The 72,089-nt window shown below is 43.5% G+C and overlaps 2 protein-coding genes, 1 long non-coding RNA gene and 1 pseudogene across 5 annotated transcripts; all 4 read right to left on the reverse strand.

Annotated features, from left to right (window-relative positions):
• Nucleotides 1-24,455: 24,455 nt before the first annotated feature.
• Nucleotides 24,456-25,775, reverse strand: LOC148002263 (uncharacterized). Its single transcript, XR_015634714.1, has 2 exons — nt 25,366-25,775; nt 24,456-24,691 (listed from the first exon to the last, which is right to left on the reverse strand). It is a non-coding gene; the product is annotated as an uncharacterized LOC148002263 (long non-coding RNA).
• Nucleotides 25,776-27,119: 1,344 nt separating this feature from the next.
• On the reverse strand, nt 27,120-31,055 carry LOC148002264 (paired immunoglobulin-like type 2 receptor beta-2). The gene is made up of 3 exons (XM_087579723.1): nt 30,153-31,055; nt 29,474-29,857; nt 27,120-27,313 (listed from the first exon to the last, which is right to left on the reverse strand). Exons 1-3 carry the CDS (start codon nt 30,238-30,240, stop codon nt 27,120-27,122), a joined length of 666 nt encoding a protein of 221 aa, XP_087435849.1. The 5' UTR covers nt 30,241-31,055.
• Nucleotides 31,056-52,719: 21,664 nt separating this feature from the next.
• Nucleotides 52,720-55,511, reverse strand: LOC148002265 (paired immunoglobulin-like type 2 receptor beta; annotated as a pseudogene).
• An 8,333-nt stretch (nt 55,512-63,844) lies between these two features.
• Pilrb-ps2 (paired immunoglobin-like type 2 receptor beta, pseudogene 2) lies at nt 63,845-69,990 on the reverse strand. Of its 3 annotated transcripts, XM_087579759.1 has the most exons (5): nt 69,504-69,756; nt 68,822-69,208; nt 66,476-66,665; nt 64,469-64,739; nt 63,851-64,151 (listed from the first exon to the last, which is right to left on the reverse strand). In XM_087579759.1, exons 1-4 carry the CDS (start codon nt 69,712-69,714, stop codon nt 64,727-64,729), a joined length of 801 nt encoding a protein of 266 aa, XP_087435885.1. In that variant the 5' UTR covers nt 69,715-69,756; the 3' UTR covers nt 63,851-64,151; nt 64,469-64,726. The 3 variants fall into 3 exon arrangements, with proteins under 3 accessions (XP_087435884.1, XP_087435883.1, XP_087435885.1); XM_087579758.1 differs by lacking the exon at nt 64,469-64,739 and having other exon boundaries at nt 63,845-64,151; nt 68,822-69,199; nt 69,504-69,719; XM_087579757.1 differs by lacking the exon at nt 64,469-64,739 and having other exon boundaries at nt 63,850-64,151; nt 69,504-69,990.
• Between the last annotated feature and the right edge of the window lie 2,099 nt (nt 69,991-72,089).

Here is a 72,089-nt window from a genome sequence, read left to right on the forward strand (position 1 = left end):
AGAGTAAGCTCACATGCACAGTTCCAACTGTCCTGGTTGTGTGTCCAGAGATTTTCATTTGTCACAGATAACTAAGCCAGACTAATACAGTCATAATTTTTTACTTACATGTATATAGCATACAAATATGATTAGTTCATGGAGTTTTCTGCTTCGCCCTTAGATCCAGAGTTTGATCTTGAGTATCCATATGAAGAGCGCACAAAACCTTTAATCTTAGCTCAAGAGGCAGAGGCAGACAAATTTTTGTGAGCTGACCAGCAGCTTGGTCTATGTGTCTAGATCCACATCAAACAGAACTGAGTGAGCTATAATCCTAGTACAGAGGAGGTGGAGACAAGCTTCTCCTTGCATCTATAGCCTTCCAGCCTAGTCTCAATGGGAAACTTGAAGCCAATAAGCAGGCTGTCCCCAGAATAAGGTGGGTGACATTTTAGACTGTCCTCTAACTTCCTCATGTAAATGAACAAATGTGCGTGCATGTGCGCACACACACACACACACACACATACACATATACTCACAAACACACACACATTCCCAGAAACAGACACCCAGACATACAAACACAACTACACAGAGACTTATACACAGACACACACAGAAATACACACAGATACATACACACAGAGACACAAACACAGAAACAGAGACATACACATGACCCAGATAACACATACAGAGACACACAGACACAGGAACTTGCACACTCACACACACACACACACACACACACACACATCTGAGTTAACAGAAACATTTTTTCACACACATTGAGTGCACCAAATTGTGTAAAAAAATAAACAATTTAGCTACATATGTACAGTTCACTCCAGGGCAGAATATATTCCTTTGCTTTACAAACATCACTAAGGGTAATTTCCACGGCATTTACCTTTTTTGGAATTCTAGAACTGTGCTTCTCAACCTGGATTATGGATTACATATCATGAATATCAAGTATATTTACATTGTGATTCATAATCGTAGGATAGTAAAGTTAGGAAGTAACAATGACATACTTTTATGCGTTCCCATAACATGTGGAACTCTATAAAAGATTCGTGGCATTAGGAAGGTGGAGAACCAGTGAGCTAGACACATACAGGAAACACCTGTTTTCTCTCTCTGCCCAGAATCCAGGCAGCTGCTATCTGAATGTAATCCTGTCAATGTGGCAGCAGAAGCCTGCACAGATGAGTTCACCGTGGGCATCCTCTCATAGGTTACCTTTAGTACACTCAAGAGCCACCGCTGGGTGTCGTGGCACATGCTCTATTGTCCAACAGAAACATCAGAGGCAAGGCAGATTGCTGTGAGTTCATGTCCAGATAGGTCTATGGTCAGTATTAGGACAGGGCTACATGCTGGGCCTCTACATAAAATTAATTAATAAGCAGAAGGAAGAAAGAAAAAATAAGGAAGCACTTAACTTTAAAAAATAGTGACGTGAGGCCACAGAGCAAGGGTGTACGAAACAGTGCAGCAACACACGTTTCTCAGCTGCTGTAGGGCCATATGCAGGAACACACAGTGACCATGCTGGGCCTCAGGGCTACCAGTCCAGGGGACTGCAATCCCTTCTGCATCAGCGGGGCTGGAGGAATCAGAAGACAGAGCAGTCACGTCATAAAAATAAGGACTTTTTTTTTCATTTTCTAGTGTCGGAAGGAGTAGGGAGAGAAGACAGTCGTGTCCTTGGGAACTATGAAGTAAAATGAGGGACTGTGGTGACATATGGCAGTAACAGTTAGACCTGAGAACACCAGAACATGCAATGGCACTTACTATGTATTTTGAGCTGAGGTTGGAGCTGCGTGGAGATGCTGCACACAGGGACCAATTGGACCCATGCCACAGGATAAAGAGAGTCAGCTCCATCTTAACTTGAGTATTTCTTATATACATTTCGAGTGTTATTCCCTTTCCCGGTTTCCGGGCAAACATCCCCCTCCCCCCTCCCCTTCCTTATGGGTGTTCCCCTCCCAACCCTCCCCCCATTGCCGCCCTCCCCCCATAGACTAGTTCACTGGGGGTTCAGTCTTAGCAGGACCCAGGGCTTCCCCTTCCACTGGTGCTCTTACTAGGATATTCATTGCTACCTATGGGGTCAGAGTCCAGGGTCAGTCCATGTATAGTCTTTAGGTAGTGGCTTAGTCCCTGGAAGCTCTGGTTGCTTGGCATTGTTGTACTTTTGGGGTCTCGAGCCCCTTCAAGCTCTTCCAGTTCTTTCTCTGATTCCTTCAATAGGGGACCTATTCTCAGTTCAGTGGTTTGCTGCTGGCATTCGCCTCTATATTTGCTGTATTCTGGCTGTGTCTCTCAGGAGCGATCTACATCCGGTTCCTGTCGGTCTGCACTTCTTTGCTTCATCCATCTTGTCTAATTGGGTGGCTGTATATGTATGGGCCACATGTGGGGCAGGCTCTGAATGGGTGTTCCTTCAGTCTCTGTTTTAATCTTTGCCTCTCCCTTCCCTGCCATGGGTATTCTTTTTCCTCATTTAAAGAAGAAGTGAAGCATTCACATTTTGATCATCCGTCTTGAGTTTCGTTTGTTCTAGGGATCTAGGGTAATTCAAGCATTTGGGCTAATAGCCACTTATCAATGAGTGCATACCATGTATGTCTTTCTGTGATTGGGTTAGCTCACTCAGGATGATATTTTCCAGTTCCAACCATTTGCCTACGAATTTCATAAACTCGTTGTTTTTGATAGCTGAGTAATATTCCATTGTGTAGATGTACCACATTTTCTGTATCCATTCCTCTGTTGAAGGGCATCTGGGTTCTTTCCAGCTTCTGGCTATTATAAATAAGGCTGCGATGAACATAGTGGAGCACGTGTCTCTTTTATATGTTGAGGCATCTTTTGGGTATATGCCCAAGAGAGGTATAGCTGGATCCTCAGGCAGTTCAATGTCCAATTTTCTGAGGAACCTCCAGACTGATTTCCAGAATGGTTTTACCAGTCTGCAATCCCACCAACAATGGAGGAGTGTTCCTCTCTCTCCGCATCCTCGCCAGCATCTGCTGTCACCTGAGTTTTTGATCTTAGCCATTTTCACTGGTGTGAGGTGAAATCTCAGGGTTGTTTTGATTTGCATTTCCCTTATGACTAAAGATGTTGAACATTTCTTTAGGTGTTTCTCAGCCATTCGGCATTCCTCAGCTGTGAATTCTTTGTTTAGCTCTGAACCCCATTTTTTAATAGGGTTATTTGTTTCCCTGCGGTCTAACTTCTTGAGTTCTTTGTATATTTTGGATATAAGGCCTCTATCTGTTGTAGGATTGGTAAAGATCTTTTCCCAATCTGTTGGTTGCCGTTTTGTCCTAACCACAGTGTCATTTGCCTTACAGAAGCTTTGCAGTTTTATGAGATCCCATTTGTCGATTCTTGATCTTAGAGCATAAGCCATTGGTGTTTTGTTCAGGAAATTTTTTCCAGTGCCCATGTGTTCCAGATGCTTCCCTAGTTTTTCTTCTATTAGTTTGAGTGTGTCTGGTTTGATGTGGAGGTCCTTGATCCACTTGGACTTAAGCTTTGTACAGTGTGATAAGCATGGATCGATCTGCATTCTTCTACATGTTGCCCTCCAGTTGAACCAGCACCATTTGCTGAAAATGCTATCTTTTTTCCATTGGATGGTTTTGGCTCCTTTGTCAAAAATCAAGTAACCATAGGTGTGTGGGTTCATTTCTGGGTCTTCAATTCTATTCCATTGGTCTATCTGTCTGTCTCTGTACCAATACCATGCAGTTTTTATCACTATTGCTCTGTAATACTGCTTGAGTTCAGGGATAGTGATTCCCCCTGAAGTCCTTTTATTGTTGAGGATAGCTTTAGCTATCCTGGGTTTTTTGTTATTCCAGATGAATTTGCAAATTGTTCTGTCTAACTCTTTGAAGAATTGGATTGGTATTTTGATGGGGATTGCATTGAATCTGTAGATTGCTTTTGGTAAAATGGCCATTTTTACTATATTAATCCTGCCAATCCATGAGCATGGGAGATCTTTCCATCTTCTGAGGTCTTCTTCAATTTCTTTCCTCAGTGTCTTGAAGTTCTTATTGTACAGATCTTTTACTTGCTTGGTTAAAGTCACACCGAGGTACTTTATATTATTTGGGTCTATTATGAAGGGTGTCGTTTCCCTAATTTCTTTCTCGGCTTGTTTCTCTTTTGTATAGAGGAAGGCAACTGATTTATTTGAGTTAATTTTATACCCAGCCACTTTGCTGAAGTTGTTTATCAGCTTTAGTAGTTCTCTGGTGGAACTTTTAGGATCACTTAAATATACTATCATGTCATCTGCAAATAGTGATATTTTGACCTCTTCTTTTCCGATCTGTATCCCTTTGATCTCCTTTTGTTGTCTGATTGCTGTGGCTAGAACTTCAAGAACTATATTGAATAAGTAGGGAGAGAGTGGGCAGCCTTGTCTAGTCCCTGATTTTAGAGCGATTGCTTCAAGTTTCTCTCCATTTAGTTTAATGTTAGCAACTGGTTTGCTGTATATGGCTTTTACTATGTTTAGGTATGGGCCTTGAATTCCTATTCTTTCCAGGACTTTTATAATGAAGGGGTGTTGAATTTTGTCAAATGCTTTCTCAGCATCTAATGAAATGATCATGTGGTTCTGTTCTTTCAGTTTGTTTATATAATGGATCACGTTGATGGTTTTCCGTATATTAAACCATCCCTGCATGCCTGGGATGAAGCCTACTTGATCATGGTGGATGATTGTTTTGATGTGCTCTTGAATTCGGTTTGCCAGAATTTTATTGAGTATTTTTGCGTCGATATTCATAAGGGAAATTGGTCTGAAGTTCTCTTTCTTTGTTGTGTCTTTGTGTGGTTTAGGTATAAGGGTAATTGTGGGTTCGTAGAAGGAATTCGGTAGGGCTCCATCTGTTTCAATTTTGTGGAATAGTTTGGATAATATTGGTATGAGGTCTTCTATGAAGGTTTGATAGAATTCTGCACTAAACCCGTCTGGACCTGGGCTCTTTTTGGTTGGGAGACCTTTAATGACTGCTTCTATTTCCTTAGGAGTTATGGGGTTGTTTAACAGGTTTATCTGTTCCTGATTTAACTTCGATACCTGGTATCTGTCTAGGAAATTGTCCATTTCCTGAAGATTTTCAAATTTTGTTGAATATAGGTTTTTATAGTAAGATCTGGTGGTTTTTTGAATTTCCTCCGAATCTGTAGTTATGTCTCCCTTTTCATTTCTGATTTTGTTAATTTGGACACACTCTCTGTGTCCTCTCGTTAGTCTGGCTAAGGGTTTATCTATCTTGTTGATTTTCTCAAAGAACCAACTTTTGGTTCTGTTGATTCTTTCTATGGTCCTTTTTGTTTCTACTTGGTTGATTTCAGCTCTGAGTTTGATTATTTCCTGCCTTCTACTCCTCCTGGGTGTATTTGCTTCTTTTTGTTCTAGAGCTTTTAGGTGTGCTGTCAAGCTGCTGACATATGCTCTTTCCTGTTTCTTTCTGCAGGCAGTCAGCGCTATGAGTTTTCCTCTTAGCACAGCTTTCATTGTGTCCCATAAGTTTGAGTATGTTGTATCTTCATTTTCATTAAATTCTAAAAAGTTTTTAATTTCTTTCTTTATTTCTTCCTTGACCAGGTTATCATTGAGTAGAGCATTGTTCAATTTCCACGTATATGTGGGCATTCTTCCCTTACTGTTATTGAAGACCAGTTTTAGGCCGTGGTGGTCCGATAGCACGCATGGGATTATTTCTATCTTTCTGTACCTGTTGAGGCCCGTTTTTTGACCAATTATATGGTCAATTTTGGAGAAAGTACCATGAGGAGCTGAGAAGAAGGTATATCCTTTTGCTTTAGGATAGAATGTTCTATAAATATCCGTTAAGTCCATTTGGCTCATGACTTCTCTTAGTCTGTCTACATCGCTGTTTAATTTCTGTTTCCATGATCTGTCCATTGATGAGAGTGGGGTGTTGAAATCTCCCACTATTATTGTGTGAGGTGCAATGTGTGTTTTGAGCTTTAGTAAGGTTTCTTTTACGTATGTAGGTGCCCTTGTATTTGGGGCATAGATATTTAGGATTGAGAGTTCATCTTGGTTGATTTTTCCTTTGATGAATATGAAGTGTCCTTCCTTATCTTTTTTGATGACTTTTAGTTGGAAATTGATTTTATTTGATATTAGAATGGCTACTCCAGCTTGCTTCTTCTGACCATTTGCTTGGAAAGTTGTTTTCCAGCCTTTCACTCTGAGGTAGTGTCTGTCTTTGTCTCTGAGGTGTGTTTCCTGTAGGCAGCAGAATGCAGGGTCCTCGTTGCGTATCCAGTTTGTTAATCTATGTCTTTTTATTGGGGAGTTGAGGCCATTGATATTGAGAGATATTAAGGAATAGTGGTTATTGCTTCCCGTTATATTCATATTTGGATGTGAAGTTATGTTTGTGTGCTTTCATTCTCTTTGTTTTGTTGCCAAGACGATTAGTTTCTTGCTTCTTCTAGGGTATAGCTTGCCTCCTTATGTTGGGCTTTACCATTTATTATCCTTTGTAGTGCTGGATTTGTAGAAAGATATTGTGTAAATTTGGTTTTGTCATGGAATATCTTGGTTTCTCCATCAATGTTAATTGAGAGTTTTGCTGGATACAGTAACCTGGGCTGGCATTTGTGTTCTCTTAGGGTCTGTATGACATCAGTCCAGGATCTTCTGGCCTTCATAGTTTCTGGCGAGAAGTCTGGTGTGATTCTGATAGGTCTCCCTTTATATGTTACTTGACCTTTTTCCCTTACTGCTTTTAATATTCTTTCTTTATTTTGTGCGTTTGTTGTTTTGACAATTATGTGACGGGAGGTGTTTCTTTTCTGGTCCAATCTATTTGGAGTTCTGTAGGCTTCTTGTATGTCTATGGGTATCTCTTTTTTTAGGTTAGGGAAGTTTTCTTCTCTGATTTTGTTGAAGATATTTACTGGTCCTTTGAGCTGGGAGTCTTCACTCTCTTCTATACCTATTATCCTTAGGTTTGATCTTCTCATTGAGTCCTGGATTTCCTGTATGTTTTGGACCAGTAGCTTTTTCCGCTTTACATTATCTTTGACAGTTGAGTCAATGATTTCTATGGAATCTTCTGCTCCTGAGATTCTCTCTTCCATCTCTTGTATTCTGTTGGTGAAGCTTGTATCTACAGCTCCTTGTCTCTTCTTTTGGTTTTCTATATCCAGGGTTGTTTCCATGTGTTCTTTCTTGATTGCTTCTATTTCCATTTTTAATTCCTTCAACTGTTTGATTGTGTTTTCCTGGAATTCTTTCAGGGATTTTTGCGATTCCTCTCTGTAGGCTTTTACTTGTTTATTAATGTTTTCCTGTGCTTCCCTAAGTGTGTTCATGTCTTTCTTGAAGTCCTCCAGCATCATGATCAAATATGATTTTGAAACTAGATCTTGCTTTTCTGGTGTGTTTGGATATTCCATGTTTGTTTTGGTGGGAGAATTGGGCTCCGATGATGCCATGTAGTCTTGGTTTCTGTTGCTTGGGTTCCTGCGCTTGCCTCTAGCCATCAGATTATCTCTAGTGTTACTTTGTTCTGCTATTTCTGACAGTGGCTAGACTGTCCTATAAGCCTGTGTGTCAGGAGTGCTGTAGACCTGTTTTCCTCTCTTTCAGTCAGTTATGGGGACAGAGTGTTCTGCTTTCGGGCGTGTAGTTTTTCCTCTCTACAGGTCTTCAGCTGTTCCTGTGGGCCTGTGTCTTGAGTTCACCAGGCAGCTTTCTTGCAGCAGAAAATTTGGTCTTACCTGTGGTCCCGAGGCTCAGGTTTGCTCGTGGGGTGATGCCCAGGGGCTCTCTGCAGCGGCAGCAACCAGGAAGACCTGTGCCGCCCCTTCCGGGAGCTTCAGTGCACCAGGGTTCCAGATGGTCTTTGGCTTTTTCCTCTGGCGTCCGAGATGTGTGTGCAGGGAGCAGTCTCTTCTGGTTTCCCAGGCTTGTCCGCCTCTCTGAAGGTTTAGCTCTCCCTCCCACGGGATTTGGGTGCAGAGAACTGTTTATCCGGTCTGTTTCCTTCAGGGTCCGGCGGTGTCTCTGGCAGGGGTCCTGCCGCTCCCCCACAGGAGCCCAGAGGCCTTATACAGTTTCCTCTTGGGCCAGGGATGTGGGCAGGGGTGAGCAGTGTTGGTGGTCTCTTCCGCTCTGCAGCCTCAGGAGTGCCCACCTGACCAGGCGGTTGGGTTCCTCTCTCACCGGGTCTGGGAGCAGAGGGCTGCTGCGTGCCGGGATCCGCGGGTGTGGGACTTCCGGTAAACACAGAACGTGCCCGGTCCTAGAGAAATTCTGCTTCCGTGTGTCCCAAGCTCACCAGGCAGCTTTCTTGCAGCAGAAAATTTGGTCTTACCTGTGGTCCCGAGGCTCAGGTTCGCTCGTGGGGTGCTGCCCAGGGGCTCTCTGCAGCGGCAGCAACCAGGAAGACCTGTGCCGCCCCTTTCGGGAGCTTCAGTGCACCAGGGTTCCAGATGGTCTTTGGCTTTTTCCTCTGGCGTCCGAGATGTGTGTGCAGGGAGCAGTCTCTTCTGGTTTCCCAGGCTTGTCCGCCTCTCTGAAGGTTTAGCTCTCCCTCCCACGGGATTTGGGTGCAGAGAACTGTTTATCCGGTCTGTTTCCCTCAGGTTCCGGCGGGGTCCTGAGTCAGCTCCATCTTAAAGAAGTACATTCACCTTGAGGTCATGTGTGAAAATGGGCAGGACTGTAGTCAGATTTGGAACAATAGGGTGTGAGGAAAGGGTAACTGAAGCCTACAGTCAGGTCTCCCTCTGTCTGAGCAGAGGAAGACAGACATAGGAGGCAGCAAAAACTTGTCACAACTACAAGGAAAGGATGATTTAGGCAGAGCCAACCGAAAAGAATATGAAAGGAAGCTCAGAGTTGTGAGGCACAGCAGGGGACAAAGAAGGGGTTGGTTCAAAGCCTGAGCCATGGTGACTCACCATGACCAGAGTCCCACCAGATAATGAGACCATGAAAGCCTACAAGTAGAAGACCAGGCCTTGAACAACACTGAGGTGCTCGGGAGTCCAGAGAGAATCAGAGTAAAGTGAGAACAACAGCCAGGCTTCCGAATTGGAGGACTAATTGGAGACAGGCTCTCCAAATCTCTATCTCCTGTGGCCAGCAACTTTCTTTAATGATCTGGCCTATATTTTCCGATGTTGAAGAAGGTACACCCTCTGATCACGACAAGAAGCTCGGCCTCCATTACTGACTGGAAAAGATGGCCTTGTCCTCCACAGGCAGCACTCACCTCTACCACCTTGACCTTCTGCCTTGCCTACTCTTTTCCATTTCCTGTGTGGTTTGTCATCTTTCTCTTTATTCTGTGTTTTCTCCATTCCTTACCTCCCCTCCTCATTCTGTTTCTTATTATATTTCACAGCAGGCTGGTTGTCTGGGTCTCTCTATAATAATCTAACATAATGAAGTTGTCAGTCTCTAAACCATTTCAGACACAATGAGGAAGGTGGTGATGAGAAAAAGCATTCAGTCCCTGGTCCTAGCACAGTGGACGCCTCCTGCTCCCTCTGCTTTTCCTTCCCCTTCTCCACTCTATTCTTTGGACTTTTCTTGCCATTCAGGGACCTTTCACAGAGTTCAGGCAGAACCACGACCTGATGGACTCTCACTGCCTTGGCCTGATCCCTGCTGAAAGACTCCAGCTTCCCTGGGCTTCCTGGACAGTGACTCTGAAGATACTCAAATTTCCAAAGGAGTCTTTCTACCCCCTCCCCCATGATCAGCTTCCTGGAAGGCAGGAAGATGTGGTTGTATCAGAGAAAGTGAAATCATTCCCCCTGAGTGGCATGTGCAGGGGCTTCCCATTTCCTTAGGTTTCCTGGCATTGATTGCCTTGTTCATGCTTCCCTGAAGCTGACTATGCAGCCTGCCCTCTCTCACACCTGCCATCCTCACAGTCTCCATGGTCCTCAGATCCCTTGACCTGAGCTAGACCCAATCTCTCCTGGCCTCACCGCCAGCCACACATGGACAGACTTCTGTATCCAGAGTACCCTGGAGACACTGAGGCACTGAACCTTTGAGATGAGTTGACCCAACATGGTAGGTCATTCAGGACACGAATTATGGATATGGTCTTGTAAGAATGAGATTTTTGTTGCTTTGCATGCGTGCATGCTTGTGGGCCTGCATGCGTGCATGTGCGTGTGTGCGTGCATGTGTTTGTGTGTGTGTGTGTGTGTGTGTGTGTGTGTGTGTGTGTGTGCTCTTCAATTTTATCTCAAGTAGTCCAAGCTGGTTTGTGAACTTGTTATGTTGCCAAGGATGACCATGATAATCCTGCCTGGTCCTCCCTTGAGCTGATTTTACACGTGTGCACCATCAGGTCTCTTTATCCTCTATTAGACATAAAACCTTTGGTTCTCTGCATGCCAGGAAAGTAAGCACTCACTCTACCACATGCACCATATCTATAGCAGCAGTGAGGTCTGTGAGGATGCCCCCGTGGTCAGAGTTCTCACCTCCAGATTACATCTGCCTTTCCCTTACTGCCTGAGGTCTCTGTGTAAATAGTGACTCGATTGTTAACTCACCCAGGAAGGGGATGGACCAGACAAGATTGCCATGTCATGAACTGGACAGCATCATTTTTACACAACAGTCTCTTGTGGGTTCTAAAGGAACCCAGATGCCTCTTATGCCCTGCTCCACTGCTGCCACCTGCTGGCTCCTTAATCACACACAGATCATGATCTCTGTTCTGGTTTCATGGTTTGGACTCAGCTGAATTGCCCTGGGGACCCTGATGTGGGAAGTACATATATGTCTCAAAAAAATGAAACAAAACCAGAAACGCAAAAAGGAAACACGAAAGAACTCATCTCCCTAAAACAAACAAATAAAAACAAAAAACAAAGGAAACCAAATCAAAACGACAAAAAAAGCACATCTCAAAATACCAAGAAACCAGCCAAAAAATCCAAAGTCGATAGTCAAGTTGGATGGTGTGCTCAGGTTGTGCTCCAGACTCCACATATCTGACACACACTTACTTGCACACACATGTGCCAGTAAACTCACACAAACCCACAGAGAGAGAGAGAGAGAGAGAGAGAGAGAGAGAGAGAGAGAGAGAGAGAGACCAGGCTCAGTGACTCTTCAGACTCCAGTTCCTGACAAGTTCACAGCATTCAGATTCTCTGATTTTATACACAACTGGGCTATCCTATGACAGCAGTGAAAGAGAACAGGCTCAAGGCTTTCTATTTGTCTCTGAATCCTCCCATTCCAGAAACAACCCTCAGATAACACAAACTGCAGGCTCTGTGGGCCCTGACCCAGCAGATAACTTCATGGATGAAAAGGAACTCTACTCCATATGCCACACCACTTGCACACATATTCCTTGATTTCCCTAGTGACAACACACAGATGGAAACTCTAAATACCCACCCAGAAAGTGGCCTCAAGACTATGGAGGAGATGCTAGAAATGGTGGTGGAAGGTTGGTGGCTGGTGATGCAGACCCGATGCACAGGCTGCAGCTTTACAATAGCACAGTTGCCTGTTGCCATCTGAACTCCTGTTTCTTCCCGAGTCATCAGCTTCATCTCCCTAATCTTCTCCCTACCTCAGCAGGAGCGTCTGTTCCACCCCTGTATAGGGGAGCCCCCAGGAAGTGATTCTAAGATGTGTTTCATTAAAATAAAGTAAGAATGGCAGATAACCGTGGGGTGAAGCCTAGACAAAATGCTAACTCTCTATACTGTGTTCTAGAGGCCCAGTGAGTGATACTGGGTGACCAGCTCTGCCTCCTATGGTTTGAGGTATTCCAAAGAAAGATAGAAACTCCCCCTCACTCCTCTGTAAGTGGTACGTGGCTTAACACAAACCAAATCAAAACCAAAAAAACCCAAAACGTAATAATAACCAGGCATGGTGGTCAGGACTTCATCCCAATCTGTAAGAAGCAGCAGCAGGGGTGTCACTGAATTTGAGGCCAGCCTTGGTCTACAGAGCAAGTTCCAGAACAGTCAGATCTATGTAGTAGAGAGAGAGCCCATTCACAAAAACAGAAACACACAACAGTGAACAACCAAACAACAAGAAGCTAAAGTATTGATACTCACATTGCTAAACATGAAGGTCTGAAGAGGAAACTGGTATCATCTTCAAGTTCTCCATCCTCAACAGAAAGGGAACCAACCGATGACTCTTCTCCATGACCTCTCTGAGTGTTTGGAGTTTTGGTTAGCATTGTTGGTTTTAAGAAAAAGTCTCCTATAATGCAGGCTAACTTCAAACTCAAGAGGTACTAAAAATAGCTTTGGTTTCATGGGTTCTCAAGAATTTTAATACTGGGCTAGTTCCTCATGCTGGGGTGACTCCAACCATAAAAGTATTTCATTGCTATTTCATGACTGTGGTTTTGTGACTGTGATGATCTTAATATAAACACCTGATATGCAGGGTATCTGACATGCCACTTCTCTGAAAATGCTGTTCTTCCTTCAAAGAGATGTTGACCCACAGAGGTTGAAAACCAGTGCTCCAGCTGCTGATCATCTCATCAATACATGTCCATAGTTGAGGTGGCACGTATGTTATGATGTCCAGATCCCTCTGGTACTGTTTCTTACTAATGAGCTCAGTCCAGGGAACACACATTCCAAACACTGGTAGCCGGGGCAGAGGCCAGTCTGCTTCTCAGTAGGACCATAATGGGTTTTTTTTTTTTTGGCTGATCAGATACAGTGTGCCTAAGTGTATACAACCAAGATTTATGTACTTATGTGATGTTGAGAATGTTGGCTTGTATAAGTCTTTGCTGTGTGCATCTCTGTGTTTTTTTCCCTTTTCACAATGGAAAAGAATCTAGGAGTGTTCATATTCAACGATGCTCAGAGGAAACATTACCCCAGATCCCAAACTCACCATGCCCATGAGAGCTGTTAAGTTCAGGCTCAGGAGGCTTGGGTGTAGTCACAACCACAGCAAACACCTCACACCTGGACTAGGACACTTCCCTTTAGCCACAAGGAGCATTGCTGACCTATCCATGACCCCAATTATCTCCACTTGGTCTCATGGGATTGGAGGTCATTTTCTCAATGCCTCAGCAAAGGCCCATGAATGATACTCACTAGAGGCTTGTGATTGGTGGACTGCATCTGTGCCACACTGCACCTATGGCTCACTGTGATTGGTAGATCTCTATCAAGTATGGCCATGCACATTTTCTGGCTACAAGAAAAGCCCGATTTCACTCTTACTTGGTCAATCTGGATGCTTTCCTGTGTTCCCACAAGCTTTGTGTTAGAAGCCGGCCATCTGACTACCAAATTTAAAGAGAGACTGGACTTGGCACAGAAGTTTTGTCCTAAGGAAGACCAAAGCTTCAAGAATATGAGCAGGAAATGAGGAATTTAGTGCGTTATATGTAGGAATATATATGAGGAAAGGAAATCCAACATGGGACTTAAGCAAGCCATGGTCTGTCACTGAATGTGAAGCATGGAGGGATTGGGGCTGTAGGTGAGAGGGCAGTGTTCATGGAGTAAGGAGAGTGGAACCCCAAATCTCAGGCTGTGGATCTCATTGTAGACCATAGTCCTTGCCCCTCTCCCACTGACTTGTTTCCTGGACACATTCTGCAATTTTCTTAGAGGTCTCATATGGGAGAAGCAGGTCAAGACAAACTCTGAGATAGATTTCTGGGAAATAAAATATTTATTTGCGATACAGATCTCTGAGTTCAAAGATGACAGTCTACAGGTGAGTTCCAGGACAGCCAAGCTTAGGTAGTGAAAGAGTTGAAAAGCAGAAGGCTGGTGATAATGTAATAGAAAAAGAGGACCATGTTCCAGCCCCAGAAAACAGCAGAACTCAGCATCTTTGTCCACTTGGCTCTGGCTTTAGGGACCAGAATGGAAGGGACTACTGGGACAGTTGATGCTGGTTAGCTGGAGCTAAGAAATTAGTGAATTAATTAAGAAGAGACCAGCATCACTGAGGTGAAATCTTCTGGGAAGTATTTTCTGAGAATACAAAGAATCTGTGTTTCACAGATAGCTTTCTGCAGCGGTACTTGGCAATGTGTGAGAGTCACCTAGGTGTTACTGGTTTTGAAGGCATGAAGGCATCATGAAGAACAGCTGAGGCTTGGCATTGTGAGAGGCCAAAGGAGACCATTGGTGAAGGTGCAGCCTCAGTTGTAGTTGACATCCCAGGATTGAAGGGGTTGTGCAAAGGTGTTGAGGCTTGGCACTATGAAGGGAGTCTTTGAGAGGCTATTGGTGAAGCCCAGTTGCAGTGAAAGACTCCAGTGTATTGGAGATACCAGTACCATGGGATGATCATGGAGAACAGCAGCATCAGTGGAGTGGATGAGCCTGAGCTTAGAGTACTACAGAGGGCAGAGCTGGAGAAGTGATGCGAGCCTTTTGCAGGAGCTCAGAAGATCCTGTGTGGATCCCAGACATTGAAAGAAGAAACTATAACATTGAAGCTGCCTTGAAGACCCCAAGATGTGTAAGATGCCAGAGCCATGGTCTATCTGCTGAGGAAAGCTGCTAACAGGGAGTGGAACAAGCCTAGCAGAAGGAAGTTTGTTACAGTCACAAAGATGAAAAAGGAGTTGGAACTCTGAAGACCTCTTTGACGTCAGACATGGAGATGCAGAGTTTGGAGTTTTCCCAGCTGGTTTCCTCTTTTTTTTTTTAAATGTAAGTACACTGTTGCCGTCTTTAGGCACCCCAGAGGAGGACATCGGATCCCATTGTAGATGGTTGTAAGTCATCATGTGTTGCGGGGAGTTGAGCTTAGGACCTCTGGAAGAGCAGTCTGTGCTCTTAACCACTGAGCAATCTCTCCAGCCCTGGTTTCCTGTCTTGCTTTGGAGATTACAGTTTAGTGATTGGAGGAATCTCAGAAAAGACTTTGAACTTTGAGCTTTTAACATTGTTGAGACTGTTATAGACTACGGAAACTTTGGAAGTTGGACTAAACATATTTTGTATTATTCTATGTTTAGGTGTGGCCCCCATAGACTCATATGTTTGAACAAGCATTTGGGGGCCAGGGAATGGAATACGATGGTTTGTATTGCTTGGCCTAGGGAGTGGCACTATTATAAGGCGTGGCCCTGATGGAGTAGGTGTGGCTTTGTTGGAGTAGGTTTGTCACTGTAGGTGTGGGCTTTAATACCCTCATCCTAGCTGCCTAGAAGCCAGTATTCTGCTAGCAGCCTTCAGATGAAGATGTAGAACTCTCAGCTCCTCCTGCCTGGATGCTGCCATGTTCCCACCTTGATGATACAGGAGTGAACCTCTGAACCTGTAAGCCAGCCCCAATTAAATGTTCTTATACAAAAAAAATATTTATTTGCTGTCAAGGTTATTCTGCCTGTAGGGTATGCAGATTAGCTGAGCACAGGGCTGGAATGTAATGGACTGAGCTCATCCAGATTGATGGGTTCACAGGATCTCTTCAAGATTGAGTCCTGTGGAGAAACAGGCTTCTCCAACAGATTTTCAATGAAACACTTCTCTTTTATGGAGGTAACAAGGGTTATATGAAACTCTCTGTGTGATAGGTTCTGGGAAAGCTTCATTTGCATGAAGAGAAATTCCATGTGCTTGCTTGACCTGTCCTTATAGCCCAAGAGAAAGTCAGACCTGTAATACAGCCATCTTTTTCTGTGCCTGCCACAAGGGTGTTGGAGGTGGGGGTGGTATAGGCTTCTTGCTCCTGAACACTCAGACCTGTCCTAATTCACTTGGTGTCAGGATAAGATTATCAGGGTTTGGAAACATCTACACCTCAGTTTTACTCTCAATTAACTCCCTGAGTTGCTTAACTATCTGATCCCTCATTTACTAAAAAGTATCATTAACTCCATGAGCAAAGAGAGAACAGCACAGTTGGACTCTCAGTATCAAAGACAGACAGGATGACCTGGGTTCTGAGGACAGGACATCAGAACCCATATGACAGAAGTGGGGTTATCTTGCTATCCCTGCCCAAGTTTGGAAGAACAGTCCTGTAGCCATGCATGTTCTGATTGCCAAGAACATGAATTTGAAGGTGTAGGATGCTGATGTGGGTTCACCAATTACTACTTTGATGCACTCTCCTCCCTGGTGAGAGAAACTGGCACCTGGAGGTCTGTTAGCTGGGCACAAACAGACAATGTCTCATCAGGAGCATGTGAGCAACCCTGAGAGGCAGAGGACAATTCTCCAGAGTCAGTTTTCTCTGTGTGCAATTTGGGTGTTCTGGAATCGCACCCAAGTCACTGTGCTAGGCAGCTGACTACATTTCCCACCGAGCTATCTCACTGACACACACTATTGCCTTTCCATTAATATGTAATTCAAAATATTTCACTTCAAATAAATATAGAGTATATTATGACTGTAATTTATCACCTTGAGAAATTTCCCCCTTTTTAAAAGGGATCTATCATTAGCCCTGGAACTAATCAATTAGGCTAGAATAAGTGGACAGCAAAGCTATGACTCTGCCTGCCTCTTGCTTGTCCAGAGCTGCGGTTACAAATTTCTGGCACATCCTCGGGTTATAATGTGTAAGCTCTGGACCAAACTCAGGTCCTTCTACCCATGTCCCATGCATTTCTGGCTGAATCATCTCTCCTTCTCGCTTGCATGCCTTTCAGGATTAACTTCCCAACAGATCCTCAGCTGCCCCTTGGGATGACATGTGCTCACCTGTCTGGGGTTTAGTCTTTACTCTGCTGGCCTGTAGGAGAAGAAATTGTGTCAGTGTGTCAGCCAGACTCATTCTCAGTCCTGCCTCTCAGCTGTTCTCTGTGTTCAGACAACATGAGGGGCCCAAGACCGGAAACAACGCTGCTGCAGCCATTAGGGACAGGTCTGAGAATCAGTAGGTCCCAAAGGTAGCGTTCAGCTGACCTTCTCTACAACACAGCAAATCAAAGGAAAACTCTACTGGTCCACTGACCCATGTCCATGTCCCATCTCCCTTTCCCACCTTCCCCCTGCTCTGATATCTTGACCCTTTCATGCCTTCTCTGCTCTGCGGTCACCATGTCTCGCCATGTCTGCTGCCACCCTGCAGATTCAGCCTCACGTTATGGATCCTAGTCAGACTTCTGCTGTCTCTTAGACTGCTGGTCTTCCTCCTCTAAGTTTTCTACCTAACATTTAACATTGTTAAATGGTATTTGTAAAACCTCTACCATCTATGCATATCGGTCCTTATTGTTTAGTCTTCTAGGTCACACGGCTTTAAATCTGCTATGACCTGATTCCGCACTTGAGTCTTGCATTGTGTGTAGAAGGACTTTGGAGCCTAGTGACCTATGGTGCTTTGCAACTGTAGATAACCTTGAGCCACTCTGCATTATCCAGGAGCTGGGATTATTGTGTCCCCCTCTGTGTCCCCATTTTTATTGCTTAGAGTAACCATGAATGTTTGAAAACAAATCACTTATTTTTACAGAAATGCAATTGGATTTCAATCAGGAACTTCATTGTATTTTTAGCTGCATGTGTGTGTTTGTGTGCATGTGTGTTGTCAGGACTTAATGTATAAAATTTGCCATTCTGCAAATATCATTACATTTAAAGTATTTCTCCAATGTCTTTTAAAATTTACTTTAAGAGACACTTGTGTATATTTGCATACGTGCAGACACATGTATTTGGTAGAGGAAAACCTTGGCATTATCCTTTGGGAGAAGTTCTCTCTGGATTTTGAGACAGGAAAGGCTTACAGCACAGTGAGCCCTAGGAATCGTAGTTTCTCTGCCTTTCCAAGTATCTGACAACTCTTTATGTGGTTTATGGGATACTCATGTCCCTGTTTGTGGAGCAATCACTTCAACTGAGACACTTCAAAAGGTGTTTCATATTTTTGCTCAGGAGGGTTAGATTTCTAGTGTCCAACTCTTTTGCTTGTTGGAGTGATATGTTCTCTGTATAGACTTCTTTCTGTTTAGGGGTCCATTACTTTCCATTTTAGTCACATACCCAACAAAGAGTTGTTTCATTTTATAGACATCACTGCTTGAAACATGTCGTCTACAAATGCTGTCTACCCTCAGATCTTCTTTAGCAGCCATAGCTCTTTCCAAATGAGCAGTCAGCCCCTGAGGCTCCTGAGTGCCTCCTTGATCCTTAAGAGCAGGCTCTGTGTTCATCTGCAATTGTTCCTCTAATTTCTAGGTGGTCAGGAAGGAGAGCAGGCTTCATGGATGCAGTCCTTGTCGAGTTCAGGCACATTGCCCTATGTGTATTCAATTAAGGATAAGCACCTACGTGATGTTGAGAATGGTGGCCCTGTCTGAATCATTGCTGTGGGACTATCTATGGTTTTTCACTATTGAACAATGGCAATGGACCTGTGAAGTCACATGACCATTTGAGCAACTACATTTAGGTCACTTTTCTGTGTGCAGCTTCCTGTGGTGTTGAGATGCAAATGGACCACTATGGATGACTACACAGACCACCATCATGGCATCTTTCTGTATGAACATATCAGGGATGCTCAGAAAAAACACCACCCCAGCTCCAAAGGTCACCATGCCCATCAGTGCTGCTAAATTCAACCTCAACAACCTCAAGAGGCTTGGGTGACAACCACTGCAGACACAACAAAAATATTCTAAGACCCTTCACTTTTACCATAAGAAGCCTTGATGACCTCTCTATGACACCAGTTATCTCCATTTAGTCTCATAGGATTGGGGATGATTTTCCAAATGCCTCAGCAAAGGCGCAAGAATGATACTCATTTCAGGCTTGTGATTGGTGGACTGGAGTTACATCTGTGCCACAGTACAGCTATGACAGACTGTAGTTGAAGGAACTCTATCAAGCATGAGTCAGAATGGAAAGTTTCTGTGTTCTGTTAGGAGCTGATCTGCTGACTATCAAATGTTAAGACAGACTGGACATGGGGAAAAAGAGCTGTCCTATGAGAGAACCCAGAGTCCAGAATATCAACATGGCAGGAAGTGAGAAAACTATAGTTGGACCTTTGAGGAAAGGAAGCCCAACATGGGGCTTAAACATGCCTTTGTCTGCCACTGGATGTGAAGCATGGAGGGAGGGAGTCAAGTTTCTGGATGAGATAGCAGTGTGCAGGGAATAAGGGAGAAGGGAACCCCGATTCTCAGGCTGTTATTCTCAATATGGACCATGGTCCTTGCCCCTTTCCCACTGACTTGTATCCTGGACAGAGTCTGCCACACTCTCAGACAGCACATAGAGAAGAAAGGGGTCAAGACAAATACCGAGAAGGATTGCTTGGAGTGAGACTTTTATTTGCTGGACTGGTTCTTCTTCTGACCTTAAGGTCTACAGGAAAGTTGAGCTCAGTGCTGGAAAGATAGGAACAAAGGTTTCCCAGGGTTTTACACTCAAAGGATCTCATCTAAATTGTGTCCTGTGGAGAAACAGGCTTCTCAGAGAGGTTTTCAGTGAAGGAGCTGTGATTTATTGGGGGTAACAAGGGCTATATGAAATTTCCTAAATGGATATTGGTTATAGGATGACTGTACATGATTGGCTTGTGCTGAGGGTCTGAGAAAGCTTCATTTGCATGAAGAGAAATTATACTTGCTGGATATGTCTCTATTGAGTAACAGGAAATTAGACCTGAAATTCGGCCATCTTGTTATTACTTCCTCAAGTGTAGCAGAGGTGGGGGTGGTACAGGCTCCTTGGATCTGAACACACAGACTGGAGAAGGAGGGAACACTCCTAACTTCTGCTGTTCTCAGAATGAGATTTTCTGGTTTGATCTTAGTATTGCTCTGAACTGGCTCCTTGAATTATTTTATTTATATCCCACATTTATTACAAAGTATTACAAATTCATAAACCAACAGAGAACACCAGTCAAGCTCTCATGACCAGAGACAGACAGGATGACATGGGTTTGAACGAGAGGACATCAGAGCAGACATGGATTCCGACGATGTATCATACACGATCCTGCATCCATGTGCTCTCATTCCCATGCAGGAGGCAGGGAGGGTGGTGATATGCAGGGTGGGTCCCCTCAATCACTATTTGAAGTAACTCACCTCCATGGTGAGAGGTCCTGGCACCAGGAGGTCTGTTACCTGAGGACTAACAGATGATGTGTCACCAGGAGCCTGTGGGTGATCCTGACAGGCAGAGGACAATTGTCCACAGTCAGTTTTCTCCATGTATCATTTGAGTCCCCAGGAATCACCCCAGGTCACTGTGCTAGGCAGCATTTCTACTGAGCTCCATATCTCACTGCCATAACTGTTTTGTTGTTCATTAATAAAGCATTTTAAAATACTTCATTTACCATCGCTTATAAAATGTTATGACCATGATGGATCATCTTGAGAAATCTACACAGTTTTTTATACCATGGCTCTCATGGGTTTGCACCTCACCAATTAGGCTAGACTGGCTATACGGTCAACCCCATGCCTCTCCATGTCTGTTGCTCATGCAGGGCTAGGATTATAAATTCCTGCCATATCCCTGATTTATAGTGTGGCTGCACCAAATCAACCTCAGGCCCTGCTACACATGTACACCTCTCTAGCTGAATCATCTCTCTTGCTCCCTTACACGACTCTCATAATAAACTTTCCCAAAGGGTCCCACACCTGTTGGGATGACAGGTAAACATCTGACAGATATTTAGGCTGTGGTTTGGCCAAGCTTGTCCTCAAATTTGTTATGTATTCAAGGATGATCTGAAACTCCTATCTGTGCCTCCCCTCAGTGGTGAATACAGGTGTGCATAATCCTGATCCTTTGTCTCTCAGTGGACAAAGAACATCATTTTCTGTCCATGACAGGCAAGAACACATTTTACCAGATGAACAACTTTGTCTCAGTGAGGTAAGAAAGTCCTCATGGTCATGAGAACTCACCTCCAGATTTCATCTACCTTACGCTGCCTGTCTGACGTCTCTGGGTAGAAGGTCATCTGGTTACTAACCCACACAAGGAGGGCCTGGACCTGACAGTACTGCCATAAATCAGCTGCTGGACACCGGGATTTTAATACAGCAGGCTCTGGTGGGGTCTAAGGATGCCAACTATGCCCTCTGCTCAGCTGCACTGCTGCCACCTGCTGGCTCCTTAATCCCAAGTCCTGATCTTTTCTTGGGACAGTAAGTCTGTGGTTTTGGTGTGCACACTGGGCTTTTGCATAGCACAGGACTATGGGGAGTGTCAGCCAGCAGGGTTGGAATATGAGTGATGCTGAGGGAGGAGCACATTCGTCCCTACCTATCCTACATACCCCAGAGTAAATGAGTTAGTGTTATTTAAAAAATTATAACCGACATTGGTCATGGGCATGTAAGTCGAGGGTTTGGGAGGAGGAAGACAGAAGCACATGGATCCATTGAGTTTGAAGCTGTATGATCTATATATCCAGATTTTAGACAGCAAAGGGAACAGAGTGAAAACTTGTGTCAAAGAATAAACAAACTAAAAAAAAAAAAAAAACAAATCCAACAGCATGAACAAAGATATCCAGCCAAACCTACAAAAGTCTATGTATCAAACAAAACACCAACCAATCAAAAACAGAAACACAAAGTTGATGGTGAACTTGGATGGTGTTGCTAATTACCATACCTGAGGTTGTCCTCTCCACTTCCACACATGGGACCAAACTGACTTGCAGACACATGCACCAGATCTCAGACACATATCATGCAAAGATCCTTTCACATATGCTCTGCTACAACATACTGCCCGTCATCATCCTGACTAAACAAGGCCTCCCTAAGACTGGGCTCTGTGATTCTTGAGACTCTAGTTCCTGATGTTGTTCACAGCATTCAGACTCTCTGACTTTATAACTAATTAACTTATCCCATGACAGCAGAGGGAGAAAACAGGCTATACCCTTCCTGTTTCTCTGTGCATGATTCAATTCCAGAGGCATCCCTCAGATAAAAAATACTGCAGGCTCTGTGAGCCCAGCAGATACCCTCATAGACGAAAACTGTCCCTCTCTTCTCCATTCTTGTCACCACTTCCTTACACACACACACACACACACACACACACACACATTGATCTCTCTTCCCTAGTGACAACACAAAGATCCAGAGTGTGTTCACAAAGTAACCCCCCAGACTGCTGCCGGGAGAGAGTGGAGAAGCTAGAGAGGGTGGGGGAAGAATGGCAGCTGGTGGTGTAGACAGGATGCTCAGGCCAAAGCTTCACTTTTACGATAACACAGTTGCCTGCTGCCAACTGACCTCATGTCTCTTCCCTAGGATGACATCATCATCTTTATCTGCCTCACCTGCTCCTCAGCCTCAGATGAGCTCCTGCCTGCACAACTGTCCAGGGGAGTCCCAAGGAAGAGACTCTATACTGTGTTCTAAAGGTCCAGTGAGTGGGACTGGGGAAACAGTTCAGTATACCCCAACATCTGCTGATAGACAAGGACAGAGACATTTATACGTATGTCATCAAGTTTGTGATCACAGAAACAAAGAAACTCACACCCCCCTCCTCAGGGTTATTATATTTAGCTTAAAACAAACCAAAGCCAAGACAAATAAATGAACAAAAAATGGAAAGTGTTAATACCCTACCATGTCGGTACATTTAGTAGGATGCAGCAGAAGGAGATTTTCTAACTGTGAGGCCAGACTCTGTGTACAAAGCAAGTTCCAGGACAATCAGATGTATATAATAGAGAAACCCCCTCCTCCAAAACAGAAGGAAACAAAAACAAACGTACATAAACTGAAGTATTGCTAGTCACGTTACATTTTATATAAATCTGGAGAGAAGCTAAGTATCATATTCAAGTTCTCCATCTCCAACAAAAAGGGAGCTCAGTGAGGGCCTTTTTTCATTACACACTTTACTGATTTCAGTTTTGTTAAGCTTTGTTGTTGATTTAAAGACAGAGTCTCATGTAACCAAGGGTGGTGTAAACTCAAGAAGTACCAAGAATAGCCTCTAATTCTCTGGTTATCAAACTTCCTAATGCTATGACATTTCTTCATGTTGATGTGACTCCAATCATAGAATTATTTCATTGGTATTTCATGACTGTAATTTTACTACACTTATGATCATAAAATAAACATCTGATATTCAGGATATCAGAAATGTGACTCCTGTGAAAACGTTCTCCTAGATTCAAAGAGGAGGTGGCCCATACGTTGAGAATCTGTGTTAAAATTGATATTATTTCCATCACTAACTGTCAATTGTTCGGATGACAGGAATGGTATGATCCCCAATTTCTTTTAGTCCTTTTTCTTACTGATCAGTTCAGTCTAGGGAACATAAATTCCAAACACTTGTCACCAGGGCAGAAGACAATATCTACTCTCTAGTTGGAACATAATGTTCCCTTTTGGCAGATCAGAGACACAGTCTGCCTAAGTGTATACAACCTGAGCTTAAGCACATATGTAGAGATGAGAATGTTGGCTCTATAAGTCTTTGCTCTGGGATTATCTCTCCATTTTCTCTCTTATTCAATGGAAAAAGACCTGAGAAGTCACAGGACCATTTGAACAAGTGGATTAAGGCTCCTTCTTTCCGGTGCATGAGACTCTGTGAGATGACTGGATAGACCAGCATCTTGGCAGCCATCTGTGTAAACACACCAGGAATGCCCAATATCACCATGACCAGGAGAGCTGCAGAGTTCAGTCTCAGGGGCTAGGATGCAGTCACAACCACAGTAGACATCTCACAGCGGTTCCAGGACACTTCACTTTACCCACATGAGTTTTGGTGACCTCCTCGAGACCAAACAGTTTCCCAATGACCAAAGAAAGGCCCATGAATGATATTCATTTGAGGCTTGTGATTGGAGACCTGGACCTGTATCCTCTTCATTTATGGCTCACTATGGTTGGTAGATCTCTATCGAGCATGGCCATGAAATTCTTCTATCATGAGAAGCATGGTTTCATTCCTTCTGGGTCACTGTGGATGGTTTCCTGTGTACCCACAAATTTATATTATGAGGTGACCTGCTGACTATCAAATATTAGGACAGACTGGACTTGGGACAAATTTCCCATTTTAGGAGAGAATTAAGACTGCAGAATGTCAACATGGCAAGAAATGAGAAAGTGAGGGCATACAGTTGGGCTTGTGAGTAAAGAAAGCTCAACATGGGACCCAAGCAAGCCATGCTCTGACACTTGATGTGAAGCATGTGGGGAGGGGTGGGCTCTGGATGAGATGTCAGCATCCAGAGAGTAGGAAGAGGAGAAATCTGATTCTCAGGCTGTGGCTTTCAATGAAGACCGTGGCCCTTACATCTATTCCAGTGACCTACACCCTAGACACAGTCTACACTCTCTAAGAAGTGTCAGGAAGGGGAAAAGACAGAGGCTCAGGAGAGACACTGATCTGGATTGCTGGGAGTAAGATATTTATTAAAAGTGTCAATAACTCCATGAACAGAGAGAGAACAGCACAGTCAGGCTCTCAGGCCCAGAGACACACAGGAGGACCTTGGTTCCAACGAGAGCATGTCAGAGTCCCCATGGCAGAAGTGGGGGTTATCCAAATATGACTTTCACAGGAGAATCCTGCAGCCATTAGCCCTGACTCCCAGAGAGAAGACATGGAAGGCTGTGGGATGCAGGGTGTGTGATCACCAATAACTACTTTGATGTAAACTTGCCTCCCTGGTGAGAGATCCTAGCAGGGGAGCCTGTTATTGAAGGAAAAAAAGATTATTTGTCACCATGATCTGCTGGCCGACCAAGAGACACAGATGACAGTGTTCTCTGTATACAATTTGGGTCCCCAGAAATCATTCCCAGGTCACTGGGCTAGGCAGCAGACTCAATTTCCGACTGAGCTATCTCCCTGGCATATACTATGTTTCTTCCTTAATGTGTAATTTAAAATAATTCAGGTAACATCAATTTGGAAAATATTATGTCCATGATTCATCACCTTGAGAAATCCCCCTAATTTTTTTTTCTTTTTTCTTTTTTTTTTCTTTTTTTTTTTCGGAGCTGGGGACCGAACCCAGGGCCTTGTGTTTGCTAGGCAAGCGCTCTACCTCTGAGCCAAATCCCCAACCCCATAGAAATCCCCCTACTTTTTAAAGACACAATCTTTCACAGGCCTGAACCTCACCAGTTGTTCTAGACTAGGTGTTCACCCAATCTGTCTCTGCCTGTCTCTTGCTTGACCAGGGTTGGAATTGCAAATTCCTGCCACATCCCTGGGTGCAAGCTCCTGATCCATCAAACTCAGGTCCCCCTACCCCTGTGCCATGTGTTTCTGACTGAATCATCACTCTGGCTCCCTTCCATGCCTCTCATAATGAACTTCCAAGCAGCTGTTCATCTGTCCCTTGAGATGACAGGCACTCACCTTACTAGGCTTTAGGCTTTACTCTGCTGGCCTGTAGGAGAAGAAATTGTGTCAGTGGGTCAGCCACGATGGTTCTCATTCCTGCCTCTCAGCTGTTCTCTGTGTGCACACAACAGGAGGGGACCAGGGCATCCAAAATGTCTACTGCATCCAGGTAGGCACAGGTCTGAGAATCAACAGGACCTGACACCAGGAGTCTGCCTAATTTCTGTACAACACAGCATGTCAGATGACTACTAGTGAACTCACCCATATCCTGTCTCCCTTTCAGTCCTTTTCCCTACTCTACTTTCTTGACACATCTCTGCCTTCTCTGCTCTGCACTCACTGTGTCTCCCTCTTGCCTCCCTGAAACCTTGCTTTCTAGCTGTCCCTCTCAGTGTAGGTTGCTGCATCCTGCAGTTTCAGACTCAGGGATTTAATCCCAGTCAGTCTTCTGCAGTCGTTCAGGCTGCTGCTCTTCCACCTCTCAGTTCTTCTACTTACAGCAACAGTGGGCAGAGCCTGTCTAAAACAGTGGGATGCACATTTAAATGTTCATTTGTAAACTTCCATTACACTCCAACATCTATGCATCTCTATCCTTATCCTGTAGTCCCAATGGCTTTAAATCAACTCTGACTTCAGTTCTCCTGTGGGTCTTGTGTTGGGTGTACAAGACATTTGGAGCCCAGTGGCCTACAGCTTGCTATGTAACTGTAGATAAACTTGAATTCCTGATTCCCTTCTCTGGATTTCCCAAGGGCTGGAATTATTTTGTACCCCTCTTTGTCCCCATTTTTATTTCTTAGAATACCCATAAATATTTGAAGACAATTTTTTATACAAAAATGTAATGGGATTTTGCAAAAGAACATTGTATTTTCAAGTGTGTGTGTGTCTGTTTGTGTGTTGTGTATGTATGTGTGTGTTTTGCAGGGACATAATGTATAAACTTTTCCATTCTGCCAATATGCTTGGATTTAGAGTACTTCCCTAATCTTTTTGTAAAATTTACTTTGAACAGAGCATAACCACATGTGAATATTTGCAAATGTGAACACGCATGTGCTGCTGGAGGACAACCTTAGGCATTTTCGTTTCGGAGCTGTCCTCTCTGGATTGTGAGGAAGGTCACTCATTAGACCCAGTAGCTAAGGTGGGCAGCACAGGGAGCCACAGTGATCCTAGCGCATCAGCCTGTCCTAGCATCTGACAACTCTTTCTATGGCTCCTGGTATCATGCTCATGTGACTGTGGAAAAATCACTTCAACTGAGACACTCCAAGGGGTGTTTCATGATTTCGCTGAGGAGGGTTAGTCTTCTGGTGTCCAACTCTTTTGCTTGTTGTAGTGTTAAGTTCTCCATACACATTTCTTTCTCTTTCTGTGTCCATTCATTTCCATTTTAGTTACACATGCCCAACTCAAAGAGGTGTCTCTACTTATACATATCACTTCCGGTAACGTGTTGTCTGCAAAAGCTGGTCTACCCTCATTTCTTCTACAGCAGACACGGTTTTTCCAGATGAACAGTCAGCCCCTGAGGTTCCTGCGTGCCTACTTGAATTCCCAGGAGCAGGCACTGTGTTCATCTGCATTTGCTCCTCTGATTTCCAGGTGGTCAGGAAGGACAGCAGGCTTCATGCAGTTCTTGAGGAGTTCAGGCACGTTTCCCTCCTTCTGTTCTCTTTACTGTTCCCTACCCTTCTCCATCTCCCACAGCTAAGAACACTCCCAGTGGAGAAGCTCAGGTGAGGCCTCTCCTGGACAACTTACCTTTGTTTCCACAACAGGAAGATCATCCATCCACAGAGGGGCATGATGACCACAACTTTGGCCATGACCATCCCAACCATGACTCCCAAGTTCAGCAGTGAAGGATTCCTCTGGCCCCTTGTGTCCTCCAGGCCAGCTGTGGGGACTGCAGACGGGATGATGGAGGGGCCCCCCACAGTAGTATTGAGAGCTGTGGCGAGATGAGAAGTGAGAAAATCCTCCCTGGATGGAGTGAGGAATGAGTGAGTGTCACACCTTGTCTCCTTGGTTGGATGCAGGACGCAGAACAGCTGTTAGAAGTTCACACAAGGAAGGGCACACATGCTTAAGGCTGAGACTCCAGAAGAGTAAGGTCAGATGCACAGTCCCGAACTGTCCTGGCTGTGTGTTCACAAATTTTCATTGGCTCACAGATAACTAAGTCAGGAAAATACAGTGATTTTTTTTTTACTTAAATGTATGTAACATACAGATGTGGTTAATTCACAGTGAGTTTGGTCCTTGGACTCAAGAACCTGAATTTGGTCCCCAGTATCAATATCAAGAACCTGGTGAAGTGTGCATGACCTTGCTCCTAGCCCAAGAGACAGAGGCAGGCAGAGCCCTGTGAGTGGATAGGTAACCTGGTCTATGTGTCTAGTTCCCTGTCAAACAGAACCAAGGGAGCTGTAATCCTAGAGCTGAGGTGGTGGAGACAGACTTGTCCCTGTGGCTCACTGGCCTGCCAACCTAGCCTCGATGAAAAACTTAAAGCCAGTGAGAGAGCTTGTTCCCCAAAGTAAGGTGATGAGACCTTAGGATCTCCTCTAGCCACTACATACATAAACATATGTACACACACACACTACACACACACACACACACAAACAAAAACATATATCTGCCTTTACAGACCCACATGTTCATACACATGGAATATGCCAAAATGTGTAAAAGAAAAAACACAATTTTAGTTTTAGGTGTCCAGCTCTGTCCAGGGCAGAATACATTCCTTTGCTTTACACACATAACTGAGAAAAATTTTCCCAATATTTACCTATTTGCGAATTCTAAACCAGGGGTTCTAGACCTGTGCATCATTATCCATCATGGATTACATATCAGGTATCACACACTTCAGGTATTTCATTGTGATTCATAAAAATAGGATAATTAAAGTTATAAAGTAGCAATGGTATACTTTTAGGGATGTGGGTCCCCACAACATGAAGAACTGTATAAAAGATTTGTAGCTTTAGGAAATTAGAGAATGAATGAACTAGACACATATATAAAATGGATACTTTCTCTCTAACTCCAGGCAGCAGCTATCAAATGCTACTACAGGTCAACATGGTAGCTATAATCTGCACAGATAACTGTGCTTTGCACATCCTCTCATAGTTTGGTTTAGAACAGTCAGGAGGCACCTCTGGATGTTGTGGAACATGCTGTACTGCCCACAATCAGGAGGCAGAGGCAAGGCAGATTGGTGTGAGTTCAAAATCAGATGGGTCTCTGTACTGAGTATTGGAAAAGCTAGGGCTACAAGCTGAGAAACTGATATAAAATAAATAAACAAGATAGAAAGAAAACAGGAAATAAAGAAGTACTCACATTTAAGAAAGTGGGGTTATGGGGAGCAACAGAGAAAGGTTGAAGGAAACAATGCAACAACACAGAGGACCCAGATTCTGCTGGTCCCTATGTAGGAACACAAGTCACTACAATGGGCTCAGGAATCCCACTCCAGGGGACTCCAGTTCCTTCACCATCAGAGGGGCTGGAGGGATCAGAAGACAGAGCAGCCAAATCATGGAAATGGAAACACTTTCTTAATCATGTTCTAATGACTGAAGAGACTGGGGAGAGAAGTGTCCTGGGGAACTGTGAGGTGAACTGAGGGACTATGGTGACATGTGGCAGTTACAGTTAGACCTGAGAACACCAGAACTTCCAATGGCCCCTACTCTATGTTCTGTGCTGACATTGGAGCTATGTGAAGAAGCTGCACATAGGTACCAACTAGAGCCCTGCCATAGAAACAAGAGAGTCGGCTCCATCCTGGAGAATTATATTCACCTTGAGGTCACAGGTGAAAGAGGACAGGACTGTAGTTAGTTTTGTCAAAATAAGGGTAAACTATGTGGTACTGAAGCCAAGAGTCTAATCTGATTCTGTCTGAGCAGAGGATGACAGACATAGGAGGCAACAAAGACTTCTCCCAACTGCAAGGAAAGATGCTGGTGGCAGATGTTTGGGCAGAGCCGAGGGAAAGGACTATGAAAGGAAGCTCAGACTTGTGGACCTGATGTGATATCTAGGGAACAAGGAAAACACAGGTGTCAAAGCCTGAGCCATGGTGACTCACCATGAATGATGAGTTTGGTTCCAAGCATTGACTGCCAAAACTTCATGCCTTCTGTTGTTTGCAGAAAAACTAGGCCAAAGTATGTGGACTGGTCATTCTTTTTCAAGTTCAGGATTCTGAGGACTCCAGATGTCTGACCCTGTGTCCAATTCAAGATGAGTCGGCCCTTAAAATGCTCATGAAAGAAAAGCAGTGTAGAGTTGTAGATGACTTCCCCAAAGAAATCCTTCCATCTCCAGGCTATGCTCATATTTGGATCCTTGGCCAACTCCCAAGGGAAGTAGAAGGAGAAGGGGATCTTGATGGAGCCACCTTGGATTCCAGTGAGGTGTTCTGGTTGGTTGACACCATAGTCATACTCTTTTGGATATCCTAATGAATTCCCTGGTAAGGACAGGGAGAGTCTGAAGCCACTGCAGGGATTTTAAGGACAACCCTGAGCATCCTGAGCCTTCCTCTGAAGGGAGGGGTGGGTCACAGGGCAGGACTGTCCATATGGCTGTGGAGCAGCAAAAAGAGGGAAGGGTTCGGTTGTGATCACTCTGAAGGTTGAACTCTTAGGACAGAGAGGGCCTGGCTGGCTCCTCTACCAGACACTGTTCACAAGACACCCACTTTTCCCAGCCACTCTGTCCTATCCTCTGGTTCAGTCCCTGCTAATGAGGGCCCCAGCACTCACCAGTGTGCAGACATGCTGCTGACAGCAAAAGAAGGAGAATGCGAGCCATAGCCAGATTCTGTTCAGGAAGTGAGACCAGCAGGGCCATCAGGAAGTCGAGGATGACCTGTCTAGGGACACTGGGGCACTCAGCAGTCCAGAGAGAATCAGGGTAAATAAAAACACATGCTCGGAAATTCTCAAGTGGAGAACTGAGTTTGACAGGACCATCTCCACCTCCTTGTGGTCAGCAACTTCCTTTATTGATCTGACTTCTTTTCCCACATTGCAGAAGATCCGCTCTTGTGGGTAATGAGAACATGACAGGGCTCTTGGGCCCATCCCCCACGTTGGGCTGAGAAACATATACTAACCCTTGTCATAGCAGGTTCTCCTTTCTTCCACATTGACTGTCTACCTTATTTACTCTATTCCATTTCCTAAGTGGCTTGTAATCTCTTTGCCCCTTTCCTCTATATTTTCTCTATTCCTTCCTTCCCCTCCTCAATCTCTTTTGTATTGTGTCCATAACTGTTCCAGTAAAAAAATTTAAAAATGGTTTCTTTTAGACCACATTAGTGCCAGCACCATAGGGCCACAAGGCATCTGTTGGATATTTTCATTTCAATCAACAAAGCTTCTCACACACTATGTTCCATCCCATATCACACTGCCGATGGCTACTCTCTGCGCCTAGCAACAATCTCTCCAGCCATCTAGTTCCCAAGACAGATTGACACGGTGCCGGACATACACATCCCAATTCCATGGTAGACCAGTGTACAGTCACAACACAATCTCTTGAACTCAATTAAATCACCACAAGAAAGAACACACAACACAATAACCTCTGATCCAATTGATAAGATATAAATGTCCACCTAAATAAGATATAATTTGCTCATCTAGACTCATAAAATCCTGTACACATACATCTCTTAAGAATAGCCATAACAGAGGTTGGGGATTTAGCTCAGTGGTAGAGCGCCTGCCTAGCAAGCGCAAGGCCCTGGGTTCGGTCCCCAGCTCTGAAAAAAAGAATAGAAAAAAAAAGAATAGTCATAACAACTTGTAAATGTGCAGACAAAATTCTCAACATCTGCCTCCATGTTCTCTCGGCTGCCCTCCCTCCCGCTCCAGTCTTCTCCTCCTCTGAAACTTTTCTCCTGCCCATCCTTCCTTCTCATCCAATGACAGGCCTCATTCTATCTTGTACCTGCCTTCCTGCATAAAGACATCAACATATATTTCACCCTTTCTGTCTAATTAAAAAAAAACTTTTCTCTCAAATATAAGTTGAGCACAACTGTTATCATTTTGTACATTAAACGTATAAAAGAAACCTAACACCCAGTCCAACATGTTATCAGTTAAACAGAGCATTGAGTTATACATTCCAGCTTAAGAAAGGCTTAAAATCTATGTTATATCCTGGCTAGCTTGTATACTCTCTGATAACTATCTAATTAAATATGTATTGTGAAAGTTAAACAGCATTGGTAAGCTATGAGACTATAATCAGTCTTCAACCCCAGCAGAAATCTGAGAATAACCAAATATCTACAAATATAGGAAGCCTAACATGGCTTCCAGAACTGAGACAGGCTGTTCAGACTAATCTCCACTAGCCCAGTCCTCTGTTAGCAACATGTGAGCTCAAGTCTTCAGCCTTCTGCCCAAAAATTAACTCACAGACTCTTGAAATGCAGAAATCTTTTTTTGTCCTTTTTTTTTCCGGAGCTGGGGACCGAACCCAGGGCCCTGTGCTTGCTAGGCAGGCACTCTACCACTGATCTAAAGCCCCAAACCCTGAAATGCAGAAATCTTTAAGGGCTGATAATTCTGGTTTTGCAAACATTTTCAGTCAACTATTTTGCAAAATGTCTACCTTTTTGGACAGCATTAGTCTGTAAATAAAATAGGCAGTTCCTGCCCATTGGCTACCTAGCCACAAAGTATTACCTCACCTGGAGGTAGAGATGATCAATTTCTTCATTAAATCCACCAAAGGGGAACAGTTAGGAGCAGATATTGCCCAGGATCTTCTGGCTTTCATAGTCTCTGGTAAGAAGTCCAGTGTAATTCTGATACGTCTGGCTATATGTTACTTGACCCGTTTCCCTTACTAATTTTAATATTCTCACTTTGTTTTTTGCATTTGGTGTTTTGACTATTATGTGATGGGAGGAATTTCTTTTCTGTTCCAATCTATTTGGAGTGGATGCTTTGGATTAGGAGTTATTTGGTTTTACATTTTCTTTAATGGTTATGCCAATGTTTTCTCTGGTATCTTCTCCCCCTGAGATTCTCTCCTCCATGTCCTGTATTCTGTTGGTAATGCTTGTGTCTATGACTCCTGATCTCTTTCCTAGATTTTCTTTCTCAGGGTTCTTTCCCTTTCTGATTTCCTTATTGTTTCTATTTACATTTTTAGATCCTGGATGGTTTCATTCAATTTCTTCACCTGCTTGGTTCATTTTTGTGCTTCCTCTTTAAGGGCTTCTACCTGTTTTTCTGTGTTGTCCTGTATTTCTTTGAGGGAGTTAGTTATTTATGTCCTTCTTAAACTCCTTTAACATCATCATGACTTGTGGTTTTAAGCCAAAATAATCCTTTTCCAGTGCTGGGGTATCCAGGGCTTGCTGTGGTGGGGGAACTGGGTGCTGATGATGACACCAAATGACCTTGATTTATGCTGCTTAGTTTCTTGCCTTTCCCTCTAGCCATCTGCTTATCTCTTGTTTTAGCTAGTCTTTCTGTCTCTGACAGTGGCTTGACCCTCCTGTAAGTCTGAGTGTCAGCACTACTGGGATACCAGCTCTCACACAGGGGTATTTGGGTACAGAGAGCAGTGGTACAGGGTCAGCTCAGGGTGAAGGCAGAAACTGGAAGGAATCTGTGCCAGACTGCTCCTCAGTTCCTGTACACTGAGGCCTACAGGCGGGTTCCTCTTCAACCAGAAATGTGAGAAGAAGTGGTGTGATGTGGATGAAACAAAGGATTGTATTCTGCTTTTGATTGAGCTTTACACATATGGCTATTTCATAGTTCTTCTTTAACACATTCTGGTGTATCCAGGGTGTGTGAACATGTGGATCTGTTACATCAGATGTGTGTCTGTGTGTTATGTGTATGCATGTGAGTGTGTGTATCTCTGTGTAAGAATCTGTGTCTGTATGTCTCTTTGGGTGTATGTACCTGTGTGTGTGTGTGTGTGTGTGTGTGTGTGTGTGTGTGTCTTCCTGTGTGTCTATGTATAAGTCTTTCTATAGGTGTGTCTGTGTATCTGAGTGTTTGTCTCTCTGTGTGTATCCCTATATGTGTATATATGTTGGTGTGTCTCTGTGCACCCAGGTCACTGTGCCAGGCAGCTGACTATATTTCCAACTAATACACACTATTCCTTTTACATTAATACGTAATTCAAAATACTTCACTTCAAATAAATTTAGAGTATGACTAATTTATCACCTTGAGAAATTTCCCCTTTCTGAAAAGGGGTCTTTCATTAGCCCTAGAACTCATCAATTAGGCTAGAATAGGTGGACAGCAAACCCATGACTCTGCCTGTCTCTGGCTTGTCCAGAGCTGCGATTACAAATTTCTGGCACATCCCCGGGTTATAATGTGTAAGCTAGGGATCAAAGCCAGGTCCTTCTACCCATGTCCCATGCATTTCTGGCTGATGCATCTATCCATCTCGCTTGCATGCCTTTAGGAATAAACTTCCCAACAGCTCCTCAGTGCCCCTTGGGATGACAGGTGCTCACCTGTCTGGGGTTTAGTCTTTCCTCTGCTGCCCTGTAGGAGAAGAAACTGTGTCAGTGTGTCAGCCAGACTCGTTCTCAGTCCTGCCTCTCAGCTCTTCTCTGTGTTCAGACAACATGAGGGGCCCAAGACCAGAAACAGCTCTGCTGCAGCCATTAGGGACAGGTCTGAGAATCAGTAGGTCCCGAAGGTAGCGTTCAGCTGACCTTCTGTACAACACAGCAAATCAAAGGAAAACTCTACTGGTCCACTGACCCATGTCCATCTCCCATCTCCCTTTCCCACCTTCCCCCTGCTCTGACCTCTTGACACTTTCATGCCTTCTCTGTTCTGCACTCACCATGTCTTGCCCTGTCTGCTCCAACCCAGCAGATTCAGCCTCAAGTTATGGATCCTAGTCAGGCTTCTGCTGTCTCTTAGGCTGCTGCTCTCCCTCCTCTAAGTTTTTCTACTTAACATTTAACATTGTTTAATGGTATTTGGAAACTCTCTACCATCCATGCATAGAGGCCCTTATTGTTTAGTCTTCTAGGTCCCACGGCTTTAAATCTGCTATGACCTCAGTCCACATTTGAGTCTTGTGTTGTGTGTAGAAGGTCTTCGGAGCCTAGTGACCTATGGTGCTATGCAACTGTAGAAAACCTTGAACCACGTTGGATTTTCCAGGGGCTGGGATTATTGTGCCACCCCTCTGTGTCCCCATTTTTATTTCTTAGAGTAACCAAGAATGTTTGAAGACAAATCATTTATTTGTGCAGCAGCTCTCTGCTCCCAAACCCCGTGGGAGAGAGACCTCACCGCCTGGTCAGGTGGGCACTCCTGAGGCTGCAGAGCGGAGGAGACCACCAACACTGCCCACCCCTGCCCACATCCCTGGCCCAAGAGGAAACTGTATAAGGCCTCTGGGTTCCCGTAGGGGAGGGCCCAGGAGCGGCAGGACCCCTGCGCCTGAAACACCGCCGGAACCTGAAGGAAACAGACCAGATAAACAGTTCTCTGCACCCAACTCCCACGGGAGGGAGAGCTAAACCTACAGAGAGGCAGACACGCCTGGGAAACCAGAAGAGACTGCACTCTGCGCACATCCAGATGCCAGAGGAAAACACCAAACGCCATCTGGAACCCTGGTGCACGGAGGCTCCCGGAAAGAGCGGCGCAGATCTCCTCGGTTGCTGCCGCCACGGAGAGGTCTTAGGCAGTACCCCACGAGCACACTTGAGCCTCGGAACCTCAGGTAGGACCAACTTTTCCCCTGCAAGTGACCTGCCTGGTGAACTCAAGACACAGGCCCACAGGAACAGCTAAAGACCTGTAGAGAGGAAAAACTACAAGCCCGAAAGCAGAACACTCTGTCCACATAACTGGCTGAAAGAAAACAGGAAAACAGGTCTACAGCACTCCTGACACACAGGCTTATAGGACAGTCTAGCTACTGTCAGAAATAGCAGAACAAAGTAAAACTAGAGATAATCTGATGGCAGGAGGCAAGCGCAGGAAGCCAAGCAACAGAAACCAAGACTACATGGCATCATCGGAGCCCAATTCTCCCACCAAAATAAACATGGAATATCCAAACACACCAGAAAAGCAAGATCTAGTTTCAAAATCATATTTGATCATGATGCTAGAGGCCTTCAAGAAAGACCTGAAGAACTCCCTTAGAGAACAAGTAGAAGCCTACAGAGAAGAATCGCAAAAATGCCTGAAAGAATTCCAGGAAAACACAATCAAACAGTTGAAGGAATTAAAAATGGAAATAGAAGCAATCAAGAAAGAACACATGGAAACAACCCTGGATATAGAAAACCAAAAGAAGAGACAAGGAGCTGTAGATAGAAGCCTCACCAACAGAATACAAGAGATGGAAGAGAGAATCTCGGGAGCAGAAGATTCCCTAGAAATCATTGACTCAACTGTCAAAGATAATGTAAAGCGGAAAAAGCTACTGGTCCAAAACATACAGAAAATCCAGGACTCAATGAGAAGATCAAACCTAAGGATAATAGGTATAGAAGAGAGTGAAGACTCCCAGCTCAAAGGACCAGTAAATATCTTCAACAAAATCATAGAAGAAAACTTCCCTAACCTAAAAAAAGAGATACCCATAGGCATACAAGAAGCCTACAGAACTCCAAATAGATTGGACCAGAAAAGAAACACCTCCCGTCACATAATAGTCAAAACACCAAACGCACAAAATAAAGAAAGAATATTAAAAGCAGTAAGGGGAAAAGGTCAAGGCAGACCTATCAGAATCACACCAGACTTTTCGCCAGAAACTATGAAGGCCAGAAGATCCTGGACAGATGTCATACAGACCCTAAGAGAACACAAATGCCAGCCCAGGTTACTGTATCCTGCAAAACTCTCAATTAACATAGATGGAGAAACCAAGATATTCCATGACAAAACCAAATTTTCACAATATCTTTCTACAAATCCAGCACCACAAAGGATAATAAAGGGTAAAGCCCAACATAAGGAGGCAAGCTATACCCTAGAAGAAGCAAGAAACTAATCGTCTTGGCAACAAAACAAAGAGAAGAAAAGCACACAAACATAACCTCACATCCAAATATGAATATAACAGGAAGCAATAATCACTATTCCTTAATATCTCTTAACATCAATGGCCTCAACTCCCCAATAAAAAGACATAGATTAACAAACTGGATACGCAACGAGGACCCTGCATTCTGCTGCCTACAGGAAACACACCTCAGAGACAAAGACAGACACTACCTCAGGGTGAAAGGCTGGAAAACAACTTTCCAAGCAAATGGTCAGAAGAAGCAAGCTGGAGTAGCCATTCTAATATCAAATAAAATCAATTTTCAATTAAAAGTCATCAAAAAAGATAAGGAAGGACACTTCATATTCATCAAAGGAAAAATCAACCAAGATGAACTCTCAATCCTAAATATCTATGCCCCAAATACAAGGGCACCTACATATGTAAAAGAAACCTTACTAAAGCTCAAAACACACATTGCACCTCACACAATAATAGTGGGAGATTTCAACACCCCACTCTCATCAATGGACAGATCATGGAAACAGAAATTAAACAGTGATGTAGACAGACTAAGAGAAGTCATGAGCCAAATGGACTTAACGGATATTTATAGAACATTCTATCCTAAAGCAAAAGGATATACCTTCTTCTCAGCTCCTCATGGTACTTTCTCCAAAATTGACCATATAATTGGTCAAAAAACGGGCCTCAACAGGTACAGAAAGATAGAAATAATCCCATGCGTGCTATCGGACCACCACGGCCTAAAACTTGTCTTCAATAACAATAAGGGAAGAATGCCCACATATACGTGGAAATTGAACAATGCTCTACTCAATGATAACCTGGTCAAGGAAGAAATAAAGAAAGAAATTAAAAACTTTTTAGAATTTAATGAAAATGAAGATACAACATACTCAAACTTATGGGACACAATGAAAGCTGTGCTAAGAGGAAAACTCATAGCGCTGAGTGCCTGCAGAAAGAAACAGGAAAGAGCATATGTCAGCAGCTTGACAGCACACCTAAAAGCTCTAGAACAAAGAGAAGCAAATACACCCAGGAGGAGTAGGAGGCAGGAAATAATCAAACTCAGAGCTGAAATCAACCAAGTAGAAACAAAAAGGACCATAGAAAGAATCAACAGAACCAAAAGTTGGTTCTTTGAGAAAATCAACAAGATAGATAAACCCTTAGCCAGACTAACGAGAGGACACAGAGAGTGTGTCCAAATTAACAAAATCAGAAATGAAAAGGGAGACATAACTACAGATTCGGAGGAAATTCAAAAAATCATCAGATCTTACTATAAAAACCTATATTCAACAAAATTTGAAAATCTTCAGGAAATGGACAATTTCCTAGACAGATACCAGGTATCGAAGTTAAATCAGGAACAGATAAACCAGTTAAACAACCCCATAACTCCTAAGGAAATAGAAGCAGTCATTAAAGGTCTCCCAACCAAAAAGAGCCCAGGTCCAGACGGGTTTAGTGCAGAATTCTATCAAACCTTCATAGAAGACCTCATACCAATATTATCCAAACTATTCCACAAAATTGAAACAGATGGAGCCCTACCGAATTCCTTCTACGAAGCCACAATTACTCTTATACCTAAACCACACAAAGACACAACAAAGAAAGAGAACTTCAGACCAATTTCCCTTATGAATATCGATGCAAAAATACTCAATAAAATTCTGGCAAACCGAATTCAAGAGCACATCAAAACAATCATCCACCATGATCAAGTAGGCTTCATCCCAGGCATGCAGGGATGGTTTAATATACGGAAAACCATCAACGTGATCCATTATATAAACAAACTGAAAGAACAGAACCACATGATCATTTCATTAGATGCTGAGAAAGCATTTGACAAAATCCAACACCCCTTCATGATAAAAGTCCTGGAAAGAATAGGAATTCAAGGCCCATACCTAAACATAGTAAAAGCCATATACAGCAAACCAGTTGCTAACATTAAACTAAATGGAGAGAAAGTTGAAGCAATCCCACTAAAATCAGGGACTAGACAAGGCTGCCCACTCTCTCCCTACTTATTCAATATAGTTCTTGAAGTTCTAGCCAGAGCAATCAGACAACAAAAGGAGATCAAAGGGCTACAGATCGGAAAAGAAGAGGTCAAAATATCACTATTTGCAGATGACATGATAGTATATTTAAGTGATCCCAAAAGTTCCACCAGAGAACTACTAAAGCTGATAAACAACTTCAGCAAAGTGGCTGGGTATAAAATTAACTCAAATAAATCAGTTGCCTTCCTCTATACAAAAGAGAAACAAGCCGAGAAAGAAATTAGGGAAACGACACCCTTCATAATAGACCCAAATAATATAAAGTACCTCGGTGTGACTTTAACCAAGCAAGTAAAAGATCTGTACAATAAGAACTTCAAGACACTGAGGAAAGAAATTGAAGAAGACCTCAGAAGATGGAAAGATCTCCCATGCTCATGGATTGGCAGGATTAATATGGTAAAAATGGCAATTTTACCAAAAGCAATCTACAGATTCAATGCAATCCCCATCAAAATACCAATCCAATTCTTCAAAGAGTTAGACAGAACAATTTGCAAATTCATCTGGAATAACAAAAAACCCAGGATAGCTAAAGCTATCCTCAACAATAAAAGGACTTCAGGGGGAATCACTATCCCTGAACTCAAGCAGTATTACAGAGCAATAGTGATAAAAACTGCATGGTATTGGTACAGAGACAGACAGATAGACCAATGGAATAGAATTGAAGACCCAGAAATGAACCCACACACCTATGGTCACTTGATTTTTGACAAAGGAGCCAAAACCATCCAATGGAAAAAAGATAGTATTTTCAGCAAATGGTGCTGGTTCAACTGGAGGGCAACATGTAGAAGAATGCAGATCGATCCATGCTTATCACCCTGTACAAAGCTTAAGTCCAAGTGGATCAAGGACCTCCACATCAAACCAGACACACTCAAACTAATAGAAGAAAAACTAGGGAAGCATCTGGAACACATGGGCACTGGAAAAAATTTCCTGAACAAAACACCAATGGCTTATGCTCTAAGATCAAGAATCGACAAATGGGATCTCATAAAACTGCAAAGCTTCTGTAAGGCAAAGGACACTGTGGTTAGGACAAAACGGCAACCAACAGATTGGGAAAAGATCTTTACCAATCCTACAACAGATAGAGGCCTTATTTCCAAAATATACAAAGAACTCAAGAAGTTAGACCGCAGGGAAACAAATAACCCTATTAAAAATGGGGTTCAGAGCTAAACAAAGAATTCACAGCTGAGGAATGCCGAATGGCTGAGAAACACCTAAAGAAATGTTCAACATCTTTAGTCATAAGGGAAATGCAAATCAAAACAACCCTGAGATTTCACCTCACACCAGTGCGATTGCCTAAGATCAAAAACTCAGGTGACAGCAGATGCTGGCGAGGATGTGGAGAAAGAGGAACACTCCTCCATTGTTGGTGGGATTGCAGACTGGTAAAACCATTCTGGAAATCAGTCTGGAGGTTCCTCAGAAAATTGGACATTGAACTGCCTGATGATCCAGCTATACCTCTCTTGGGCATATACCCAAAAGATGCCTCAACATATAAAAGAGACACGTGCTCCACTATGTTCATCGCAGCCTTATTTATAATAGCCAGAAGCTGGAAAGAACCCAGATGCCCTTCAACAGAGGAATGGATACAGAAAATGTGGTACATCTACACAATGGAATATTACTCAGCTATCAAAAACAACGAGTTTATGAAATTCGTAGGCAAATGGTTGGAACTGGAAAATATCATCCTGAGTGAGCTAACCCAATCACAGAAAGACATACATGGTATGCACTCATTGATAAGTGGCTATTAGCCCAAATGCTTGAATTACCCTAGATCCCTAGAACAAACGAAACTCAAGACGGATGATCAAAATGTGAATGCTTCACTCCTTCTTTAAATGAGGAAAAAGAATACCCTTGGCAGGGAAGGGAGAGGCAAAGATTAAAACAGAGACTGAAGGAACTCCCATTCAGAGCCTGCCCCACATGTGGCCCATACATATACAGCCACCCAATTAGACAAGATGGATGAAGCAAAGAAGTGCAGACCGACAGGAGCCGGATGTAGATCGCTCCTGAGAGACACAGCCAGAATACAGCAAATATAGAGGCGAATGCCAGCAGCAAACCACTGAACTGAGAATAGGTCCCCTATTGAAGGAATCAGAGAAAGAACTGGAAGAGCTTGAAGGGGCTCGAGACCCCAAAAGTACAACAATGCCAAGCAACCAGAGCTTCCAGGGACTAAGCCACTACCTAAAGACTATACATGGACTGACCCTGGACTCTGACCCCATAGGTAGCAATGAATATCCTAGTAAGAGCACCAGTGGAAGGGGAAGCCCTGGGTCCTGCTAAGACTGAACCCCCAGTGAACTAGTCTATGGGGGGAGGGCGGCAATGGGGGGAGGGTTGGGAGGGGAACACCCATAAGGAAGGGGAGGGGGGAGGGGAATGATTGCCTGGAAACCGGGAAAGGGAATAACACTCGAAATGTATATAAGAAATACTCAAGTTAATAAAAAAAAAATGGAAATAGAAGCAATCAAGAAAGAACACATGGAAACAACCCTGGATATAGAAAACCAAAAGAAGAGACAAGGAGCTGTAGATAGAAGCCTCACCAACAGAATACAAGAGATGGAAGAGAGAATCTCGGGAGCAGAAGATTCCCTAGAAATCATTGACTCAACTGTCAAAGATAATGTAAAGCGGAAAAAGCTACTGGTCCAAAACATACAGAAAATCCAGGACTCAATGAGAAGATCAAACCTAAGGATAATAGGTATAGAAGAGAGTGAAGACTCCCAGCTCAAAGGACCAGTAAATATCTTCAACAAAATCATAGAAGAAAACTTCCCTAACCTAAAAAAAGAGATACCCATAGGCATACAAGAAGCCTACAGAACTCCAAATAGATTGGACCAGAAAAGAAACACCTCCCGTCACATAATAGTCAAAACACCAAACGCACAAAATAAAGAAAGAATATTAAAAGCAGTAAGGGAAAAAGGTCAAGGCAGACCTATCAGAATCACACCAGACTTTTCGCCAGAAACTATGAAGGCCAGAAGATCCTGGACAGATGTCATACAGACCCTAAGAGAACACAAATGCCAGCCCAGGTTACTGTATCCTGCAAAACTCTCAATTAACATAGATGGAGAAACCAAGATATTCCATGACAAAACCAAATTTTCACAATATCTTTCTACAAATCCAGCACCACAAAGGATAATAAAGGGTAAAGCCCAACATAAGGAGGCAAGCTATACCCTAGAAGAAGCAAGAAACTAATCGTCTTGGCAACAAAACAAAGAGAATGAAAGCACACAAACATAACCTCACATCCAAATATGAATATAACAGGAAGCAATAATCACTATTCCTTAATATCTCTTAACATCAATGGCCTCAACTCCCCAATAAAAAGACATAGATTAACAAACTGGATACGCAACGAGGACCCTGCATTCTGCTGCCTACAGGAAACACACCTCAGAGACAAAGACAGACACTACCTCAGGGTGAAAGGCTGGAAAACAACTTTCCAAGCAAATGGTCAGAAGAAGCAAGCTGGAGTAGCCATTCTAATATCAAATAAAATCAATTTTCAATTAAAAGTCATCAAAAAAGATAAGGAAGGACACTTCATATTCATCAAAGGAAAAATCAACCAAGATGAACTCTCAATCCTAAATATCTATGCCCCAAATACAAGGGCACCTACATATGTAAAAGAAACCTTACTAAAGCTCAAAACACACATTGCACCTCACACAATAATAGTGGGAGATTTCAACACCCCACTCTCATCAATGGACAGATCATGGAAACAGAAATTACACAGAGACCTAGACAGACTAAGAGAAGTCATGAGCCAAATGGACTTAACAGATATTTATAGAACATTCTATCCTAAAGCAAAAGGATATACTTTCTTCTCAGCTCCTCATGGTACTTTCTCCAAAATTGACCATATAGTTGGTCAAAAAACAGGCCTCAACAGGTATAGAAAGATAGAAATAATCCCATGCGTGCTATCAGACCACCACGGCCTAAAACTGGTCTTCAATAACAATAAGGGAAGAATGCCCACATATACGTGGAAATTGAACAATGCTCTACTCAATGATAACCTAGTCAAGGAAGAAATAAAGAAAGAAATTAAAAACTTTTTAGAATTTAATGAAAATGAAGGTACAACATACCCAAACTTATGGGACACAATGAAAGCTGTGCTAAGAGGAAAACTCATAGCGCTGATTGCCTGCAGAAAGAAACAGGAAAGAGCATATGTCAGCAGCTTGACAGCACACCTAAAAGCTCTAGAACAAAAAGAAGCAAATACACCCAGGAGGAGTAGAAGGCAGGAAATAATCAAACTCAGAGCTGAAATCAACCAAGTAGAAACAAAAAGGACCATAGAAAGAATCAATAGAACCAAAAGTTGGTTCTTTGAGAAAATCAACAAGATAGATAAACCCTTAGCCAGACTAACGAGAGGACCCAGAGAGTGTGTCCAAATTAACAAAATCAGAAATAAAAAGGGAGACATAACTACAGATTCAGAGGAAATTCAAAAAATCATCAGATCTTGTTATAAAAGCCTATATTCAACAAAACTTGAAAATCTACAGGAAATGGACAATTTCCTAGGCAAATATCAGGTACCGAAGTTAAATCAGGAACAGATAAACCAGTTAAACAACCCCATAACTCCTAAGGAAATAGAAGCAGTCATTAAAGGTCTCCCAACCAAAAAGAGCCCAGGTCCAGACGGGTTAAGTGCAGAATTCTATCAAACCTTCATAGAAGACCTCATACCAATATTATCCAAACTATTCCACAAAATTGAAACAGATGGATCACTCCCGAATTCCTTCTATGAAGCCACAATTACTCTTATACCTAAACCACACAAAGACCCAACAAAGAAAGAGAACTTCAGACCAATTTCCCTTATGAATATCGACGCAAAAATACTCAATAAAATTCTGGCAAACCGAATCCAAGAGCACATCAAAACAATCATCCACCATGGCCAAGTAGGCTTCATCCCAGGCATGCAGGGATGGTTTAATATACGGAAAACCATCAACGTGATCCATTATATAAACAAACTGAAAGAACAAAACCACATGATCATTTCATTAGATGCTGAGAAAGCATTTGACAAAATTCAACACCCGTTCATGATAAAAGTCCTGGAAAGAATAGGAATTCAAGGCCCATACCTAAACATAGTAAAAGCCATATACAGCAAACCAGTTGCTAACATTAAACTAAATGGAGAGAAAGTTGAAGCAATCCCACTAAAATCAGGGACTAGACAAGGCTGCCCACTCTCTCCCTACTTATTCAATATAGTTCTTGAAGTTCTAGCCAGAGCAATCAGACAACAAAAGGAGATCAAAGGGCTACAGATCGGAAAAGAAGAGGTCAAAATATCACTATTTGCAGATGACATGATAGTATATTTAAGTGATCCCAAAAGTTCCACCAGAGAACTACTAAAGCTGATAAACAACTTCAGCAAAGTGGCTGGGTATAAAATTAACTCAAATAAATCAGTTGCCTTCCTCTATACAAAAGAGAAACAAGCCGAGAAAGAAATTAGGGAAACGACACCCTTCATAATAGACCCAAATAATATAAAGTACCTCGGTGTGACTTTAACCAAGCAAGTAAAAGATCTGTACAATAAGAACTTCAAGACACTGAGGAAAGAAATTGAAGAAGACCTCAGAAGATGGAAAGATCTCCCATGCTCATGGATTGGCAGGATTAATATGGTAAAAATGGCAATTTTACCAAAAGCAATCTACAGATTCAATGCAATCCCCATCAAAATACCAATCCAATTCTTCAAAGAGTTAGACAGAACAATTTGCAAATTCATCTGGAATAACAAAAAACCCAGGATAGCTAAAGCTATCCTCAACAATAAAAGGACTTCAGGGGGAATCACTATCCCTGAACTCAAGCAGTATTACAGAGCAATAGTGATAAAAACTGCATGGTATTGGTACAGAGACAGACAGATAGACCAATGGAATAGAATTGAAGACCCAGAAATGAACCCACACACCTATGGTCACTTGATTTTTGACAAAGGAGCCAAAACCATCCAATGGAAAAAAGATAGTATTTTCAGCAAATGGTGCTGGTTCAACTGGAGGGCAACATGTAGAAGAATGCAGATCGATCCATGCTTATCACCCTGTACAAAGCTTAAGTCCAAGTGGATCAAGGACCTCCACATCAAACCAGACACACTCAAACTAATAGAAGAAAAACTAGGGAAGCATCTGGAACACATGGGCACTGGAAAAAATTTCCTGAACAAAACACCAATGGCTTATGCTCTAAGATCAAGAATCGACAAATGGGATCTCATAAAACTGCAAAGCTTCTGTAAGGCAAAGGACACTGTGGTTAGGACAAAACGGCAACCAACAGATTGGGAAAAGATCTTTACCAATCCTACAACAGATAGAGGCCTTATTTCCAAAATATACAAAGAACTCAAGAAGTTAGACCGCAGGGAAACAAATAACCCTATTAAAAATGGGGTTCAGAGCTAAACAAAGAATTCACAGCTGAGGAATGCCGAATGGCTGAGAAACACCTAAAGAAATGTTCAACATCTTTAGTCATAAGGGAAATGCAAATCAAAACAACCCTGAGATTTCACCTCACACCAGTGCGATTGCCTAAGATCAAAAACTCAGGTGACAGCAGATGCTGGCGAGGATGTGGAGAAAGAGGAACACTCCTCCATTGTTGGTGGGATTGCAGACTGGTAAAACCATTCTGGAAATCAGTCTGGAGGTTCCTCAGAAAATTGGACATTGAACTGCCTGATGATCCAGCTATACCTCTCTTGGGCATATACCCAAAAGATGCCTCAACATATAAAAGAGACACGTGCTCCACTATGTTCATCGCAGCCTTATTTATAATAGCCAGAAGCTGGAAAGAACCCAGATGCCCTTCAACAGAGGAATGGATACAGAAAATGTGGTACATCTACACAATGGAATATTACTCAGCTATCAAAAACAACGAGTTTATGAAATTCGTAGGCAAATGGTTGGAACTGGAAAATATCATCCTGAGTGAGCTAACCCAATCACAGAAAGACATACATGGTATGCACTCATTGATAAGTGGCTATTAGCCCAAATGCTTGAATTACCCTAGATCCCTAGAACAAACGAAACTCAAGACGGATGATCAAAATGTGAATGCTTCACTCCTTCTTTAAATGAGGAAAAAGAATACCCTTGGCAGGGAAGGGAGAGGCAAAGATTAAAACAGAGACTGAAGGAACTCCCATTCAGAGCCTGCCCCACATGTGGCCCATACATATACAGCCACCCAATTAGACAAGATGGATGAAGCAAAGAAGTGCAGACCGACAGGAGCCGGATGTAGATCGCTCCTGAGAGACACAGCCAGAATACAGCAAATATAGAGGCGAATGCCAGCAGCAAACCACTGAACTGAGAATAGGTCCCCTATTGAAGGAATCAGAGAAAGAACTGGAAGAGCTTGAAGGGGCTCGAGACCCCAAAAGTACAACAATGCCAAGCAACCAGAGCTTCCAGGGACTAAGCCACTACCTAAAGACTATACATGGACTGACCCTGGACTCTGACCCCATAGGTAGCAATGAATATCCTAGTAAGAGCACCAGTGGAAGGGGAAGCCCTGGGTCCTGCTAAGACTGAACCCCCAGTGAACTAGTCTATGGGGGGAGGGCGGCAATGGGGGGAGGGTTGGGAGGGGAACACCCATAAGGAAGGGGAGGGGGGAGGGGAATGATTGCCTGGAAACCGGGAAAGGGAATAACACTCGAAATGTATATAAGAAATACTCAAGTTAATAAAAAAAAAATGGAAATAGAAGCAATCAAGAAAGAACACATGGAAACAACCCTGGATATAGAAAACCAAAAGAAGAGACAAGGAGCTGTAGATAGAAGCCTCACCAACAGAATACAAGAGATGGAAGAGAGAATCTCGGGAGCAGAAGATTCCCTAGAAATCATTGACTCAACTGTCAAAGATAATGTAAAGCGGAAAAAGCTACTGGTCCAAAACATACAGAAAATCCAGGACTCAATGAGAAGATCAAACCTAAGGATAATAGGTATAGAAGAGAGTGAAGACTCCCAGCTCAAAGGACCAGTAAATATCTTCAACAAAATCATAGAAGAAAACTTCCCTAACCTAAAAAAAGAGATACCCATAGGCATACAAGAAGCCTACAGAACTCCAAATAGATTGGACCAGAAAAGAAACACCTCCCGTCACATAATAGTCAAAACACCAAACGCACAAAATAAAGAAAGAATATTAAAAGCAGTAAGGGAAAAAGGTCAAGGCAGACCTATCAGAATCACACCAGACTTTTCGCCAGAAACTATGAAGGCCAGAAGATCCTGGACAGATGTCATACAGACCCTAAGAGAACACAAATGCCAGCCCAGGTTACTGTATCCTGCAAAACTCTCAATTAACATAGATGGAGAAACCAAGATATTCCATGACAAAACCAAATTTTCACAATATCTTTCTACAAATCCAGCACCACAAAGGATAATAAAGGGTAAAGCCCAACATAAGGAGGCAAGCTATACCCTAGAAGAAGCAAGAAACTAATCGTCTTGGCAACAAAACAAAGAGAATGAAAGCACACAAACATAACCTCACATCCAAATATGAATATAACAGGAAGCAATAATCACTATTCCTTAATATCTCTTAACATCAATGGCCTCAACTCCCCAATAAAAAGACATAGATTAACAAACTGGATACGCAACGAGGACCCTGCATTCTGCTGCCTACAGGAAACACACCTCAGAGACAAAGACAGACACTACCTCAGGGTGAAAGGCTGGAAAACAACTTTCCAAGCAAATGGTCAGAAGAAGCAAGCTGGAGTAGCCATTCTAATATCAAATAAAATCAATTTTCAATTAAAAGTCATCAAAAAAGATAAGGAAGGACACTTCATATTCATCAAAGGAAAAATCAACCAAGATGAACTCTCAATCCTAAATATCTATGCCCCAAATACAAGGGCACCTACATATGTAAAAGAAACCTTACTAAAGCTCAAAACACACATTGCACCTCACACAATAATAGTGGGAGATTTCAACACCCCACTCTCATCAATGGACAGATCATGGAAACAGAAATTACACAGAGACCTAGACAGACTAAGAGAAGTCATGAGCCAAATGGACTTAACAGATATTTATAGAACATTCTATCCTAAAGCAAAAGGATATACTTTCTTCTCAGCTCCTCATGGTACTTTCTCCAAAATTGACCATATAGTTGGTCAAAAAACAGGCCTCAACAGGTATAGAAAGATAGAAATAATCCCATGCGTGCTATCAGACCACCACGGCCTAAAACTGGTCTTCAATAACAATAAGGGAAGAATGCCCACATATACGTGGAAATTGAACAATGCTCTACTCAATGATAACCTAGTCAAGGAAGAAATAAAGAAAGAAATTAAAAACTTTTTAGAATTTAATGAAAATGAAGGTACAACATACCCAAACTTATGGGACACAATGAAAGCTGTGCTAAGAGGAAAACTCATAGCGCTGATTGCCTGCAGAAAGAAACAGGAAAGAGCATATGTCAGCAGCTTGACAGCACACCTAAAAGCTCTAGAACAAAAAGAAGCAAATACACCCAGGAGGAGTAGAAGGCAGGAAATAATCAAACTCAGAGCTGAAATCAACCAAGTAGAAACAAAAAGGACCATAGAAAGAATCAATAGAACCAAAAGTTGGTTCTTTGAGAAAATCAACAAGATAGATAAACCCTTAGCCAGACTAACGAGAGGACCCAGAGAGTGTGTCCAAATTAACAAAATCAGAAATAAAAAGGGAGACATAACTACAGATTCAGAGGAAATTCAAAAAATCATCAGATCTTGTTATAAAAGCCTATATTCAACAAAACTTGAAAATCTACAGGAAATGGACAATTTCCTAGGCAAATATCAGGTACCGAAGTTAAATCAGGAACAGATAAACCAGTTAAACAACCCCATAACTCCTAAGGAAATAGAAGCAGTCATTAAAGGTCTCCCAACCAAAAAGAGCCCAGGTCCAGACGGGTTAAGTGCAGAATTCTATCAAACCTTCATAGAAGACCTCATACCAATATTATCCAAACTATTCCACAAAATTGAAACAGATGGATCACTCCCGAATTCCTTCTATGAAGCCACAATTACTCTTATACCTAAACCACACAAAGACCCAACAAAGAAAGAGAACTTCAGACCAATTTCCCTTATGAATATCGACGCAAAAATACTCAATAAAATTCTGGCAAACCGAATCCAAGAGCACATCAAAACAATCATCCACCATGGCCAAGTAGGCTTCATCCCAGGCATGCAGGGATGGTTTAATATACGGAAAACCATCAACGTGATCCATTATATAAACAAACTGAAAGAACAAAACCACATGATCATTTCATTAGATGCTGAGAAAGCATTTGACAAAATTCAACACCCGTTCATGATAAAAGTCCTGGAAAGAATAGGAATTCAAGGCCCATACCTAAACATAGTAAAAGCCATATACAGCAAACCAGTTGCTAACATTAAACTAAATGGAGAGAAAGTTGAAGCAATCCCACTAAAATCAGGGACTAGACAAGGCTGCCCACTCTCTCCCTACTTATTCAATATAGTTCTTGAAGTTCTAGCCAGAGCAATCAGACAACAAAAGGAGGTCAAGGGGATACAGATCGGAAAAGAAGAAGTCACAATATCACTATTTGCAGATGATATGATAGTTTATTTAAGTGATCCCAAAAGTTCCACCAGAGAACTACTAAAGCTGATAAACAACTTCAGCAAAGTGGCTGGGTATAAAATATACTCAAATAAATCAGGAGCCTTCCTCTACACAAAAGAGAAACAAGCCGAGAAAGAAATTAGGGAAACGACACCCTTCATAATAGACCCAAGTAATATAAAGTACCTCGGTGTGACTTTAACCAAGCAAGTAAAAGATCTGTACAATAAGAACTTCAAGACACTGAAGAAAGAAATTGAAGAAGACCTCAGAAGATGGAAAGATCTCCCATGCTCATGGATTGGCAGGATTAATATAGTAAAAATGGCCATTTTACCAAAAGCGATCTACAGATTCAATGCAATCCCCATCAAAATACCAATCCAATTCTTCAAAGAGTTAGACAGAACAATTTGCAAATTCATCTGGAATAACAAAAAACCCAGGATAGCTAAAACTATCCTCAACAATAAAAGGACTTCAGGGGGAATCACTATCCCTGAACTCAAGCAGTATTACAGAGCAATAGTGATAAAAACTGCATGGTATTGGTACAGAGACAGACAGATAGACCAATGGAATAGAATTGAAGACCCAGAAATGAACCCACACACCTATGGTCACTTGATTTTTGACAAAGGAGCCAAAACCATCAAATGGAAAAAAGATAGCATTTTCAGCAAATGGTGCTGGTTCAACTGGAGGTCAACATGTAGAAGAATGCAGATCAATCCATGCTTATCACCCTGTACAAAGCTTAAGTCCAAGTGGATCAAGGACCTCCACATCAAACCTGATACACTCAAACTTATAGAAGAAAAACTAGGGAAGCATCTGGAACACATGGACACTGGAAAAAATTTCCTGAACAAAACACCAATGGTTTATGCTCTAAGATCAAGAATCGACAAATGGGATCTCATAAAACTGCAAAGCTTCTGTAAGGCAAAGGACACTGTGGTTAGGACAAAAAGGCAACCAACAGATTGGGAAAAGATCTTTACCAATCCTACAACAGATAGAGGCCTTATATCCAAAATATACAAAGAACTCAAGAAGTTAGACCACAGGGAGACAAATAACCCTATTAAAAAATGGGGTTCAGAGCTAAACAAAGAATTCACAGCTGAGGAATGCCGAATGGCTGAGAAACACCTAAAGAAATGTTCAACGTCTTTAGTCATAAGGGAAATGCAAATCAAAACAACCCTGAGATTTCACCTCACACCAGTGAGAATGGCTAAGATCAAAAACTCAGGTGACAGCAGATGCTGGCGAGGATGCGGAGAAAGGGGAACACTCCTCCATTGTTGGTGGGATTGCAGACTGGTACAACCATTCTGGAAATCAGTCTGGAGGTTCCTCAGAAAATTGGACATTGAACTGCCTGAGGATCCAGCTATACCTCTCTTGGGCATATACCCAAAATATGCCCCAACATATACAAAAGGCACGTGCTCCACTATGTTCATCGCAGCCTTATTTATAATAGCCAGAAGCTGGAAAGAACCCAGATGCCCTTCAACAGAGGAATGGATACAGAAAATATGGTACATCTACACAATGGAATATTACTCAGCTATCAAAAACAACGGCTTTATGAAATTCGTAGGCAAATGGTTGGAACTGGAAAATATCATCCTGAGTGAGCTAACCCAAACACAGAAAGACATACATGGTATGCACTCACTGATAAGTGGCTATTAGCCCAAATGCTTGAATTACCCTAGATGCCTAGAACAAATGAAACTCAAGACGGATGATCAAAATGTGAATGCTTCACTCCTTCTCTAAAAGGGGAACAAGAATACCCTTGGCAGGGAAGAGAGAGGCAAAGATTAAAACAGAGACTGAAGGAACACCCATTCAGAGCCTGCCCCACATGTGGCCCATACATATACAGCCACCCAATTAGACAAGATGGATGAAGCAAAGAAGTGCAGACCGACAGGAGCCGGATGTAGATCTCTCCTGAGAGACACAGCCAGAATACAGCAAATACAGAGGCGAATGCCAGCAGCAAACCACTAAACTGAGAATAGGACCCCCATTGAAGGAATCAGAGAAAGAACTGGAAGAGCTTGAAGGGGCTCGAGACCCCATATGTACAACAATGCCAAGTAACCAGAGCTTCCAGGGACTAAGCCACTACCCAGAGACTATACATGGACTGATCCTGGACTCTGACCTCATAGGTAGCAATGAATATCCTAGTAAGAGCACCAGTGGAAGGGGAAGCCCTGGGTCCTGCTAAGACTGAACCCCCAGTGAACTAGACTGTTGGGGGGAGGGCGGCAATGGGGGGATGGTTGGGAGGGGAACACCCATAAGGAAGGGGAGGGGGGAGGGGGATGTTTACCCGGAAACCAAAGAATTATTATTACGTATTAAATAAATTTAAAAAAAATCATTTATTTGTGCAGAAATGCAGTTGGATTTCAAATACGAACGTCATTGTATTTTTAGTTGTGTGTGTGTGTGTGTGTGTGTGTGTGTGTGTGTGTGTGTGTGTGTGTGTGTGTTTGTGTGCATGTTTGTTGTCAGGACTTAATATATAAAATTTGCCATTCTGCAAAATCATTACCTTTAAAGTATTTCTCCAGTATTTTTTTAAAATTTACTTAAAGAGACACGTGTATATTTGCATATGTGCAGACACATTTGGATGGTAGAGGAAAACTTTAGCATTGTCCTATGGGAGATGTTCTCTCTGGATTTTGAGACAGGTCAGTCATAGTTCTCACCCATGAGGTAAGGTTTACAACACAGTGAGCCCCAGGAATCGTAGTGTCTCTGCCTGTCCAAGTATCTGACAACTCTTTATGTGGCTTACGGGATACTCATGTCCCTCTATGTGGGGCAATCACATCCACTGAGACACTTCAATAGGTGTTTCATATTTTTGCTCAGGAGGATTAGATATCTAGTGTCCAACTCTTTAGCTCATTTTAGTGATAGGTTCTCTGTATAGATTTCTTTCTGTTTATGGGTCTATTACTTTCCATTTTAGTCACACATGCCCAACAAAAAGAGGTGTTCCTTTTTATAGCTATCACTGCCTGTAACATGTTGTCTGCAAATGCTGGTCTACCCTCAGATCTTCTTTAGCACCCACAGCTCTTTCCAGATGAACAGTCAGCCCCTGTGGCTCCTGAGTTCCTCCTTGAATTCCTTAAGAGCAGGCTCTGTGTTCATCTGCATTTGTTCCTCTAATTTCCAGGTGGTCAGGAAGGACAGCAGGCTTCATGGATGCAGTCCTTGTAGAGTTCAGGCACATTTTCCTCCTTTTGTTCTCGTTACTGTTCCCTGCCCAAGCCTGCCATTCTCCATCTCCCACTGCTGAGAACACTCCCAGTGGGAAGTTCAGATGAGGCCTGTCATGGACCACTTACCTTTGCTTCCTCAACAGAAAGATGATCCATCCACAGATGGGGAAGGTGACCACAACTTTGGCCATGATCATCCCTTCTATGGCTACCAGATTCAGCAGTGAATGATTCATCTGACCTCCTGTGTCCTCCAGACCAGTTGTGAAGACTGCAGAAGAGATGATGGAGGGGATCCATCCATGGGTGGTGCTGAGTGCTGTGGAGAGATGAGAAGTGAGCAGATCTTCCCTGAATGAGGGAGGATGGGTGACTTTCAGATCTTGTGTCCTCTGTGGGATGTGAAATGGGAAACAGCTGTCAGATGTTGACACAGAACAGGAAACAGATCCTTAAGACTGAGACTCTAGGAGAGCAAGCTCAAATTCACAGTTCCCAACTGTCCTGGCTGTGTGTCCAAAGATTTTTTAATTGGGTCATAAATAACTAAGCCAGAGAAATACAGTGAATTTTGATGTAAACTTAAGTAAGTAACTGATATGAATCATCCATATTCTACTTGAATCTTACAACCTGAGTTTGACCTTGAATATCCACATGAAGAACCACCTAAACCTTTAATCCAAGCCCAAGAGGCAGCAGTAGGTAGAACTCTGTGAGCTGACAGCCAGCCTGTCTACTTCCACACCAAACAGAGCAGAGTAAGCTATAACCCTATTACTTTGACAGTGAAATCAGGATTGTCCCTGTGGCTCACTGGCCAGCCAACCTAGTCTTCTTGAGAAATTTCAAGCCAGTGAGAGAACCAGGTCCAAAATAAGGTGGATTAGACCTACAATCTCCTATAGCCTCCACATGTAGATGAACAAATGTGCACACACACACACACACACACACACACACACACACACACACCTTAATAGACCCAGATGTTCACACAAACTATGTACAAAATGTGTATAATAGAAACTATATCATTTAAGCTGTACAAAAGATCTCAGTCCAAGGCATAGGTCATTCCTTTACTCTACAAACATCATAGACCATCAGTTCTCAACCAGTAGGTAAGTATCTCACCGGGGTCCCATAACAGGTATCTGGCATATCAGATATTTACACTATAACTCATAACAGTAGTAAACTAAGAATTATAAAGTAGCACATGGTACTGTTTTTATTGGGTGTCACAACATGAGGAACTGTGTTAAGGTATCGTAGCACTAGGAAGGCTGACTCAGGAAACAGCTATGTTTTCTCTGTCCCGTAAACCCTAAAAACTGTGGTTTGAGTTTGCATTAGGTCAATGTCAGCTGTAGCCTGCAAAAATAACCAAACTACAGGTATCCCTCCTGTAGGTGGACCTTGATGTGATCATAAGCTACCTCTGGAGGCACATGGCTCTAATGTCAGCACTTATGAGGCAGATTCGAAACAGATTTCTGTGAGTTCCAGGCCAGCCGGGTCAACATACTGAGTATAAGCACAGTCAGGATAAATGCTACGACCCTGTCTTACAAAAACTTAAACACAAAAAAAACAATAATAACAAGAGCAACTAAGGAAGGTCCTGATAAACACTGCAACTCGTAGCATCCCCAGCTGCTATAGGGCCATGTGTAGGACCACAGAGTGACTGGGCTTGCCCTCAGTGTTCCATGGGGAGGGTGCAATTACATCTGCTTACAAAGAGCACAGGGATCAGAAGACAAAACATCCAATCATGTCAATGGGGACATTATTTTTTAAGAGCCTACTGTCTTGTATGAGAGAGGGGAGGGTAAGGGAGGGGAACGGGAAGTTGGAAAACCGAAAGAAGACAGGACAGTAGATAGGGAGAAATGACAGATGTGTCCTGGGGAACAGGGAGGGAAAATGAGGGACTGTGGAGACAGGTGGCAGTTACACTTAGACAAGAACACCAACATGATCCAGTGGTACCCACTATATGTTCTGGGTTTAGGTCAGAGCTGGGTAGAAATGCTGCATACAGGGACCAATTGGAGCCCTGCCACAGGACCAAGAGTGTTAGCCATATTCTGGACACTTTCATGCACCTTGAGGTCATGGGGAAGGGTATACCTGGGCAGGACAGCAGTTGCACTGGGATGAAAGGTGTGAGATAGGGGGTAGGGCACATGCTGAAGCCTAGGGAGTGGGTGTGGGTCTGTCTGAGCAGTGAATAAGAGACAAGAGCAAAGGAGTCAGCAAAGACTTGACATGATTATGCAGAAAAGATGCTGCTGGAAGAGGTGTTAGCAGGGCCAAGGGAAAGGTATGTGAAAGAAAGCTCAAAGCTGTGGAGCCTGAGGTGACATCTAGGGGACAAGCAAGCTGCACATGTCAAAGTCTGAGCCATGATGGCTCACCATGGACAATGGAGAGTTGGGTCCCAGGGATCGACTGCCATCTCTTCCTATCTTCTGTGGTGCTCAGGCAGATGTTACAGAAGTATGTGGCCTGGTCATTCTCCTTCAATTTAAGGATTCTGAGGAGTCCAGATATCTGACCCTGTGTCCAGTTCAGGCTGAGCCCGTCCTTGAGGTGCTCATGAATGAAAGGTAGCGTGGAGTTGTAGATGAATTTCCCGTGGTAGTCTTTCCATCTCCAGGCTATGCTCATCTGTGGATTCTTGGCCAAATTCCAGGGGAAGGAGAAGGAAAAAGGGATCTCAATGGAGCCACCCTGGACTCAAGAGAAGAGAGCTGGTTTGTTAATTCCATAGTCATTTTTTCTTCTGTATCCTGCTGAGTGCCCTGGGAAAGACAGGGAGAAGAACATGACCTGTGAACTCTTCCTGCCTTTGCCTGCTCCGTCTGGCACAGTTTCCAACTCCTTGAGTTTCATGGACAGGGACTGTAAAGCTACTCCACTTTCTAAAGGAGTCTTTCTACCTCACCTCCACCTTCATAATTCACAGACACACAGACACACAGACACACACAGACACACACACAGACACACACACAAGAGAGAGATAAACAGAGATAGAGAAAGAGACAGACAGAGATAGAGAGACATGGACAGATAGCAGAGAGAGAGGTAGACAGACCAAGACACACAGAGAAAGACAGAGAGACACAGGCACAGAGACACAGAGAGAAAACAATGCACCGTTGACAGCTAATCAGTTTCTAGGACCATCTTCAGTCTTCATTCTCAGCAAACATGGCCTCCCTCAGACCAGGCTCAGTGACTCTTCAGGCTCCATATCTTGACAAGACCCCAGCATTCAGACTCTCTGATTTTATGGGCAAGTTGGTTATTCCATAATAGACAGTGGTCAGAAAGAAAAGGCTCAAGCCTTCCTATTTCTCTTTGATGCCTCCAATTAAAGAAATATCTTTTAGATAACACATACTGCAGGTTCTGTCAGCCCTCACATAGTAGTTAATGTCCTGGATGAAAAATATCCCTCCCTTTTCTGTTCTTGTCACACCACCTGCCCACATACTTCCTGCTTTCCCTTCCATAGTGACAACACCCAGAGCTCAGAGGGAACCCCAAAATACCTCACCCAAACTGGGACCTGTGGAGAGAGAAAGAGATGCTAGAAAGGGTGGTGGAAGGAGGGTGGCAGGTGATTGTGGGGCAGTGGATTGTGCCACCACACAGAAAATGTGGCAAAGTTGAAAGGATTAAGCAACCTAGGCAATTATCATAATTGAAAATGCTGTCTAAATCTATTCCCAATCAGATGGCTTGAGGGATGATGAAAGGGACCCTGGTTCCTGTTTGAGGAGGATTGAGGTCCCAGTGACCCGGAAAGGAATGGTAGGAGCTTTGCCTGACTCCCAGGACATCAAGACAGTCACTATCCATAGTCTTCCATATATTTGTGGTTATCAGTCACATAAGAGCAATTCCCCAAGCCCTTCCACAGGTATAAGGCATGACAACAGGTCACATAGACTCAAGACAGATCTCCATTATAAGGAGGAACCTAAAGGCCTAGCACCTTAACAAATGAACTTTTCCTTACCAGAAACTTCACCCTGCAAAAGGTATTTAATCATAGTACCACCTTGAGAAGTGGGGTACAGTTTACTCATCCACTTTCTGCCATGACAATAAATGTCTTAAAACTTAAAATGGACTGTCTCTTTTCATCACCATGGGGAGCTGTAGAGAAACCCCTTTGCCTAAAGAACCATCATCTAATCTCCCATTGAAGGCCTCTTTGCACTCACAGGCACCTCTACCAGGAAGACAAAACAAGTCCACCAACCTCTAGCCAAGGACTCTCCCTGCTGGACCAGACAGCCACAGCTCTCCCTTTTCACCCTCAGCCCTAGGCTACATCCATCCTGTGGACCCCCATTCTGTTCTCTGCTCTTCTGTGGCATTACAGCAGTGCTTCGATGCACAAGAGCCTGAGAACTCAAAGGCTATGACCTCCTTGGCGGTCCAGGGACTCCCGAGCCAGCTCCAGATGTGTCCTGCTTCAGATCATGCTTCCCCATACATACAGTAAGGTACCACAGATTACCACAGACAACCAGTTGGTAGCCTGTGGTAAGCATGGTCAACTTCTCTCAACCTCCTTCCCAGAGCAGCCAGATCCCTGTTGCAGAGCAGACATGAGCCCACATTAATCCTACAATTGTTGTACTGAAACACATGACCAGGAAACCCCATTGAGAGGACTATGACAATCTGTCTCAAAGGAGCAACACACAAAGCCCATCCCCATGCAAATGAGGCATCCCTAACATCTCAAACCAAGCCAAGAGAAATCATCTGCCTTTAGACCCCATCCCAGCCCAACGTATTTATAACACTGTATCCTTAAGGAATAAAGAGCAGAAGTTATTTCACCAAAGTCCCTCTGAGGCTGCTTGTTTACTGAGCTGTAACACCCTAAGGGAAGAATATTCTCTCCTGAAGCTTTTGTCACACGAAGATGTTCCAGGTTACTGCAGTCACATCCTGTTCTCATGCCCATGTTCCTCTAGTATTTTTCCTACTGTTTCTCTCAGGACAGAGAACATACATTGTAAACAAGTTTAGCCAGGGCAGAAGTCAACATCTGCTCCCAATTTGGACCATAAAGTTCCCTGGTAGCAGATCAGAGATCCTGTCTCCCTAAGTGTATTCAATTAAGGATAAGCACCTATGTGATGTTGAGAATGGGGGCTCTGTGTGAATCATTGCTGTGGGACTATATATGATTTTTCACTGTTGAACAATGGAAATGATCCTGTGAAGTCACATGACCATTCGAGCAACTGCATTTAGGTTGCTTTTCTGTGTGCAGCTGCCTGTGGTGTTGAGATGTAAATGGACTACTATGGATGACTACACAGACCAACATCATAGTACCCTCTGTATGAACACATCAGGGATGCTCAGAGAAAACACCACCCCAGCTCCAAAGGTCACCAGGCCCATCAGTGCTGCTGAGTTCAACCTCAACAACCTCAAGAGGCTTGGGTAACAACCACTGCAGACACAATGAAAATATTCCAGGACCCTTCACTTTATCCATAAGAAATCTTGATGACCACTCTTTGACCCCAGTTATCTCCATTTAGTCTCATGAGATTAGAGATAATTTTCCAAATGCCTCAGCAAAGGATCATACATGATACTCATTTGAGGCTTGTGATTGGTGGACTGCAGTAGCATTGGTACCACACTGCAGCTATGACATATTGTGGTTGAAGGAACTCTATCAAGCATGTGTAAGAATGGAAAGTTTCTGTGTTCTGTTAGGAGCTAATCTGCTGACTGACAAATGTTAAACAGACTGGACATGACAAAAAGGAACTGTCCTAGGAGAGAACCCAGAATCCAGAATATCAACATGGCAGGAAATGAGAAAACTATAGTTGGACTTTTGAGGAAAGGAAGCCCAACATGGGGCTTAAACATTCCTTTGTCTGTCACCAGATGTGAAGAATGGAGGGATGGGGGTCAGGTTTCTGGATGAGACAGCAGTGTGCAGGGAATAAGGGAGAGGGGAACCCTGATTCTCAGGCTGTTATTCTCAATATGGACTATGGCCCTTGCCCTTGTCCCACTGACTTGTATCCTGGACAGAGTCTGCCACTCTCTTAGAGGTCACAGATGGGAGAAAATGGTCAAGACAAATACTGAGAAGGATTTCTTGGAGTGAGACTTTCATTTGCTGGACTGGTTCTTCTTTGACCTTAAGGTCTACAGGAAAGTTGAGCTCAGTGCTGGAAAGAAAGGAACAAAGGTTTTCCAGGGTTGTGCCCTCACAGGATCTCTTCTGAATTGTGTCCTGTGGAGAAACAGGCTTCTCTGAGAAAGAGTTTTCAGTGAAAGAGCTGTGATTTATTGGGGGTAACAAAGGCTATATGAAATGTCCTAAATGATTATTGGTTATAGGATGACTGTACATGATTGGCTTGTGCTGAGGGTCTGAGAAAGCTTCATTTGCATGAAAAGATATTTCAGGTGATGGATATTTCTCTATGGAGAAACAGGAAATTATACCTGTAATTCAGCCATCTTGTTATTACTTCCTCAAGAATTGGAGAGGTGGGGGTGGTACAGGCTTCTTGGACCTGAATGTGCAGACTGGAGAAGGAGGGAACACTCCAAACTTCTACTGCTCTCAGAATGTGATTTTCTGGTTTGATCTTAATATTGCTCTGAACTGGCTCCTTGAATTATTTTATTTATTATCCCACATTTATGAAAAAGTATTACAAATTCATAAACCAACAGAGAACACCAGTCAGGCTCTCATGACCGGAGAAAGACAGGTGGACATGGGTTCAAAGGAGAGGACATCAGAGCTGACATGGGTTCCTAGGATGTATCACAAACAATCCTGCATCCATGTGCTCTCATTCCCATGCTGGAGGCAGGGAGGGTGGTGATATGCAGGATGAGTCCCCTCAGTCACTCCTTTGAAGTAACGCACCTCCATGGTGAGAGGTCATGGCACCAGGAGGTCTGTTACATAAGGACTAACAGATGATATCTCACCAGGAGCCTGTGGGTGATCCTGACAGGCAGAGGACAATTGTCCACAGTCAGTTTTCTCCATGTACCATTTGATTCCCCAGGAATCACACCCAGGTCACTGTGCTAGGCAGCATTTCTACTGAGCCCATATCTCACTGCCATACACTGTTTTGTTGTTCATTAAATATAGCATTTTAAAATACTTCATTTACCATAAACTTAAAAATGTTATGACCATAATGGATCATCTGGAGAAATCCACACAGTTTTTTATACCATGGCTCTCATGAGTTTTGACCGCACCAATTAGGCTAGACTAGCTATATGATCAGCCCCATGCCTCTCCCTGTCTCTTGCTCATGCAGGGCTGGGATTACAAATTCCTGCCATATCCCTGATTTATAGTGTGGCTGCTCCAGATCAACCTCAGGCCCTGCTACCCATGTACACCTCTCTAGCTGAATCATCTCTCTTGCTCCCTTACACGCCCCTCATAATAAACTTTCCCAAAGGGTCCCCAACCTCTTGGGGTGACAGGTGCTCATCTGACAGATATTTAGGCTGCAGTTTGGCCAAGCTTCTCCTTATATTTGTTATGTATTCAAGGATGATCTGAAACTCCTACAGACCCTCCTATCTGTGCCTCCCCTCAGTGGTGAATACGGGTGTGCATAGTCATGATCCTTTGTCTCTCAGTGGACAAAGAACATCATTTTCTGTCCATGACAGGCAACAGCACACTCTACCAGAAGAACATCTTTGGCTCAGTGAGGTGAGAATGTCCTAGTGACCTCCAGATTTAATCTACCTTACCCTGCCTGTCTGAGTTCTCTGGGTAGAAGGTCATCTGGTTACTAACCCACCCAAGGAGGGCCTGGACCTGACAGGACTGCCATAAGTCAGCTGCTAGACAACATGTTTTTAATACAGCAGCCTCTGGTGGGGTCTAAGGATGCCAACTACACCCTGTGTTCAGCTTAATCCCAAGTCATGATCTCACTTGGGACAGAAAGTCTGTGGTTTTGGTGTGCACACAGGGCTTTTGCATATCACAAGACCATGGGGAGTGTCAGCCTGCAGGGTTGGAATATGTTTGATGCTGAGGGAACAGCACATGTATCCCTACCTACCCTACACACCCCAGGATGAATGAATAAGTATTATTTAAAATATTATGGGGTTGAGGCTTTAGCTCAGTGGTAGAGCGCTTGCCTAGCAAGCATAAGGCCCTGGGTTCAGTCCCCAGCTCCGAAAAAAAAAGAAAAAAGAAAAAAATATTATAACCCACATTGGTCATGGGTATACAAGTCTAGATTGGGAGGAAGAAGACAGAAGCACATGGACCCATTGAGTTTGAAGCTATGTGGTCTATGTATCCAGATTTTAGACAGCAAATGGAGCAGAGTGAAGACTTGTGTCAAAGAATAAACAAACCAAAAAAAAAATCCAACAACATGACCAATAAATCCCAGCCAAACCTACTAAATCTATGTATCAAACAAAACGCCAATCAGTCAAAAACAGAAACACAAAGTTGATGGTGAACTTGGAGGGTGTTGCTAATTACCATATCTGAGGTTGTCCTCTGCACTTCAATACATGGGCCCAAACTGACTTGCACACACATGCACCAGATCTCAAACACATATCATGCAAGGATCCTTTAACATATGGTCTGTTACAACATATTGCCCGTCATCATCCTGACTAAACAAGGCCTCCTTAAGACGAGGCTCAGTGATTCTTGAGACTCTACTTCCTGACTTTGTTCACAGCATTCAGACTCTCTGACTTTATAACTAATTAACTTATCCCATGACAACAGGGGGAGAAAACAGGCTATACCCTTCCTGTTTCTCTGTAGATGATTCAATTCCAGAGGCTACCCTCAGATAACACATACTGTATGCTCTGTGAGCCCAGCAGATACCCTCATAGATGAAAACTGTCCCTGTCTTCTCCATTCTTGTCACCACTTCCTTACACACACACTCATTGATCTCTCTTCCCTAGTGACAACAAAAAGATCCAGAGTGTGATCACAAAGAATCCCCCAGGCTGGTGCCGGGACAGAGTGGAGAAGCTAGAGAAGGTGGGGAAGGATGGCAGCTGGTGATGTAGACCTGGTCCTCAGCCTCAGATGAGCTCCTGCCTGCACACCTGCCCAGGGGAGTCCCCAGGAAGAGACTCTACACTGTGTTCTAAAGGTCCAGTGAGTAGGACTGGGGAAAGAGTTCAATCTCCCCCAACATCTGCTGACAGCCAAGGACAGAGACATTTATAGGTATGTCATCAAGTTTGTGGTCACAGAAACAGAGAAACTCACAGCCCCCTTCTTGGGGTTATTATATTTAGCTTAAAACAAACCAAAATTAAAAGAAATAAATGAACAAAAAAGCGGGAAGTGTTAATACCCTACCATGTCGGTAGATTTAGTAGGATGCAGCCGCAGGAGATTTTTGACTATGAGGCCAGACTGTGTACAAAGCAAGTTCCAGGACAGTCAGATGTATATAATAGAGAAACCCCCTCCTCAAAAACAGAAGAAAACAAAGACAAACAAAAACTGAAGTACAGTTAGTCACATTATATTTTATATATATCTAGACAGAAGCTAAGTATCATATTCAAGTTCTCCATCTCCAGGAAAAAGGGAGCTAAGTGAGGGTCTTTTTTCATGACACACTTTACTGATTTCAGTTTTGTTAAGCTTTGCTGTTGATTTAAAGACAGAGTCCCATGTAACCCAGGCTGGCCTAAACTCAAGAAGTACCAAGAACAGCCTCTAATTCTGTGGTTCTCAAGCTTCCTAATGCTCTGACATTTCTTCATGTTGTGGTGACTCCAATCATAGAATTATTTCATTGGTATTTCAGGACTGCAATTTTGCTACAGATATGATCATAATATAAACATCTGATATTCAGGATATCTGAAATGTGACTCCTGTGATAATGGTCTCCAAGCTTCAAAGAGGTGGTGACACACAGGTTGAGAATCAGTGTTACAATTGATAATATTCCCATCACTACCTGTCAATTGTTGGGATGACAGGAATGGTATGATCCGCAATTTCTATTAGTCCTTTCTCTTACTGATCAGTTCAGTCTAGGGAATATAAATTCCAAACACTTGTCACCAGGACAGAGGCAATATCTACTTTCTAGTTGGAATGTAATGTTCCCTTTTGGCAGATCAGAGACACAGTCTACCTAAGTGTACACAACCTGAGCTTAAGCACATATGTAGAGATGAGAATGTTGGCGCTGTGAGTCTTTGCTCTGGGCTTATCTCTGGATTTTCCCTCTTATGCAATGGAAAAGGACCTGAGAAGTCACACGACCATTTGAAGAAGTGGAATAGGCCCCTTCTTTCAGGTACATGAGACTCTTTCAGATGACTGGACAGAGCAACATCTTGGCAGCCATTTGTGTAAACACATCAGGAATGCCCAATATCACCATGCCCATGAGAGCTGCTGAGTTCAGGCTAAGGTGCTAGGATGCAGTCACAACCATGGTAGACATCTCTCAGCTGTTCCAGGACACTTCACTTTAGACACATCAGTTTGGGTGACCTCATCATGACCGCAAATATTTCCAGCTTGTCTCATGACATTAGAAACAGCTTCCCAAAGACCAAGAAAAGGCCCATGAATGATATTAATTTGAGGCTTGTGATTGGAGACCTGGAGCTGTATCCATCCTCCATCATTTATGGCTCACTATGCTTGGTAGATCTCTATCGAGCATGGCCGTGAAATACTTGGGTCGTGAGAAGCATGGTTTAATTCCTTTTGGGTCACTCTGGATGGTTCCCTGTGTAACCACAAATTTTTATTATAAGGTGACCTGCTGACTACCAAATGTTAGGACAGACTAGACTTGGGACAAATTTCCTATTTTAGGAGAGAACCCAGAGTGCAGAATGTCAACATGGCAGGAACTGAGAAAGTGAGTGCATGCAGTTGGGCTTGTGAGTAAAGAAAGCTCAACATGGGACCTAAGCAAGCCATGCTCTAACACTTGATATGAAGCATGTGGGGAGGACGGGTGGGCTCTGGATGAGATGTCAGCATCCAGAGAGTAAAGAAGAGGAGAACAATGATTGTCAGGCTGTGGGTTTCAATGAAGACCATGGCCCTTACATCTATCCCAGTGACCTACCCCTAGACACAGTCTACACTCTCTAAGAAGTTTCAGGAAGGGGAAGGGACGGGGGCTCAGGAGAGGCACTGAGATGAATTGCTTGGAGTAAGATATTTATTAACAGTGTCAATAACTCCATGAGCAGAGAGACAACAGCACAGTCAGGCTTTCAGGCCCAGAAACACACAGGAGGACCATGGTTCCAAGGAGAACATGTCGGAGTACCCATGGCAGACGTGCAGGTTATCCAAGAATGACTTTCACAGGAGAATCCTGCAGCCATTAGCTCTGACTCCCAGCGAGAAGACATGGAAGGCTGTGGGATGCAGGGTGTGTGATCACCAACAACTACTTTGATGTAAATTCGCCTCCTTGATGAGAGACCCTAGTATGGAGGAGCCTGTTAGTTGAGAAATAAAAAATTATTTGTTACCAGCATCTGGTGGACAACCAGGACCAACAGATGACAGTTGTCCAGAGACAGTGTTCTCTGTGTACCATTTGGGTCCCCAGAAATCATTCCCAGGTCACTGGGCTAGGCAGCAGATTCCATTTCCCACTGAGCTATCTCACTGGCATATACTACTTTTCTTCCTTAATGTGTAATTTAAAATATTTCAGATACAATCAATTTAGAAAATGTTATGTGCATGATTTATCACCTTGAGCAGTCCCCGAGTTTTTAAAGACACAATCTTTCACTGGCATGGAACTCACCAAGTGTCTTATACTTGTTGTTCAGCCAATCTGTCTCTGCCTGTGTCTTGCTTGACCAGGGCTGGGATTGCAAATTCCTGCCACATCCCTGGGTGCGAGTTCCTGATCCTTCAAACTCAGGTCCTCCTACCCCTGTGCCATGAGTTTCTGACAGAATCATCACTCGGGCTCCCTTCCATGCCTCTCATAATGAACTCCCCATCAGCTCCTCTTCTGTCCCTTGAGATGACAGGCACTCCCCTTACTAGGGTTGAGGCTTTACTCTGCTGGCCTGTAGGAGAAGAAACTATGTCAGTGGGTCAGCCACGCTGGTTCTCATTCCTGCCTCTCAGCTGTTCTCTGTGTGCACACAACAGGAGGGGACCAGGGCATCCAAAATGTCTACTGCATCCAGGTAGGCACAGGTCTGAGAATCAACAGGACCTGACACCAGGAGTCTGCCTAATTTCTGTACAACACAGCATGTCAGATGACTACTAGTGAACTCACCCATATCCTGTCTCCCTTTTAGTCCTTTTCCCTACTCTACTTTCTTGACACATCTCTGCCTTGTCTGCTCTGCACTCACTGTGTCTCCCTCTTGCCTCTCTGACATCTTGCTTTCGAGCTGTCCCTCTCACGGTAGGCTGCTGCATCCTGCAGTTTGAGACTCAGGGTTTTATTCCCAGTCAGACTTCTGCAGTCGTTCAGGCTGCTGCTCTTCCACCTCTCAGTTCTTCTACTTACAGCAACAGTGGGCAGAGCCTGTCTAAAACAGTGGGATGCACATTTAAATGCTCATTTGTAAACTTCCATTACACTCCACCATCTATGCATCTCTATCCTTATCCTGTAGTCCTAATGGCTTTAAATCAGCTTTGATCTCAGTTCACATGTAGGTCTTGTGTTGGGTGTACAAGACATTTGGAGCCCAGTGGCCTACAGCTTGCTATGTAACTGTAGATAGACTTGAACCCCTGATTCCCTTCTCTGGATTTCACAATGGCTGGAATTTTTTGTCCCCCACTGTGTCCCCATTTGTATTTCTTAGAGTACCCACAAATTTTTGTAGACAATTTATTTATACAAAAATGTAATGGGATTTTGCAAAAGAACATTGTATTTTCCAGTGTGTGTGTGTGTCTGTTTGTGTGTTGTGTATGTATGTGTGTGTTTTGCAGGGACATAACGGATAAAATTTTCTGTTCTGCAAATATGCTTGAATTTAGAGTACTTCCTTAATCTTTTTCAAAAATTTACTTTGAACAGAGCATAACCACATGTGAATATTTGCAAATGTGAACACTCATGTGCTGCTGGAGGACAACCATGGGCATTTTCGTTTCGGAGCTGTCCTCTCTGGATTGTGAGGCAGCAAAGTCATTGGTCTCACCCAGTACATAAGGGGGACAGCACAGGGAGCCACAGGGATCCTAGCTCATCAGCCTTTCCTAGCATCTGACAACTCTTTATATGGCTCCTGGGATGATGCTCATGTGACTGTTTGTGGAAAAATCACGTCAACTGAGACACTTCAATGGTTGTTTCATGATTTCGCTGAGGAGGGTGAGATTTCAAGTGTCCAACTCTCGCTTGTTGTAGTGTTAAGTTCTCCATACACATTTCTTTCTCTTTCTGTGTCCATTAATTTCCATTTTAGTTACACATGCCCAACTCAAAGAGGTGTCTCTACTTATACATATCACTTCCTGTAATGTGTTATCTGCAAAAGCTGGTCTACCCTCATTTCTTCTACAGCAGACACAGTTCTTCCAGATGAACAGTCAGCCCCTGAGGTTCCTACATGGCTACTTGAATTCCTTAGGAGCAGGCGCTGTGTTCATCTGCATTTGCTCCTCTGATTTCCAGGTGGTCAGAAAGGACAGCAGGCTCCATGCACTTCTTGAGGAGTTCAGGCAAATTTCCCTCCTTCTATTCTCTTTACTGTTCCCTACCCTTCTCCATCTCCCACAGCTAAGAACACTCCCCGTGGGGAAGCTTGGTTGAGGCCTCTCCTGGACCACTTACCTTTGCTTCCACCACAGGAAGATCACCCATCCATAGAGGGGGATGATGACCACAACTTTGGACACGACCATCCCAACCATGGCTCCCAAGTTCAGCAGTGAAGGATTCCTCTGGCCCCTTGTGTCCTCCAGGCCAGCTGTGGGGACTACAGAGGGGATGATGGAGGGGCTCACCATGGTAGTACTGGGAGCTATGGAGAGAAGAAAAGTGAGAAAATCCTCCGTGGATGAAGTGAGGAATGTGTGAGTATCACACCTTGTCTCCTCAGTTGGATGTGGGATGCAGAACAGCTGTTAAAAGTTCACACAAGGAAGGGCACACATGCTTAAGACTGAGACTTCAGAAGAGTAAGCTTAGATGCACAGTTCCCAACTGTCCTGGCTGTGTGTTCACTAATTTTCATTGGGTCACACATAACTATGTTAGAAAAATTCGGCGATTTTTTTTCCACTTAAATATATGTAACATACAGATATGGTTAGTTCATAGTGAGTTTGCTGCTTGGACCCAAGAACCTGAGTTTGGTCCCCAATATCAATCTCAAGAACCTGGTGAAGGGTGCATGACCCTTTCTCCTAGCCCAAGAGACAGAGGCAGGCAGAGCCCTGTGAGTGGACAGGTAACCTGGTCTATGTGTCTAGTTCTGTGTCAAACAGAGGCAAGTGATGTAATCCGAGAGCTGAGGAGGTGGAGACAGACTTGTGCCTGTGGCTCACTGGCCTGCCAACCTAGCCTCCATGAAAAAATTAAAGCCGGTGAGAGAGCCTGTCCCCCAAAAGAAGGTGGATGAGAACTTAGGCTCTCCTGTAGCCACTACATACATAAATATATGTACAAACACACACACGCACACACACACACACACACACACACACACACACACACCTGCCGTACACACTGAATATGCCAAAATGTGTAAAAGAAAAAACACAATTTTAGCTTTAGGTGTGCAGCTCTGTCCAGGGCAGAATACATCCCTTTGCTTTACACACACAACTGAGAAAATTTTTCCCAATATTTACCTATTTGCGAATTCTAAACCAGGGGTTCTTGACCTGTGCATCATTATCCCAACATGGATTACATATCAGGTATCACATATTTCAGGTACTTCGTTGGGATTCATAAAAATAGGATAATTAAAATTATGAAGTAGCAATGATATACTTTTAGGCATGTGGGTGCCCAGAACATGAAGAACTGTATAAAAGATTTGCAGATTTAGCAAATTAGAGAATGACTGAACTAGACACATACATAAAATGGTTCCTTTCTCTCTAAGTCCCGGCAGCAGCTAACAAACTCTAGTACAGTTCACCATTGTAGCTGTAGCCTGCACAGATAAGTGTCTGTGCACATCCTCCCATAGTTTGGCTTAGGACAGTCAAGAGGCACCTCAGGATGTTGTGGCACATGCTGTACTGTCCACCATCAGGAGGCAGAGGCAAGGAAGATTGGTGTGAGTTCAAGACTGGATGGGTCTATATCGTGAGTATTGGAAAAGCCAGGGCTACAAGCTGAGAAACTGATATAAAATAAATAAACAAGATAGAAAGAAAACAGGAAATAAAGAAGTACTCATATTTTAAAAAAAAGTGGGGTTGTGGGGAGCAACAGAGAAAGGTTGAAGGAAACAATGCAGCAACACACAGGACCCAGATTCTCTTGGTCCCTATGCAGGAACACAAGTCACTACAATGGGCTCAGGGCTCCCAATCCAGGGACCAGTTCCTTCAGCACCAGAGGGGCTGGAGGGATCAGAAGACAGATCAGCCACATCATGGAAATGGAAACACTTTCTTAATCATGTTCTAATGACTGAAGAGACTGGGGAGAGAAGATAGGTGTGTCCTGGGGAACTATGAGGTGAACTGAGGGACTATGGTGACATGTGGCAGATACAGTTAGACCTGAGAACACCAGAACATCCAATGGCCCCTACTCTATGTTCTGTGCTGACATTGGAGCTATGTGAAGATGCTGCATAGAGGTACCAACTAGAGCCCTGCCACAGAAACAAGAGAGTTGGCTCCATCCTGGAGAATTATATTCACATTGAGGTCATCGGTGAAAGAGGACAGGACTGTAGTTAATTTTCAGAAAATAAGGGTGTGAACTATGGGGTACTGAAGCCTAGAGTCTACTCTGATTCTGTCTGAGCAGAGGATGACAGACATAGGAGGCAGCAAAGACATCTCACAACTGCAAGAAAAGATGCTGGTGGCAGATGTTTGGGCAGAGTCGAGGGAAAGGAATATGAAAGGAAGCTCAGACTTGTGGACCCTGATATGATATGTAGGGAACAAGGAAGCCACAAGTGTCAAAGCCTGAGTCATGGTGACTCACCATGAATGATGATGAGTTGGGTTCCAGCTACAGACTGCCATGACTTCATGCCTTCAGTTGTTTGCAGAAAAACTCGGCTGAAGTATGTGGCCTGGTCATTCTCCTTCAAGTTCAGGATTCTGAGGACACCAGATGTCTGACCCTGTGTCCAATTCACGATGAGCCGGCCCTTAAAATGCTCATGAATGAAAGGCTGGGTGGAGTTGTAGATATATTCCTCATGGAAGACCTTCCATCTCCAGGCTATGCTCATCTGAGGAACCTTGGCCAACTCCCAGGGGAAGTAGAAGGAGAAGGAGATCTTGATGGAACCACCCTGGACTCCAGAGAGGACAGCTGGTTGGTCGACACCATAGTCATACTTTTTTGGATATCCTGCTGAATTCCCTGGGAAGGACAGGGAGAATCTGAAGCCACTGCAGGGATTTAAAGGACAACCCTGAACATCCTGATCCTTCATCTTAAGGGAGGGGTGGGAAACAGGGCAGGACTGTCTCTATGGCTGCAGGGACAGCAAAAAGAGGGAAGGGTTGGGTTGGGCTCACTCTGAGTGTTGATCTCTTGGGGTAGAGAGTCCTGGCTGGCTCCTCTACCAGACACTGTTCACAAGACACCCACTTTTCCCAGCCACTCTGTCCCCTCCTCTCTTTCAATCCCTGCTAATGAGGGCCCCACCACTCACCAGTGTGCAGACATGCTGCTGACAGCAAAAGAAGGAGAAGCCGAGCCATAGCCAGATTCTGTTCAGGAAGTGAGACCAGCAGGGCCATCAGGAAGTTGAGGTTGCCCCTGTCTAGGGACACTGGGGCACTCAGCAGTCCAGTGAGAATCAGGATAAATAAAAACACATGCTCAGGCATTCTCAAGTGGAAGACTGAGTTGAGCCGGACCATCTCCACCTCCTCATGGCCAGCATATGCCTTTATGGATCTGGTTTCTTCTTTTCCGATGTTGCAAAAGATCCACCCATGTGGTTACTGACAACATGACAGGGCTCTTGGGCCCAGCCCCCACTCCTGGTTGGGAGACATATCCTAGCCCTTGGCATAGCTGGTTTTCCTCTCTGGTTTGAGCTGGTCTTTCTCTCTCTGACAGTGGCTTGACTCTCCTGTAATTCTGAATGTCAGCACTACTGAGTAACCAGCTGTCTCCCAGGGGTATTCAGGTACAGAGAGCAGTGGTTCAGGGTCAGATCAGGATGCAGGCAGAAACTGGAAGGAATCTATTCCAGATTGCTCATCACTTCCTGTATTCTGAGGGCTCCAGGCAGGTTCCTCTTCAACCAGAAATGTGAGCAGAAGGGGTGTGATGTGCATGAAGCAAAGGATTGTATTCTGCTCTTAACTGAGCTTTACACATATGGCTGTTTCATAGTTCTTTTACACATTCTGGTGTATCCACTGTGTGTGAACATGTGGATCTGTTACATCAGATGCGTGTCTGTGTGTTTGTGTGTGTACATGTGAGTGTATGTGTCTCTGTGTAAGAATCTGTGTTGGTATGTCTCTTTGGGTGTATGTACCTGTGTGTGTGTGTGTGTGTGTGTGTGTGTGTGTGTGTTTGTGTGTATCTTCCTGTGTGTCTATGTATAAGTCTTTCTATAAGTGTGTCTGTGTATCTGAGTGTATGTCTCTCTGTGTGTGTCTATGCATCCCTGTATGTGTGTCTATGTCCGTGTGTCTCTGTGTATCTGTCTTTGTGTACATGCATTGGTTTATGCATGTTGAGGCTAGAGGAGAGCCTAAGGTCTCATCCTCCTCATTTCTTGGATCAGGCTCTCTCTCACTGACTTCAAGTTTCCCATGGACACTAGATTGACTGGCCAGTGAACTGGACAGACAAGCCTGTCTGTACTTTCTCAGTCCTAGGATTAGAGCTCACTCAGCTCTGTTTGGTGTGGAACTAGACACATAGACCAGGCTAACTGTCCACTCACAGAGCTCTGCCTGCCTCTGTCACTTTTGTTAAAATTAAAGGTTTTGCTGGTCTCTTTACATGGACACTAGAGATCAAATCTGGTTCCAAGGCCCGAGCAGCAAACTCAGAAATGGGGGTAACAAGAGTTATATGAAACTTTCTGTGTGATAGGTTCTTGAAAGCTTCATTTGCATGAAGAGAAATTCAGTGTGCTTGCTGGACCTGTCCTTATAGCCCAAGAGAAAGATAGACCTGTCATTCAGCCAACTTTTTCTGTGACTACCACAAGGGTGTGGGGGTGGGGGTGGTATCTGGTTCCAAGGCCCAAGCCTTGCTTCTTGCTCCTGAATTTGCAGACCTGTCCTAACTCAGCTGGTGTCAGGATAAGATTTTCAGGGTTTGGACACATCTACACCTCAGCCTTGCTCTGAACTAGCTCCCTGAGTTGCCTGAATTTCTGATCCCACTTTTACTAAAAAGTATCATTAGCTCCATGAGCAAAGAGAGAACAGCACAGTTGGGCTCTCAGGACCAAAGACAGACAGGAAGACCTGGGTTCTGAGGACAGGACGTCGAAGCCATATGGCAGAAGTGGGGTTATCTTGCTATCCCTGCTCAAGAATGTTTTGCAGAACAGTCCTGCAGCCATGCATGTTCTGATTCCCAAGAACATGAATTTGAAGGTGTAGGATGATGATGTGGGTTCACCAATTACTACTTTGATGCACTCTCCTCCCTGGTGAGAGAAACTGGCACCTGGAGGTCTGTTAGCTGGGGACAAATAGACAATATCTCACCAGGAGCATGTGAGCAACCCTGAGAAGCAGAGGACAATTGTCCAAGGTCAGTGTACTCTGTGTACAATTTGGGTTCCCTGGAATCGCACCCAGGTCACTGTGCTAGGCAGCTGACTACATTTCCCAGTGACACACACTATTGCTTTTGCATTAATACACAATTCAAAATACTTCACTTCAAATTAATATAGAGTATGACTACTTTATCGCCTTGAGAAATTTCCTCTTTTTTAGAAGGGATCTTTCATTAGCCCTGGAACTACTCACTTAGGCTAGAATACGTGGACAGCAAAACCATGACTGCCTGACTCTTGCTTGTCCAGAGCTGTGATTACAAATTTAAGGCACATCCCTAGGTTATAATGTGTAAGTTCAGTATCAAACTCAGTTCCTTCTACCCATGTGCCATGCATTTCTGGCTGAATCATCTCTCTGTCTCGCTTGCATGCCTTTCAGAATAAACCTCCCAACAGATCCTCAGCTGCCCCTTGGGATGACAGGTGCTCACCTGTCTGGGGTTTAGTCTTTCCTCTGCTGGCCTGTAGGAGAAGAAA

This window comes from Rattus norvegicus, chromosome 12 (genome assembly GCF_021556685.1).
Source record: "Rattus norvegicus strain SHRSP/BbbUtx chromosome 12, alternate assembly SHRSP_T2T, whole genome shotgun sequence".
In the NCBI taxonomy this organism is placed as follows: Eukaryota; Metazoa; Chordata; class Mammalia; order Rodentia; family Muridae; genus Rattus; species Rattus norvegicus.

Coding starts and splice junctions, on each gene's coding strand:
- LOC148002264 (XM_087579723.1), bottom strand. CDS start 30,240: ATGGCCCTGCTGGTCTCACTTCCTGAACAGAATCTGGCTATGGCTCGC. Junction 29,858..30,152: donor AGCAGCATGTCTGCACACTG/GTGAGTGCTGGG, acceptor TGTCCTTACCAG/GGAATTCATTAGGATATCCA. Junction 27,314..29,473: donor AACCAAACTCATCATTCATG/GTGAGTCACCAT, acceptor ATCTCGCCACAG/CTCTCAATACTACTGTGGGG.
- Pilrb-ps2 (XM_087579757.1), bottom strand. CDS start 69,714: ATGGTCCGGCTCAACTCAGTCTTCCACTTGAGAATGCCTGAGCATGTG. Junction 66,666..68,821: donor CCAACTCATCATCATTCATG/GTGAGTCACCAT, acceptor TTCTCTCCATAG/CTCCCAGTACTACCATGGTG. Junction 64,152..66,475: donor TTCCTGTGGTGGAAGCAAAG/GTAAGTGGTCCA, acceptor CTCAACTAACAG/GCTCCTCCATACTAGGGTCT.